The sequence below is a fragment of the Podarcis erhardii genome, assembly GCF_964252035.2.
Source record: "Podarcis erhardii genome assembly, chromosome: 7".
Taxonomy (NCBI): Eukaryota; Metazoa; Chordata; class Lepidosauria; order Squamata; family Lacertidae; genus Podarcis; species Podarcis erhardii.
In genome coordinates, this window is record NC_138511.1 from 89,641,048 (window position 1) to 89,692,680 (window position 51,633).

The following is a 51,633-nucleotide window of genomic DNA, read 5'->3' on the forward strand; positions in this document are numbered from 1 at the left end:
TCCCTTATCCCAGCGCCGTGTCCCGCTGCTGTCCCAGATTGATGATGTCCCTTAAATTTCCCGGGTTTAAAGGAAGCAGCTCCTCTCCCTCCCTCCCTCCCTGCCGGCCAGGGAGGAGGGAGGCTCCAACTGTATTGCTCACCCAATAAGGAGTCTAAGAACGACTGGGGGGTGGAGCTTGCATGCCTGGTGCCAATCAAATCGGCCACATTGACTGGGGACTCGCCTTTGCTCAGCGCTTCCTAGCGGAGAGGTGACGATGGTTTTCCTTGCTGCATCCCCTTTGCCGGGTTGCTGCGCTGTGGGAACCACCGCTTGAGGCTTCGTTTGGCTGCTGATTGACTAAAATCCCTTATTTTGGCTGCTGATCCCTTATTTTTGAGGCTGCTGGTCCCTTATTTTCAAATCTGTAAGTTGACAGCTATGCTGGGGTGTGCGCACAAAACCCACCCTCCTCCCTACCCCAATACCTCCACAATTCAGCAGAGGCACTTGTCCGATAAATGCAACGCATCGATGATCCAGTTAGTCCACATTTATTATTATTTTTTAAAACACACTTTTTAGATATAAGCAGTTACAAATACATCATCAACAGAAAAGTAATCCCCCTCGCCAAAGAGTGTGGCTCCAGTTTTATGCCTAATACAATATCCATTACACGCTACAGGTGCAAAAACAGGAAGCGAGAGTAATTCCAGGGGGTCCCTGTGCATTTCTGGAGGGCAGAATCAATGCATGATCGATTGTACACGGTGAATAACCATGTTGCATTAAAAGGAGTGCCTTTCCCCCATTTGAGGTTCTCATAGCAAAGTGGTAAATTTGTTCATAAGTTCCAAATTTATGTGATCCAGTTCCTAGATAAGAGAGTTTAGTATCTGGGATATTTCCAATGATTCCAATTCTCCCTTTTCCCCCTAGGCTTAGAGTAAACTCTTTTGCTTTGTGTGCATTTCTGTTTCGTTTCAAGCTCCCGTGGTAGTATTTCTTGTAGTAATTTGAGCGTTAATGTTACTTTTCTCCTTTTTAATGCCACATTTTTTACTAATACAGATTCCATGGACAAAAGCTTCAAACGTGTCTCAGATTATTGCTAGGGTTTGCCCTCCCATTTAATGAAAAAGGAATGGACTCTCCTTGAGGAGTTTTTCCCTTTGTGGTATTTCTTTCTTTCTGTTACCCAATTTCCCGTGAGTCATGTTGAAAAATTGTCTTGACAGGGGCAAGATCAGAGAACCCCATCAAACCCATCTCCAAAAGAGGCCCATCCCTTGGAAATATTTAATTGTGTAGTCTTGCATGACTTTTATTTCTAGCAGACATGCGTGGAGAACCCCTGAGATCAGGGTTAGCTATTCTCCAAGAATCGAAAGAATATATTCACAAAATATTAAACGGAGGTGTCCTGAAAGAAGGATTACAAGGAGTCAGTGTTGGAGCAGTCCAATTTTTAATAGTTAGCTCTATGTTTTCCCAGCCAGTGTCCTTGATAGAAGCACAAACCCAAAATTCTCCCCCTGCAATCCTTCCTGCAAATAGAGGAATCTTTTTACAGCAGTTGCATGGAGGAGCCTGTGTCTGGGCTGGGGGTGCAACCTTCCAAGGCTATAATATCCAGGGGATACAGAACACTGGCTTCATATCTGTTAACCCACCACCTCCAAGTACTCCATACTTTTCATTCGTTTTAAAATGCCACCCCTGGCTGCGATTTGAGCGATCTGCTCGGCTAGAGGTGGAGGGGCTTGTCTCTCTTATGGCGGCTGACCGGCCTTAGCAGAATAAGTAAAGGTAAAGGGACCCCTGACCCTTAGGTCCAGTTGTGACTGACTCTGGGGTTGCAGCGCCCATCTTGCTTTATTGGCCGAGGGAGCCGGCGTACAGCTTCCGGGTCATGTGGCCAGCATGACTTAAGCCACTTCTGGCAAACCAGAGCAGTGCACGGAAACGCCGTTTACCTTCCCGCCAGAGTGGTACCTATTTATCTACTTGCACTTTGACGTGCTTTCGAACTGCTAGGTTGGCAGGAGCTGGGACTGAGCAACGGGAGCTCACCCCGTCGAGGGGATTCGAACCGCCAACCTTCTGATCGGCAAGCCCAAGGCTCAGTGGTTTAGACCACTGCGCTACCCGCGTCCCTCCTAGGCAGAATAACAGCCCACAAAATAAGGTAGGGAGGGCGTGGGGCAGCTTGCCCAAGGAGGGTGAGTGTCAGGTGTGATGGGAAGACTTTAGGAGTGGGAAAAGGCAGAGCAAAACAGAGCTTCTGCAACTGAGCCGGGGTTTCCTTTGCAGTCGGAAGGGAGGCATCCCACCTCTGGAGCAGAGACCACGCTTGACATGAATTAAGTCTTGGGTTCAAACCGGGGCCTTTCCAGCTAGGAAGATCAGGGAGCTAGTAGCAGGAAAGGCGTCTCTCTGCCAGAGAGACAGCTGCCAGTCCGTGTAGGCCACATTGGGCTAGATGGAGCTGTGTAGAAGGCAACACCCTCTTGGTGAGGCAAACTCGCCAAGGCACAAGCTCCCTCGTGGCTCCCATTTGTGCAAAAGTCAAAAGAGCAGAAAGCAGTGGATTTTGCCCAGGCCACGGTCCCATCCTGCGGAGCCCTCCTCCTGGGCAGAGAGGGAGCTCTCCTCGAGGATCCCATTGAAACTGCGAGTCCCAGGGAAGCGAGGTCCTATTCTCTCATGTCTCCAGTTTCAACGCTGGGACAGGGAGCCGGAGATTCGTGGAGGGAGAGCAACGCAGCTGAGCAACGATCGTAGAAATGAGAGGGGGAAGCAGCTGCCGTTGCCCAAGTTCTCATGCCGAGGCCCAAAGGAAGCTGTTGGCGATGTGGCCAGAGCTGGGAGCAGAGAGGTCAGCTGGTGGTGGACGTGTCCAGAGAGGCAAGGAAGCCAAGGGGATGGAGAGAGGGTCAGGCACCTCTGAATATGCTCAGGGTAGGAGCTGGGAGGGAGGGATGGGGGCAATCTCTTTGAGAGGCAAGGCCTGCTCCAGCAGTGGTTGAATTTATGGGAAGGATTCCCCCAGAGGTGCGCTATGTACCCCTTGGGCAAATCAATTAGTCACCCCAGCATCTGAATTTTCGTTTGGATGAATGGGGCAAAAACCTTCCAGCCGAATCCTAAGCTAGAATCCTAAGTGGTGGGGGCTTTCCTTCCTTGGAGATTGGGATTCCCATCCACCAGGGGTTCCTCAGCTAGATGGTTGGGCTAGATGCCTCTCAGGGACTCCCTTAAAGGTAAAGGTAAAGGGACCCCTGACTGTTAGGTCCAGTCGTGGCTGACTCTGGGGTTGTGGCGCTCATCTCGCTTTACTGGCCGAGGGAGCCGGCGTACTGCTTCCGGGTCATGTGGCCAGCATGACTAAGCCGCTTCTGGCGAACCAGAACTGCTAGGTTGGCAGGAGCAGGGACCGAACAACGGGAGCTCACCCCGTCACGGGGATTTGAACCGCCGACTTTGATCAACAAGTCCTAGGCTCTGTGGTTTAACCCACAGTGCCACCTGCGTCCCAGGGACTCCCTTATAACACTACAATTCTATGCAAAACAATTAAAAATACCATAGTTGTCAACTTTCAGATTTGAAAATAAGGGATCAGCAGCCTCAAAAATAAGGGATCAGCAGCCTCACCTGTCCTGGGAACAGTCTACGGGATAGCTAACAATCCGGGATAGCAGCAGGAAGCAGCGGGAAATGGCACTGGGATAAGGGAATTCTCCGAAAAAAAAGGGAAGGTTGACCGCTATGAAATACTATCACCCTTCCTAGCGTCATGGCAGGTCCTTAACGGAAGCAGGAGGAGAGGAAGGCAGATAGTAAAAAAAATAAAAAATCAGGTCAGACCCTCTCCTTTTAGGCATGCTTTTCCAGACACACACACACACACACACACACACACACACACAGCGAGAGAGCCAAGGGATTCGCCATCTTCTCATGTCTCTCCCTTCCCTCCACCAATACAGCGCAGCGGAGGATGCCAGACAGCCGCCCTCCTGAGGCAGGCAAGGCGATTCATCCGCACTGTGAAGCTGTTCTTCGGGATCCTGTCCAGGCACATTCCTCAGGTTCCTCCTGGGATGGCAGCGACGGGGTTCCTCGCTCCGAAACGTCACGCCTTCCTCTGCTGCGGCCTCACCCTGGGGAAGAGCTGCGGAGGAGAGAAGCACAGGTGGGTTGCGTATTTTGGAACGGAGCAAGCCCAGGAAGGCAGAGAAACCCGCATGCCAGGCTGGATCCTGGTGGCCGCAGGAAGCTCATCGCTGGTTAACAACGTAAGCTGAGGCTCACCCAGGTGCTTTTACGCAGCAGCTAAACTGGTGACTGGGAGCAGCCGCCGAGACCACATAACACCAGTCCTGAGAGATCTGCATTGGCTCCCAGTACGTTTCCGAGCACAGTTCAAAGTGTTGGTGCTGACCTTGAAAGCCCTAAATGGCCTCAAAGGCCCACTATACCTGAAGGAGCGTCTCCACCCCCATCGTTCTGCCCGGACACTGAGGTCCAGTGCCGAGGGCCTTCTGGCGGTTCCCTCCCTGCGATAAGTGAGGTTACAGGGAATCAGGCACAGGGCCTTCTCGGTGGTGGCACCCACCCTATGGAACACCCTCCCACCAGAAGTTAAGGAAATAAACAACTATCTGACGTTTAGAAGACATCTGAAGGCAGCCCTGTTTAGGGAGGTTTTTAATGTTTGATGTTTTATCGTGTTTTTAATATTTGGTTGGGCGTCCCCCAGAGTGGCTGGGGGAACTCAGCCAGATGGGTGGGGTATATTATTATTATTATTATTATTATTAAGCATAAACAAGGGACCCTCACACATGTGTGTGTCTTTTAAAAATTATTTTTCTTTTTGACAAAGTAATAATCCTAAATAAATAAGAATAACTATTGTAACTTTCCAGCCTCCCAGATTTTCAACGCCTCTTGCGATGGTTTGACCCCTTTCTGTTTTAACAGTACAAATTCTACAAACACTTTCCATATCTCCTCAAAATCATTTTTCCTGCATATTCCCCATCTTACCTTAATGGCACATGTTAATTTATCATTAACAGCTAAATCCCACACCTCTTTATTCCATTCTTCCATTTTATATTCTGCTTGCCCCTTCCACTTGCTAGCTATAATAATTCGTGCAGCTGTCAACATATTTGTGAAGGAGTCTTCGTAGCCTGCAAACCTCCCATCACATCCTCGCGCGTGTCTTGAACACTCACCCCGAAGTAGTTCTTGGGCACATAGCCCTCCTGGCCGTAGAGAGATGCCCACCACCAGTCTGTTTCGTCGGGGTTGTCGTGGCGCAAGACGGTGACCGGCTCGCCCTCACGGAAAGACAGCTCGTCGCTGAACTCGGCGCTATAATCCCACAAGGCGTAGACCACCCCGTTGTTCATCAGGCCCATGTTCTGCTCAACATCTGCAAAGTGGAATGGGGAGCCCCCCAAAATGTGGATCAACATTCATTCAAAACTCATGACTTCACTGCCGCCCACCATCTGAATCCTAGAATTGTAGTGTTAGGTGCTCTGCTTCTAGATCAAACGCATCCATTCTGAAGGAAATCAGCCCTGAGTGCTCACTGGAAGGACAGATCCTGAAGCTGAGGCTCCAAGGCTTTGGCCACCTCATGAGAAGAGAAGACTCCCTGGAAAAGACCCTGATGTTGGGAAAGATGGAGGGCACAAGGAGAAGGGGACGACAGAGGACGAGATGGTGGGACAGTGTTCTGGAAGCTACGAACATGAGTTTGACCAAACTGCGGCAGTGGAAGACAGGAGTGCCTGGCGTGCTCTGGTCCAGGGGGTCACGAAGAGTCGGACACGACTAAACAACAACAACAACATGCTCTGCCAGGCACCCCCAAACTCAGCCCTTCAGCTGTTTTGAAACTACAATTCCCATCATCCCTGACCACTGGTGCTATTAGCTAGGGATGATGGGAGTTGTAGTCCCAAAACAGCTGGAGGGCCGAATTTGGGGGTGCCTGCTTCCAAACACCACTTGCTGGAAACCGGGGTGGGTAGAGAATTGCCCTTGTGCTCAGGGGTCCTGTTTGAGAGTTTCCACTTTGGGGGAACCTCATTGGCCACTGAGAGAAGAGGACATTGGAGCAGATGGGCCTGATCCAGCAGACATGCTCTTGGTATGTCCGCATGGAACCTCCAGGTCCAGGAGCAGTCTATCCAGATCCCCGGGTTCTTAGGGGTATTTGGCCACCGTGAGGGCAGGAGGCTGGACTAGGTGGGCCCCCTTTGGCCTTATCCAACAGCTTCTCCCCACAGCTCAGAGACCCATAGCCCGTTTGTTTGTTTTGCCCCGTCTGGGGAAAATTGCCAGACTAAATTTGCAGCTGCGATATGTATAATTTAGGACATGGAAATGTTTTGCAGCTGTGTGGCACAGGACTTTCCGGTGCATCCACACAGAAACATATCATTTTACTTCAGCTCGCTTGTGGAAACAGCTCAGAGGCAGTGAAAGAAGGAAAGCAACAGGAAGAAGATGAAGAAGAGTTTGGATTTGATATCCTGCTTTATCACTACCCGAAGGAGTCTCAAAGCAGCTAACATTCTCCTTTCCCTTCCTCCCCCACAACAAACACTCTGTGAGGTGAGTGGGGCTGAGAGACTTCAGAGAAGTGTGACTGGCCCAAGGTCACCCAGCAGCTGCATGTGGAGGAGCGGAGACGCGAACCCGGTTCCCCAGATTACGAGACTACCGCTCTTAACCACTACACCACACTGGAACTATTAGAAATGACTATCAAAAGCAGCAGAGATATGAGATGATCAAAGCCCACCCCTGAACTCAAAGCATGGGAAGCCCCAGCAAAAGATTTATAATTCGGCAGAATATTTGGATTACCTATATGAAATGTATATGTATAATTTTCCATTCTTAAGGAAATCAGCCCTGAGTGCTCACTGGAAGGACAGATCGTGAAGCTGAGGCTGCAATACTTTGGCCACCTCATGAGAAGAGAAGACTCCCTGGAAAAGACCCTGATGTTGGGAAAGATGGAGGGAACAAGGAGAAGGAGACGACAGAGGACAAGGTGGTGGGACAGTGTTCTCGAAGCTACCAGCATGAGTTTGACCAAACTGCGGGAGGCAGTGGAAGACAGGAGTGCCTGGTGTGCTCTGGTCCAGGGGGTCACGAAGAGTCGGACACGACTAAACGACTAAACAACAATATGTATAATTTGGAATATTTAATGTGATTTGAGTGGATTGTTAAAATGGAAAATTTAATACAAGTTACTATTATTTTATTTTTTTAAAAAGGACTTCCTGGTGCCTTTCCCATGTGCCCTCCTGCCGCCTCACCTGCCAGGTAGCTGAAGCAGTCGCTGTAGCCCTCACGGTACGGGTCGCACTTCTCAATGGCCATGCTGCCGTCGCTGAAAGTTGTGGCGAAAATGGCCGCTCCGTGCTTGACCAGGGCTACGCAGATGGCCGTATCGTTGCAGGAGGCAGCGCAGTGCAGGGGTGTCCTGGGAAAGAAAGGGGGGGTGGAAAAACACCCAAGCTCAGTTAAGGGGGGTGTGTGTGTGTGTGTGTGTGTGTGTGTGTGTGTGTGTGTTTGTGCCCTGTTCGTGGCGGACGGGTGTGGGGGATTCCCTGGTCCTGAATGGGGCAACTCTGCCCCTGAAGGAGCAGGTGTGCAGCCTGGGAGTCATTTTGGACTCACAGCTGTCCATGGAGGCGCAGGTTAATTCTGTGTCCAGGGTGGCTGTCTACCAGCTCCACCTGGTACGCAGGATGAGACCCTATCTGCCCGCGCACTGTCTTGCCAGAGTGGTGCATGCTCTGGTTATCTCTCGCTTTGACTACCGCACTGCGCTCTACGTGGGGCTACCTTTGAAGGTGAGCCGGAATCTACAATTAATCCAGAATGCGGCAGCTAGACTGGTGACTGGGAGCAGCCGCCGAGACCCCATAACACTGGTCCTGAAAGACCTACACTGGCTCCCAGTACGTTTCCGAGCACAATTCAAAGTGTTGGTGCTGACCTTTAAAGCCCTAAACAGCCTTGGTCCTGTATACCTGAAGGAGCGTCTCCACCCCCATCGTTCAGCCTGGACATTGAGGTCCAGCACTGAGGGCCTTCTGGCGGTTCCCTCATTACAAGAAGCGAGGTTACAGGCAACCAACCAGAGGGCCTTCTCAGTAGTGGCGCCCGCCCTGTGGAACACCCTCCCTTCAGATGTGAAGGAAATAAGCAGCTATCCTATCTTTAAAAGACATCTGAAGGCAGCCCTGTTTAGGGAAGTTTTTAATATTTAATGCTGTACTGTTTTTAACATTTGATTGGGAGCCGCCCAGAGTGGCTGGGGAAACTCAGCCAGATGGGTGGGGAATGAATAAATAAATAAATAAATAAAATAGTTTAACTGCAATTCCTGCATTGTTGGACTAAATGGTCACTAGGGTTCCCTTCTACAGTTCTGTGGTTCTGCATCTTCCTCCTGGGGGATGGCGGGAATGTAGGGAGAGAAGGAAGCTGTGGAGCATTGCAGCTGCACTTCCTACCTTCCCCCAGGGAATAGCTGCAGCCCGATTGCTGACAAAAGCCAAGGGCTTGCCAGGAGAGAACACCTGTGCTCAGATATCCGCACTCGCTGCCAGGTTGAAAGTGTTAATAACTAGTACACAAAGCCCTTAACAACTTGGGAAACCGGTTTGTCTACGAGATCACTTCACCCCACAAACACCCACTCAGGTCGGTGGATCTGGCCCTGTCCCAGGTGCCCCATATTCTCCGTTCTGCATCTGTAGATGGCTTACTGCGGCAGTGCCTACACTTCGGAACTCCCTGCCTCATGATAAGACAGGCGCCTTTGCTGTAAAGCCCTTTCGGCACTTGCTAAAAACGTCCTTGTTTAGACAAGCCCACCCGGCTGCTCAGAAAACTGGGCCATTTTTTCTTTTTAGGCGATTGTTATTGTAACTTTCTAAATATTGTATTATTATTATTTTAGGACGCAGGTGGCGCTGTGGGTTAAACCACAGAGCCTAGGAATTGCCAATCAGAAGGTCAGCAGTTCGAATCCCCACGACAGGGTGAGCTCCTGTTGCTCGGTCCCTGCTCCTGCCAACCTAGCAGTTCAAAAGCACGTCAAAGTGCAAGTAGATAAATAGGTATCGCTCCGGCGGGAAGGTAAACGGCGTTTCCGTGCGCTGCTCTGGTTCGCCAGAAGCAGCTTAGTCATGCTAGCCACATGACCCGGAAGCTGTACGCCGGCTCCCTCGGCCAATAAAGCGAGATGAGCGCCGCAACCCCAGAGTCGGTCACAACTGGACCTAATGGTCAGGCGTCCCTTTACCTTTACAGTGGTTCCTCAGGTTACATACGCTTCAGGTTACATATGCTTCAGGTTACAGACTCCGCTAACCCAGAAATTGTGCTTCAGGTTAAGAACTTTGCTTCAGGATAAGAACAGAAATCGGGCTCCAGCGGCATGGTGGCAGCAGGAGGCCCCATTAGCTAAAGTGGTGCTTCAGGTTAAGAACAGTTTCAGGTTAAAAACGGACCTCCAGAACGAATTAAGTACTTAACCTGAGGTACCACTGTACTATTATTATTTTATTTATTACATATGTACACCTTCCTATACCTGAAGGGTGGTTCACAACATAAAATTATGCTCTCTAAAAGACACAGAACGCATAATGAAAATGAAAAACAAGGAAAACCCAAGAATCCTAAGAGCAACAATTTAATTTGAGGATTTTTGGATAAATAAATAAAAAGCTCACCATCCATGGCTGTCCGGGGAGTTGACGTTGGCCCCAATGTTGATCAGGTAGTCCACGATGTTGTAGTTGGCACCGCAGATGGCATTGTGGAGAGCAGTGATGCCCTCGTCATTGGGCTGACTCGGGTCGTTCAGCTGGGGGGAGAAGCAGGAAAATGCACTTTTGGAGGGTCCGTGTGCTTGTGTGTGTTTCAGCTCCCATGGTTTTATTTTACTTATGATAATAATCCTATACAGTGGTGCCTCGCAAGATGAAATTAATCCGTTCCGCGAGTCTCTTCGTCTTGCGGTTTTTTCGTCTTGCGAAGCACGGCTATTAGCGGCTTAGTGGCTATTAACGGCTTAGCGGCTATTAACGGCTTAGCGGCTTTAAGAAAAAGGAAACAAACTTGCAAGAACTCGCAAGACGTTTCGTCTTGCGAAGCAAGCCCATAGGGAAATTCGTCTTGCGGAACGACTCAAAAAATGGAAAACTCTTTCATCTTGTGCGTTTTTCGTCTTGCGAGGCATTCGTCTTGCGAGGTACCACTGTACCGCTACAGTCGTACCTTGGTTCTCAAACGCCTTAGTTCTCAAACGCCTTGGTTCCCAAACGCCGTAAACCCAGAAGTGTTCCAGTTTTCAAATGTTTTTCTGAAACCAAACATCCAATGCGAAGGTCGGCAATTGTTTCCGGGGCGCCTGCACCAATCAGAAGCTGCGCCTTGGTTTTCGAACATTTCGGAAGTCAAATGAGCTTCCAGAATGGATTACGTTTGGCGCTTTCGTTTTTGCTATTTATTTGGTGTTTTTGTTTTTGAGGCTTTTTCATTTAATTTGTTTTTGCGACTATGTGGAACCCAGTTCAGCTACTGACTGATTGTGTGACTGTGTAAATGGATACAACCCCCCATCCAAACAATGACTATCATCAGTGTAAGTAAGAAAAAAAATATTATTTTTATTATCTACAATACTGTCTTATTTATTTTATAGTACAGTACATTGATTATTGATTTCATTTTATGGATCCATGGTCTCGTTAAATAGTAAAATTCGTGTTCAATTGCTGTTTTAGGGGTTATTTTAAAAAATCTGGAACGGCTTGAACCGTTTTGCATTACTTTCTATGGGAACGTGTGCCTTGGTTTTGGAATGCTTTGGTTTTGGAATGGACTTCTGGAACGGATTAAGTTTGAGAACCAAGGTACCACTGTATTCATTAAAAAGATATCAGAGCCACAAAAGTCCTATGGCAAAAACCACATGAATATGTTAAGGTCAGAGAAAAGGTGACCAAGGAGGGACGTGATGGAAGCTCATAAAACTACACATGGCACTGAAAAAGTGGAGAAATTAAAGGCGTGTCAGAAGCTACATGAGTTTATAAAACGATGCATGCCAAGGAGAAAGAAAGGAAAGGATTCCCTGCCTCTCTCCTGGACTTGTGGACATCCAAGGATGCTGAACGTTGGAAGATTCAGGACCGATAAAATAAAATCCTTCTTCACGCAGTGCAAACTGTGGAACTCCCTGCCACTTGAGAAGAGGCTGTTGGGCCCTTCTGGTCCAGCGACCTGTTCTCACAGGGTCCGACCAGATGCACAAAGAGAAGCCAGCAATCAGGATTCAAACACAATAGCAACTCTCCCCTCCTGCGGTTTCCAGCAATGCATTGTTGCCTTCTACTAAGGACACTGAGTACAGCCATTGTGGCTAGAAGCCATCAATAGCCCTCCATGAATTTGTGCAGTCCTCTTTTAAAGGCATCTAGATTGGTAGCCTGTTGTCTTTGTCCATGGCGTTTTCTTGGCAGGGATACTGGAGTGGCTTGCTGGTTCCTGCTCCAGGAAATGAGGGTGAAAGAGGAGAGCGCAAAATATGGTCTGAAGCTCAACATCAAAAAAGCGAAGATCATGGCCACTGGTCCCATCACCTCCTAGCAAATAGAAGGTTAAAGAAATGGATGCAGTGAGAGATTTTACTTTCTTGGGCTCCATGATCACTGCAGATGGGGACAGCAATCACGAAATTAAAAGACGCCTGCTTCTTGGGAGGAAAGCAATGACAAACCTAGACAGCGTCTTAAAAAGCAGAGACATCACCTTGCCAACAAAGGTCCCTATAGTCAAAGCTATGGTTTTCCCAGTAGTGATGTATGGAAGTGAGAGCTGGACCATAAAGAAGGCTGATCGCCGAAGAATTGATGCTTTTGAATTCTGGTCCTGGAGGAGACTCTTGAGAGTCCCATGGACTGGCAGAAGATCAAACCTCTCCATTCTGAAGGAAATCAGCCCTGAGTGCTCCCTGGAAGGACAGATCCTGAAGCTGAGGCTCCAAGACTTTTGGCCACCTAATGAGAAGATAAGACTCTCTGGAAAAGACCCTGATGTTGGGAAAGATGGAGGGCACAAGGAGAAGGGGACGACAGAGGACGAGATGGTTGGACAGTGTTCTCGAAGCTACCAGCATGAGTTTGACCAAACTGCGGGAGGCCGTGGAAGACAGGAGTGCCTGCCGTGCTCTGGTCCAGGGGGTCACAAAGAGGCGTCTTTTAATTTTGTGGCTGCTGTCCCCATCTGCAGTGATCATGGAGCCGAAGAAAGTAAAATCTCTCACTGCCTCTATTTCTTCCCCTTCTATTTGCCAGGAGGTGATGGGACCAGTGGCCATGATCTTCGTTTTTTTGATGTTGAGCTTCAGACCATATTTTGCGTCTCCACTTTCACCCTCACTAAAAGGTTCTTTAATTTCTCCTCACTTTCTACTGTCAATGTTGTGTCATCTGCATATCTGAGGTTGTTGATATTTTTGGTTGTCCCCAAAGATAAGCCCCCCCAAAAAAACTCACCTCCTTCATGGCTTCCTTCACGACTTCCAACTCGCCAGTCAGGGCCGCATCCAGCAGCAGCACCAGGGGGTTGAGTCGCGCCCTCTTTGACAGCCGCTTCCGTGGGGAGGCCGCCTTGCGCAGCACCGAACGCTTCTCCTGTTGAATGGCAGACGACAGGCAGCCATCAGCAGCGAGGCCGCCTTGGGAAGGGTCAACAACCCACACACAGCCAATCCCCACTCCCTCTGCCTTTCGAAGCCAAAGCTCAATCCAGCGTGTTGTTTTTTTAAAAGCCACAAGTGCCTCTGAGCAGGTGGAAACTGCAATTAATCCAGAATACGGAAGCTAGACTGGTGACTGGAAGCGGCCGCCGGGACCACATAACACCGGTCCTGAGAGATCTGCATTGGCTCCCAGTACGTTTCCGAGCACAATTCAAAGTGTTGGGGCTGACCTTGAAAGCCCTAAACGGCCTCAAAGGCCCAGGATACCTGAAGGAGCATCTCCACCCCCATCGTTCAGCCCAGACACTGAAATCCAGCTCTGAGGGCCTTCTGGCAGTTCCCTCATTGTGAGAAATGAGGTTACAGGGAACCAGGCAGAGGGCCTTCTCGGTGGTGGCGCCCGCCCTGTGGAACACCCTCCCTTCAGATATGAAGTAAATAAGCAGCTATCTTCTTTTTAAAAGACATCTGAAGGCAGCCCTGATCAGGGAAGTTTTTGATATTTAACGCTGTATTGTTTTTAACATTTGATTGAGAGCAGCCCAGAGTGGCTGGGGAAAGTCAGCCAGATGGGCGGGGTATAAATAACAAATTATTATTATTATTATTATTATTATTATTATTATTATTATTATGCGGCCCCACGCCTGCCATAGACCTACCGGACTGGGCAAAGGACTGAAGCTCACGGGGCTCTCTGGCAGCGGTGGAGGTGGGATGGGGGGTGCCGGCATTGGTGGCAGGGGGGCTGCTGGAATGGGGGCCACAACAGCCCCTGGCGACTTCTGTTCCATGGCCTCAGTGATGGGCGAGAGCTCCGTCTGCGGGGATGCTTCTCCGGCCAAGCCAGCGTCATCTTTGCGGGGGTGGTGGTGGAAGAGGCGGCTGATGATCTGGCGGTACTGGTTCTTGTGGGTGGGGGGCAAGACGGGGCCGGGACACTGCTCCATGGATCCACGGCGTTTCAGGGGCCGGGGCATCTCAGCCAGGACCCGTGCCACCTCCTCAAACTCGGGCACTTTCTGGGCCTCGGGGGGCAGCAGAGGCTGGAGGCGGGTGGGGCTCAGCGGCCGGGGGACCTCTTCCGCCTCGGCTGGCTCCCCTCCCGGAAGGAGGTTCTCCAACTCGGCCTCCGTGTCGCCCGTGGTCAAGACGATGGGGACGATGCGGACGGGCTCGGACGGGGGGCTGGCCGCTTTGGCGACGCCGTTCCCTGGAAGAGAAAGAAGAGAGGGGTCACCGCTGGGAATGCCGTTCCTAGGGAAGGGAGAGCTTCCTGGGAAATGAATGTTGGAGTTGTGGCGTCGGAAGGGACCCCTGGGGTCATCCAGTCCAACCCGCTGCAATGCAGGAATCTCATACAGGGGAACCTCGGTTTTCGAACGTCTCCGTTGGCGAACGTTTCGGAACCTGAACGCCGAAAACCGGAAGTAACAGCTTCGGTTTTCAAACGATTCTCAGAAGCTGCCGCACAGCTTCTGTTTTGAGTTTCCCTATTGTATTGTGGCTTCCTGAGTCATAAAGATAGAAGGTAGCTTTGATGTAGTTTAATCTTTAGATATATCTTAAGGGCCAGGAAGAGAGTTCACAAGTAGATGGTAAATACTGCCATTCCTTCCTCTCCAGTTTATTCCTGTTTATGACCTCCGTGGATTTGCTGACTCCATTCCTCCTTTTATTCCTATTTTATTTACTCTGAATTACATATGCATGCTCAAGTAGGAAATAGTTTCTTTGTCGTTAAAAGAATTTCTTCTGATCTGAATTTGTCCCACGTGGGTTTTTTCGAAATGCTCAGAGGAAATCTGATTGGTTCTTGCGAACACTGTGTAAAAAGTTCTTTTGTGAATAAAACGACCTGGGCCAAGGGGTGGACAGGATGATTATTATTGGCACTCCTCCCAGAGTCTTGCTGGTCAAGCCTCTTGTGTATTTTATTAATCAGGGTCCTATCCTTCCTTGCTTTTGAAACGCTACAAGAAGAGAGAGAGGCAGAAGAGAGTTGATGCAGCCGAGAATAGTATTGGCCTCTTTTGCTGCCGCGTGACGCTTACCTTCGCTCCCGAGCGAGGCCATGCGCAGGTGGTGCTGGCTCTGGGGCAGAGTGGGCTGCATCAGCTGCTTGTGGAGGGAGCGGAGGAAAAGCGAGGAGCCCGGGGGGCCCTGGGGAAGGGGGAACTTCTGCCCAGCTGCCCCGTACTCCCAGAAGGCGTTCTGCAACCGGAAGATCATGGAGAGCGGCAGGGGTTTGTGGCGCTTGGGGAGGCTGCCCTGCGGGTTCGGGGGCGGCATGGGGATGCGGGAGATGGGCTGCCAGTTGCGGGGCAGGGTTCCCGTCGGGTTGCTGGGGAGGGAGCGGCGGAAGGAGGTGTCCGGGCGGCGCTCGCTGGCGAGCGGGGAGACCTTGTAATTCCTGGGCAAGGTGGCGCTGTGCATCCCATAATTCTCCTCCTAGGGGAGAGGAAGCAAAGAGAGGTGAGACATCCCATCTAAGTCCCTGTTTTTGAAGTGGCCCTAACAAACTAGGAACCTAGATAGACTGCCCCTGCACCTGGAGGTTCCATAAAAACATACCGTATTTTTCGCCCTATAGGACGCACTTTTTCCCCTCCAAAAATAAAGGGGAAATGTGTGTCCTATGGGGCAAATGTAGGCTTTCGCTGAAGCCTGGAGAGTGAGAGGGGTCGGTGTGCACCGATCCCTCTCGCTCTCCAGGCTTCAGGCAGTTATCTGCAAGTCTTGGGAGCCCATGGGAGTTCCCACCGGGCTCCCAAGGCTTGCAGACAGCAGCCTGCAGCCTGAAACCCAGGGAGCGCAGCGGAGTGAGCCCCAGGCTTCAGGCAGCTCTCTGCAAGCCGTGGGAGCCCAGCGTGACTTCCCGCCGGGCTCCCTAGGCTTGCGGATAGCAGCCTGTTCTGGGGGCTGGGGTCGGGGGTCGGGGGAAGCTCGGGCTTCCCCTGCCCCAGCCCCGCGCCTGGGGGGGAAATAAAAATTCTTTTCTTTATTTCCCCCCCCCCCAAAAAAAACTAGGTGCACTCTATGGGGCGAAAAATACGGTAATCTATTTTTTTTTATGCTTTTTTATTGATTTTTATTTAACAAAAACCAAACAAAAAAATACAATGAAGTTCCACAATCTTATAGACACTTATTTTCACAATGCTCTACTGAGCGCGGACTTCCATAAAAACATAATCTAGTCCAGCCTCCTGTTCTCACAGTGACCAACCAAATGCCCATTATGGGAAACCTGCAAGAAGGATTTGAACAAATATCTACCTATTACATTTTTCGCAAATCCGTATCCCCTCCCCTTACTTTAATTTGTCACCATCGCCCGTGATTTCAACCTGACATTTGTCGCAGGGTTCCCCAATGAGCGCCCTCCCCTGGAAAGTCTTCCTTGAGAGGTAGTGTCATGTAGTGGTTAGAGCGCTGGACCAGGGGAGACTGGGGTTCGAATTCCCGCTCAGCCATGAAGCTCCCTGGGTGACCTTGGGCCAGCCTAACCTACCTCGCAGGGTGTCGTGGAGAATTAAATGAGGAGAACAAGAAAGGAAAAAAAGTGGGATATATGTGAAATGAGTAAACCCCACAGACCATAGCTGTCAACTGTCCCTTATTTGGCGGGAAACTCCCTTATCCCAGCGCTGTGTCCCGCTGCTGTCCCTTACTGACGATGTCCCTTAAATTTCCCGGGTTTCAAAGGAAGCAGCTCCCCTCCCTCCCTCCCTCCCTCCCTCCCTCCCTGCCAACCAGGGAGGAGGGAGGCTCCAACTGTGTTGCTTGGCTGCATTGCTCACCCAATAAGGAGTCTAAGAACGACTGGGGGGGGGGTGGAGCTTGCATGCCTTGTGCCCATCAAATCGGCCGCGTTGCCTGGGGACTCGCCTTTGCTCAGCGCTTGCCAGCGGAGAGGGGACGGTGGTTTTCCTTGCTGCATCCCCTTTGCCGGGTTGCTGCGCTGTGGGAACCACTGCTTGAGGCTTCGTGTGGCTGCTGGCTGGGCTTTCTGCCTTTGGCTCGGAGGGGCTCAGAAGTTGAACATACCTGTGCCCTTTGGAAAATCCCTTATTTTGGCTGCTGATCCCTTATTTTCGAGGCTGCTGGTCCCTTATTTTCAAATCTGCAAGTTGACAGCTGTGCCACAGACCCAAAGGGGAGCCGCGCAGGCCCAAACTTACCTTGCTTGGCCCAATGCCCCCGTCTAAACTCGATTCCCTCCAAGGAGACAGCGGGACGCCTGCCAGACTCTGGCGGAGCCCCAGGTGGGTGTCTCCTCCTGGACGGGGGGGGGGGAGAGAAAGAGAGACTGATTGGGGATGGGATGTTCAGTGCTGGATAAACCATTAAGCAAAATAAGCACTTACTTAGGGCATCGAGGAAAGAAGGGGGGGGGGCAACCACAGAAATTTCCCATTGCCGGATTTTTACCATTAACGGTCAGAAATGGCTCAGCTGAGCATTCCTTTTCTCAGCTGAAGTCTATTAGAAATCCCCGCAAAACAACTATGCGACAAGGCAAGTATAGGAGGAGATGTGTCACGTGAGATTGGTTTTGAGGTTCTGATCAAAAGACTTTGCAATGAGAAAAAGTTGGAGATTTTTTTTTTCCAAATGTAACGAAAGTGGAAGTTATAATAAATAATAATAATAATAATAATAATAATAATTTTTTATTTATACCCTGCCCTCCCCGGCCAGAGCCAGGCGCAGGGCAGCTAACACCAGTAAAATTACAATAAAAACATAATTGAGGGGGGACAATTTAAATACAGGTTAAAAATACAATTTAAAATACAGCCTCATTTTAATAATAGCCCATACATCAAGACCATAAGGGGAGGGAAACGTAAGGGTCAGACTGAGTCCAAACCAAAAGCCAGGCGGAACAGCTCTGGCGAACCAGGGCAGCGCACAGAAACGCCATTTACCTTCCCGCTGGAGTGGTACCTATTTATCTACTTGCACTTTGACGTGCTTTTGAACTGCTAGGTTGGCAGGAGCAGGGACCAAGCAACGGGAGCTCACCCTGTCGCGGGGATTCGAACCGCTGACCTTCTGATCGGCAAGTCCTAGGCTCTGTGGTTTAACGCGTTCCTACTGTAAGTTTCATTGAATTTCAAAAATTGAAATTTTATTTGACAGTTTATTATTGCCTATAGAGTGGTGCCTCGCAAGACGAAATTAATTCGTTCCGTGAGTCTCTTCGTCTTGTGGTTTTTTCGTCTTGCAAAGCACCCCTATTAGCGGCTTAGCAGATTAGCGTTTTTAGCGGCTTAGCGGCTATTAACGGCTAAGCGGCTATTAGTGGCTTAGAAAAAGGGGGGGGAGGGAAACAACTCGCAAGAACTCGCAAGCCCATAGGGAAATTCGTCTTGCGAAGCACCTCAAAAGACAGAAAACTCTTTCGTCTAGCGGGTTTTTCATCTTGCGAGGCATTCGTCTTGCGGGGCACCACTGTATTTTGAATTAGATATATATGGGGGGGGGCCTCTAAAGGTCTTAATCGGGTGCCCCAGCAGCCTGGCTGCCCCACCACAATGCCCTTTCCTTGCCCCCCACTTTGCCTCCTGCCTGCCTACCCAGTGACGCTTCGAAACGTCTCTTCATCTCCTCCCTCCAGAGACCCCAGCCAACACTCACGCTCATAACCAACTGGGTGGGCCGCCTTCTTCTCATACGCCACGTCCAGGTCGGATTCATTCCACCCTTTCTGCACCCTCCTCCGGATCACAAGGTCATCTGCAGAGAGGGAAATCTTCAGAGTTCCACCCGAGGACTTTTTTCGGGGATACACCGTCGCCATCCCTTGACCCAGAACCTATGGGTCACCACGTCTTTCCTGACCTTCCAGCCCAGCTGTTTCCAAAGCTTTTCAAGCCACTGAGCTCATCCCCAGTGCCCCTTATTATTATTATTATTATTATTATTATTATTATTATTATTCCTGAAGGAGCGTCTCCACCCCCATCATTCGGCCCGGACGCTGAGGTCCATCACCGAGGGCCTTCTGGTGGTTCCCTCACTGCAAGAAGTGAGGTTACAGGGAACCAGGCAGAGGGCCTTCTCGGTGGTGCCACCTGCCCTGTGGAACGCCTTCCCACCAGATGTCAAGGAGAAAAACAACTACCAGATTTTTAGAAGCCATCTGAAGGCAGTCCTGTTTAGGGAAGCTTTTAATGTTTAATAGGTTATTGTATTTTAATATTCCGTTGGAAGCCACCCAGAGTGGCTGGGGAAGCCAAGCCAGATGGACGGGGTATAAACAAACAAACAAACACACAAACAAACAAAAAATTATTTATTAGACACTATATACTGCCCTATACCCAGAGGTCTCAGGGCAGCTCACAGAACCTACCCTATTATATTATATTATATTATATTATATTATATTATATTATATTATATTATATTATATTATATTATTAATTATATTTATTAGAACCTACCCTTTATTATAAAGAAGCCACATTCAGAAAGCAATTTCATGACCCACCAAGGCCGATAACACAACAGACTTTGAATTGCACACTTATCCAAAATCCAATTACCGTATTTTTCGTCCCATAGGACGCTCCGTCCCATAGGACGCACCTACTTTTTTGGGGGGGAAATAAAGAAAAAAAATTTTTCCTTTATTTCCCCCCCAAAAAACCAGGTCGGGGAACAGTGGGATGGGGGTGCTGCACCTCCCCGCTGTCCCCCGAGCTTGTGGGGCTGGCCGATGTCTGCCTGGCGCGAGGGGTGCTCTGCTTCAGGGTGCCCCCGCGCGTCGGACGGCAGGCTACTGTCCGCAGCATGGGGAGCCCTCTGTTTCAGGGCGCCCCACGCGCCCCCCCCCATGCGCAAGGCTTGCCGACACCAGCGCGGAGCACGAGGCGGCCTCCAAAGGATTCAGGGAAAGCCTGAATCCTCTCCAGGATTCAGGGAAAGCCTGCATTCGCCCCATAGGACGCACACACATTTCCCCTTCATTTTTGGAGGGGAAAAAGTGCGTCTTACAGGGCGAAAAATACGGTAATTCTGTTTCGTTAACTTGATGAAACGGATGGGCTCATGACCCAAAGGCTAGCAGTCCCACCCCCACCTCAAAAGTGCCCCCCCCCCAGTCCTCGCCTGACCTTTACCTTGAGACCGGAAAGGTGCGAAGGTGCTGGGTGGCGACGGATACAGGCTATGGCTCTCGTACGGCGGCGGCAGAGGCGGCCGTGGCGACGGCACCCGGTCCGGGAAGAAGGACTGGGGCGCAGCTCCTTCCGTGGGCATCCGTGGGGAGCTGGCTCGGCCCAGCGTCCCGCCATAGGTCTTGTAGTCATACTGGCGCTCCAGGGAGAGGCTGGGCCGCAGGGAGCGGGGAGAAGCTGTGGGGCTGGGCGCTGTCTCGTAGGGTACAGGCAGCACCTTGGGCCGGGGGGACGGCAGCGCCCGGTCCACCTCCGGCTGGAGGAAGAGGGACGGCCGCGGCGAGGTGGGGCGGCCCAGCGGGGATCTGGGTGCGAGGAGCTGGCTGGGGGACGGCGAGCCGTAGGTGGAGCTATGTGCGAATCCCGGCACCGCTTCCCCAAAGGAGTAGTGGGCGCTCTCTGTGGTCTCCGACGACAGGCTCTTGCGGGGGAAGAGGGGCAGCGGGGAGGGGGCGATGGGACTCATCCTGCCCTGCAGCTCGTGCGATGGGCTGGTGCTGAATCTCTCCATAGCCTGCCAGGAACAGAGAAAGGAGATTGGGGCGTGACTCCACAACGACCCCACCCCCGCCAGGTCTGGTAAAATCAGAGCTGGCAGCCACAGGCCAGGGTTGCGGGACTTGGTTGGCAAGCAAGGTGGCCCCACAAGGCTGCTTGTGGGGACCCTCTTTGGTGTCCCCCCCACCTCCAATTCCCCAACAACTAGCTTCTCTTGAAGATACTTGCAAGAACATCCAGAAGAGGCTGCTGTATTTTGTTGTAATATTCATGAAATGAAGTACCGTATTTTTCGCCCTATAGGACGCACTTTTTCCCCTCCAAAAATGAAGGGGAAATGCGTGTGCGTCCTATGGGGCAAATGCAGGCTTTCCCTGAAGCCTGGAGGGCGAGAGGGGTCGGTGCGCACTGACCCCTCTCGCTCTCCAGGCTTCAGGAGAGCCGCAGCGCCAGTCCCACAAGGTCGGGGGACAGCGGGGAGGCGGAACGCTGCCATCCCGCTGTCTCCCGATGTGGTTTGGAGGCTGACGGCGGGGAGACACGTGCTTCTCCCAGCCGCCAGCTCCGCAAGCTCCGGGGACAGCGGGGAGGCGCAGCGCGTCTTCCCGCTGTCCCCGGACCTGGTCTGCAGGCGGCCGGCGGGGAGAAGAGCGCTTCTCTCCGCTGCCGGCCCCACAAGCGCCTGGGGGGGAAATAATTTTTTTTCTTTATTTCCCCCCAAAAAAACTTGGTGCGTCCTATGGGCCGGTGCGTCCTATCGGGCGAAAAATACGGTACTAGCAAAAATTCTTTTGATGCATTAATTCTATCATGCAATCACAAGCTATCACTCGGCTTTGCAAAGGACCTTAAGGTCCATGAATAATCGTAGTTTAGAGGTCCCGGGCCCTAAGGAAGTCAGATTATCCTCCACCAGGGCCAGGGCCTTCTCAGTGATGGCTCCGACCTGGTGGAATGCTCTGTCCCGTGAGACCAGGGCCCTGCAGGATTTAACCTCCTTCCGTGGGGCCTGTAAGGCAGAGCTATTCCACCTGGCTTTCAACTTGAACTTAGCTGGTTCTTTTATTCTCCTTCTCTTCCCTCCCCTTTTATGAAGATCACCCGCTCTGAGACCCCACAGCTAATTCTCCCCTGGTCTCCTCGCTGGCCCAAGTAGGACTAATTTAGCCAGCTAGCCCTGGGGATCATCTAATGTTTATTGGATGGGTGCCGGTTCCAGGACCGCCCCCACCCCGAGGCTCCTTTGCTGCCTCCGCACCTTGAGCTGCCCGAGAGGCTGGGCTGGGTTTTCTGTCCAGAGGGACTCCAGTTGCTTGGAGAGCTCGTCCACTTTGGCCACCGCCGTGTCCAGTTCCAACTGCTTCAGGTCCATGTGCTTCGAGGCCAGAGCTGTGGTGGGGAATGCAAGAGAGGAGGGTAAGAGAGGGAGAGGAGAGGCAGGTCTCTGCCTGGGAGGCGGGTTGGGCTAGATGACCTCTGGGGTGTTCCCCGACTCTAAAACTCTACCATTTTTGAAACGAAGGAACCACGACACTTGGTTCCCGAAGGATGCCTGGAACCAGAGATGTTCAGAGCAGGGCTAGTGGTGGTCCAAGATGCCAATCACCACCGAGGGCCAGACACAGCTCTCTGACTGGCCCTTGGACCTCACCTTAGCCGCCCTCTCCCCCCCCCCCCAGCCCTGCTGAGATGACGTGAGCGCATGTAGAGAGCCTAGCCTACTGGGCAAGGGAGAAAATCCACAGGTGTTGCTTTTGTCCATTTGGCCCCGCCTACCATTCACATGCGGCCCCCCAGAAGCGAATGTGGCCCCCAGGCCCTCCAAGCACTCTCTGCTCCTGCCCCAGGAAGGAGAGCACCAATTGATAGAGTGCGAGACTCTGGGTTGTGGGTTCGAGCCCTAGGTTGGGTTCGAGCCCTAGGTTAGGTTTTAAATCAGAACCAGTGAAAGCGGTGAAGGTCCTGTGTGAGTGTCTGGAGGCGGTTGGAGGATGGATGGCGGCTAACAGATTGAGGTTGAATCCTGACAAGACAGAAGTACTGTTTTGGGGGGACAGGAGGCGGACGGGTGTGGGGGACTCCCTGGTCCTGAATGGGACAACTGTGCCCCTGAAGGACCAGGTGCGCAGCCTGGGAGTCATTCTGCTCACAGCTGTCCATGGAGGCACAGGTCCATTCTGTGTCCAGGGCAGCTGTCTGCCAGCTCCACCTGGTATGCAGGATGAGACCCTCCCTGCCCGCAGACTGTCTCGCCAGAGTGGTGCATGCTCTAGTTATCTCTCGCTTGGACTACTGCAATGCGCTCTACGTGGGGCTACCTTTGAAGATGACCGGAAACTGCAACTAATCCAGAATGCGGCAGCTAGACTGGTGACTGGGAGCGGCCGCCACGACCACATAACACTGGTCCTGAGAGATCTGCATTGGCTCCCAGTACATTTCCGAGCACAATTCAAAGTGTTGGTGTTGGCCTTTAAAGCCCTAAACGGCCTTGGTCCTGTATACGTGAAGGAGCATCTCCACCCCCATTGTCCAGCCTGGACGCTGAGGTCCAGCGCCAAGGGCCTTCTGGCGGTTCCCTTATTGTGAAAAGTGAGGTTACAGGGAACCAGGCAGAGGGCCTTCTTGGTAGTGGCTCCCTGTGGAATGACCTCCCATCAGATGTGAAGGAAATAAGCAGCAATCTTATCTTTAAAAGACATCTGAAGGCAGCCCTGTTTAGGGAAGTTTTTAATATTTAATACTGTATTTTTTTTAACACTCAATTGGGAGGTGCCCAGAGTGGCTGGAGAAACTCAGCCAGATGGGCGAGGTATAAATAATAAATTATTATATAATTATATGATTCTACGATCTACCGTATTCCCCTTTTTCGCAAGAATTTTGGCCCTGACATGTGGGTGGAACAAACAGAAAACGCGATCACAAAATACTGGACAGCCTAGGTAAAGGTAAAGGGACCCCTGGCCATTAGGTCCAGTCGTGGCCGACTCTGGGGTTGCGGCGCTCATCTCGCTTTATTGGCTGAGGGAGCCGGCGTACAGCTTCCAGGTCATGTGGCCAGCATGACTAAGCCGCTTCTGGCGAACCAGAGCAGCGCACGGAAACGCCGTTTACCTTCCCGCCGGAGCAGTACCTATTTATCTACTTGCGCTTTGACATGCTTTCGAACTGCTAGATTGGCAGGAGCAGGGACTGAGCAACGGGAGCTCACCCCGTCGCGGGGATTTGAACCACCAACCTTCTGATCGGCAAGCCCTAGGCTCTGTGGTTTAACCCACAGCACCACCCGCGTCCCACTGGACAGCCTACCAGGATCCTATTTAGGATTTCTGTTTAAATGGATCTTGATTACCGGACTAGGGTATGGCAAAGGCCTGGGTTCGAATTCTCACTCGTTTGCATGAAGACACCATGGGTGTTCCCTTGGGCCAGCCGGTGCCTCCCTCAGCCTCTCCTCCCTTGCAGGGTTGTTGCGTGAGGACGAAACAGGAATGGAAGGAGCTGTGTGCACCACTTTTGAGCTGGAAAGTGGGATGACAATGTAATAAACCAATAAATAGTTCTGCTAAGGATCTGGGGGAACCAGATTTCTCTCCAATGGTTTTTTAGCTGCCAGAGGGGACTTGGCACTTTACGGCGCTGTAGCAGATAAGATCCAAGCAGATACACACAGAAACACTCCTCAGCCACCAGGCTGCAAAATTCCTAGCAAGTGCCACGCATTTTTCCCGGAAAGCCGTCTACGGCACCCCCCAGGGAAGGGAGGCCCATGCGGCAGGATCAAGCCTGGTGCCTGCTCACAGAGTCACACCGGCCTTGCAGTGCGGGCCCAGCCCTCCTGGTTTCCTCACCCGTTTGCCGCGGGGCCATTACGCCACCTGCCTCCTGGGCAGGCTCAGCGGGCTACAAAGGGTTCGGCCGAAAATGCCGCAGGAATGTCAAGACAAGCCCAGGACGTCCCGGCAAAGAGCCCCGCTTTGCTCGCAGCTATGAAATGCCGGGCCAGTTGCCAAGTGAAGAAAATAAAAATTAAAAAGGGCAGGCGTTTGCTCCCATAGAGCAACACACACCAGCAGGCTTTGCAATACTGAATGTGTGTGTCAAAACAAAAAAAAATTCCTTCCAGTAGCACCTTAAAGACCAACTAAGTCAGTTCTAGGTATGAGCTTTCGTGTGCATGCACACTTCTTCAGATACGAAAGCTCATACCTAGAACTGACTTAGTTGGTCTTTAAGGTGCTACTGGAAGGAATTTTTTTTGTTTTGACTATGGCAGACCAACACGGCTACCTATCTGTAACTGAATGTGTGTGTGTGTGTTTTAAAAACATTTCTGAGTCACTTTTCCCGGCAGAGCCTGAGCAAAGTGGCTTACACACACACTTTTGTATTTTTAAATTGTTCGCACTGTGGGTTAAACCACAGAGCCTACGACTTGCCGATCAGAAGGTCGGTGGTTCGAATCCCCGCGACGGGGTGAGCTCCCGTTGCTCGGTCCCTGCTCCTGCCAACCTAGCAGTTCAAAAGCATGTCAAAATGCAAGTAGATAAATAGGTACCGCTCCGGCGGGAAGGTAAAAGGCGTTTCTGTGCGCTGCTCTGGTTCGCCAAAAGCGGCTTAGTCCTGCTGGCCACACGACCCGGAAGCTGTACGCCGGCTCCCTCAGCCAGTAAAGCGAGATGAGCGCCGCAGCCCCAGAGTCGGCCATGACTGGACCTAATGGGCAGGGGTCCCTTTACCTTTTAAGTATGTTATTTTGTATTTTTGGGTTTTATAAGGCTAACATTCTACTGCCTTTTCAATGTGTTTCTGGGGGGGGGTGTTGTTTTCTTGCTTTATATATTTTTTATCCTGCGAACCCCCCTGAGATCTTGTGAAAAAGGGTTGTATATAAATTTAATAAATAATAATAATAACCTCACGCTCTTTTAACTTGTGCGGTTCCAACCATACGCGGTAGCAGGCAAGGGGGCTGAAATTGCGCAAGTTGCATCGGAGCAAGGCAGAGAGCTCAAAAGCTCTTTTTGCGCCAGGTCTGCTTCAGGTTTGCTGGCACAGAAAGAGCGTTGAAGCTCTCTGTCTGGCTTGGGGAGGAAAGGCGTGCTCAGTGCACCAGCTCTGAGACGCTCTTGTGAGATCCTGTGGGGCCGTACGAGTTTGTGTGAGATTGGCTGCAAGCACCCCTAGCGTGCTGAGACAATCTTGCCCAGAAAGCAAGGAAGAGGGCTCTTTTTGTGCCTGCTTGGGGTTCCCTGGCTTGTCGATATTCTTCTTAAATTGTCGTGCCCAGAACTGGACACAGTATTCCAGGTGTGGCCTGACCAAGGCAGAATAGAGTGGGACTATCCTTGGACTATGGACTTCTGTTGATGCAGCCTAGAATAGTGTTAGCTTTTCTTGCTGCTGCATCACACTGTTGACTAATAATAATAATAATAATAATAATTTATTATTTATACCCTGCCCATCTGGCTGGGCTTCCCCAGCCACTCTGGGCGGCTTCCAACAAAATATTAAAATGCATCAAACTTTAAAAGCTTCCCTAAACAGGGCTGCCTTCAGATGTCTTCTATTACTTTTATTTATTCATTTAATAAAGTTGTATTTTAAAAATTAGAACAAAAATAAAAATAAAAGCTTCCCTAAACAGGGTTGCCTTCAGATGTCTTCTATTATTTATATTTATTTATTTATTTAATAAAGCTGTATTTTTAAAATTAGAACAAAAATAAAAATAAAAGCTTCCCTAAACAGGGCTGCCTTCAGATGTCTTCTAAAAGTCTGGTAGTTGTTCTTCTCTTTGACATCTGGTGGGAGGGCGTCCCATAGGGCAGGTGCCACCACCGAGAAGGCCCTCTGTCTGGTTCCCTGTAACCTCACTTCTCGCAATGAGGGAACCGCCAGAAGGCCCTCGGCGCTGGACCTCAGTGTCCGGGCAGAAAGATGGGGGTGGAGACGCTCCTTCAGATGTTTAGCTTGTGGTCCACTAAGACCCCTAGATCCTTTTCACATGTATTGCTGTCGGGTCAGGTGTCCCCATCCTAAATTTGTACGCCTGGTTCTTCCTGCCTAAGCAGAACCTGACATTTGTCCCTGTTGACAAAAGAACTGCCCATACTGAGCTAATTGCAGCAGAACAGCAGTGTCTTCTGTTCCTCTCTCCCTCTCTGGCATTCCTGTTTGCTTGAGTGGAGATCTAGTGTCTGTGTCTTGATTTGGGCAACCGGGACAGATTTGCCTCCCGTGTCAAATCTTAGGTTGCAAAAGTCCCTTTGGGGGGGGGGCAGGACACTCTCCTCTGCTACTTTGCAAAGTAACATATGCATTGGAGAGTGTTTATTACGATTATTATTATTATTACTATCCGGTCGTTTTCTCCCTTTGAAGTTAGTTGGGCATTTCAAAGCGGAGATGAGCAAGGCAAAGTCTTTGGCCGGCAGCCTCTTTTGACATTCCTGGGGCGGGCTCAGCAAAGCCCGCCGTAGCCCCAAAGGCAGATTGCATAATCGCCCCGTGGAAAGGCCCAGTTTGCAACCGCTCACGTAACACGCTTGGGAGCCAGAGACGCTTTTCAAAGGCTCAGGACGATAACCCCCCCCCCCATCCTCGCACTTCGGTCAGAGAAAACAGCCAAACCCTGCTCTCTTCATGTTCCAAAGCATAGCAGCCAAACCAGGAACACCAAAAATGCAGGAACACCAAAAGGCAGACCCAGCTGCTTCCGACTTTATTTGCTTTTCCTCAGCGTAATTTACCAAACTTTTATCCTAATCGTTTTCGCCAACAGCGGGTTAGAAATGTACAGTGGTACCTCGGGTTACAGACGCTTCAGGTTACAGACTCTGCTAACCCAGAAATAGTACCTCGGGTTAAGAACTTTGCTTCAGGATGAGAACAGAAATCGTGCTCCAGCAGCGCTGCGGGAGCAGGGGGCCCCATTAGCTAAAGTGGTGCTTCAGGTTAAGAGCAGTTTCAGGTTAAGTACGGACCCCCAGAACGAATTAAGTACTTAACCCGAGGTACCACTGTACTGAGCCAAACCCTTGATCCCTTCTAGAACCACACTCATGCCATACATTTAAAGCACTCTGGTAGCACTTTAAGTGGTCATGGCTTCTCCCACCCCCACCCCTCGAATCCTGGGAGTTGTAGTTTGTTGAGGGGAGCCCATATTCCTGGCACGCTGCTGTTCCCAGAGTTCCTAGGGAAGTGGGATTGAGAGTTTATTGCTCTGGAAATTGTTGCTCTATGATACCACTTGGCTTCCTTCAAAGAATCCTGGGAGTTATAGTTTCTTAAGGGTGCTGAGGGTTGTTAGGAGACCCCCCCCCCAATTCCTCTGGCAGAGCTGCAATTCCCTGCTCACAGGACAACAGTTGAAGAATGTGTTCTAGGGTAATTTCTTCCCCAGGCAACCTGAAAATCTGCTGGTGAGCTCCCCTGACTCACACTTGAAGCTGAGATCCAAGAGGTCCTGGGCACAGGTGATGTCTTCGCTCGCCATAATGCCAGCTGGCAATCGAGGTCCCGATCCTCTCAGCCACTAGCACCCCAAGCGTCGCAGGGACCTAGGAAGATGGAGCAGCTCCATGGTTGGTGTTTGTGGACATGGGGAACTTGCTAGCAGAGCATCCCAACTTTCTACCCCCCCCCCCCCGCCCGCCCCGGCCCACCCCCTGTCCCACCGACACTCTCCACCCCTCTCTTCCCAGGGATGTTTTGCAGCAAACTGAGAGGCCAGCCTTGCAGGTCACCCACGTATACCGTATTTTTTGCTCCATAAGAAGCACCTGACCATAAGATGCACCTAGTTTTTAGAGGAGAAAAACAAGGGAAAAAATATTCTGAACGAAACAGTGGATGTATGATTTTTGTGGTTCATGCTGTGGCCACAGACATGTGATTTAACGGTGAGTTTGGAGATTGATGTGGATCCGTGCTCTGTAATCACGTTTTTGCACCATTGCGGCCCCACGCAACAGTGGGTGCATTTTTTTTTTTTTTTTTGGTGCAGGCTGTAGCCACAGACATGCTATGTGATCTGATGGTGAATTTGGGGGGACCCAATGCAAAATTCCTGAGGATCCTTGGGCTTTTACCTCTCTCCTCCCAGGCAGCCTCCTTTATCACTAGCATCCCTTATCTCCCTCCTGATAGCTTGCCAATCAGCTGCTTCCTTTCAACACCCCCTTCCCTCTTGTTTGCCTTAGTGTCTTTTCCTTAGCTGGAGCAGTTTTTTGCTCCTCCTTTTCTTCTGATTTCTCTCATCATTGCTTTAGTCTTCTTGTCTCCTCTCCTTGCAAGTTTGCTGTCTTTATCGCCCCCCCCCCCCCGGCAGCCTCCTTTATCTCTAGCGTCTCTTATCTCTCTCCCCGATTGGCAAATGATCAGCAGATTTGTTTCAACACCCCCTTCCCTCTTTCAAAAAAACCACAAAAACATAATCTGCTTTTCGCCCCTGGGCAATTCGGCTCCAGGGACCACGCATTCGCTCCATAAGACACACAGACATTTCCCTTTACTTTTTAGGAGGAAAAGTGCATCTTATGGAGCAAAAAAGGGATGGCGGGTGACGCTGTGGGTTAAACCACAGAGCCTAGGACTTGCCGATCAGAAGGTCGGTGGTTCCACAGCGCCACCCGCGTCCCTTCACTACGTCACTAGCATGTCACAAATGGGGAGGGGTACACAAGGGTTACACAAGTTCAGCATTAGGTCACTTGATCAGACACCATCACCGAAAGAACAATAAAACTCTTGACATCTCCTTGCCCTCAGGACAGGTCTGGAGATGGGCTTTCAGAACACCTGACTTGCTCAACAGCCTCTGCGGATGTCTAGTGTTGCCCCCTTGGTCACTCCCTGGGTGGGGGGCCGTGTATATGCTCTCACGCTTGGGGAATTATGGCAGGATGCCCTGTTCCTGCTGCCTGCTTCTTGGTCCATGGAGGGAGGTGGAGCCCAAATTCACCTTTCTTTATAATAATAAATAATAACATTTTATTTATACCCCGCCCTTCCCGGTTTAAAAACTGGGCTCAGGGCGGCTAACAGCAGATATAAAACACAGATTAAAATGCGACTCAAAAAGAGCATAAAACAGCATAAAAGACAAAATAAAATGCAGCATCAATATCAATAAAATTCAGAAATTAAGGGGTCATTTTGGGGAGGTCCTACTAGGGCCAGCAAGGAGACCAAGGAAGAATTTAAATGTGGGGTCCCAGAAAGGGTTTCTTCATAGAAGAGGAAAGGGAAAAGGGAATACAGCGGACACTCAGGTTGTGAACGTGATCTGTGTGGGATGCATGTTCACAACCTGCAGCGTACGCAACCCGCGTCTGCGCACACATGGGAGGGGATTAATGGAATTATTTTTTTTTTTAATGAATTAAAACAATATGCTCTTCTAAAAACAATTAAAAGCAAAAGGTTCCGTTTTTTAAAAATATTGTGTGATAGCCACCAAAGTCATACTCAGAGTCAGTAAAGGTAAAGGGACCCCTGACCATTAGGTCCAGTCGCGGACGACTCTGGGGTTGCGGCGCTCATCTCGCTTTATTGGCCGAGGGAGCCGGCGTACAGCTTCCGGGTCATGTGGCCAGCAGGACAAAGCCGCTTCTGGCGAACCAGAGGAGCGCACAGAAACGCTGTTCACCTTCCCGCCGGAGTGGTACCTATTTATCTACTTGCACTTTGATGTGCTTTCCAACTGCTAGGTTGGCAGGAGCAGGGACCGAGCAACGGGAGATCACCCCATCATCGCGGGGATTTGAACCGCCGACCTTCTGATCAGCAAGCCCTAGGCTCTGTGGTTTAACGCCACCCACTGTGGGTTAAACCATAGAGAAGACCCACTCAAATCCATGGACAAGTCACAAAACCCCACTGAACTTGTGAGTATGATTAATAATAATAATAATAATTTATTATTATTACCCCGCCCATGTGGCTGGGTTTCCCCAGCCACTCTGGGCGGCTTCCAACAGAATATTAAAATACAATAACTAATGCAGAATATTAACTCATCTGTTGTCTCATTTGGTCTTCAGAGAGGGCATGGAAGAATTTAAATTAGCCGAGGTATGCAGAAGGTACCATTATTAACATTTGAACATTTTATCCTTTTTAATTGTTATATTTAAGGTTACAATGTTGTATTTTTCAACACTGTTTAAGCTCCACAACTCTAAACACACCTGCAAGGCAGCAAGTCCCATTGAACACGGCAGGAGTTGCTCAGAGGCAGTTTTGCGAAATACTACATCACCTTGCCAACAAAGGTCCATATAGTAAAAACACTGGTTTTCCCAGTAGTGATGTATGGAAGTGAGAGCTGGGCCATAAAGAAGGCTGATCGCCAAAGAATGGATGCTTTTGAATTCTGGTGCTGGAGGAGACTCTGGAGAGTCCCATGGACTGCAAGAAGATCAAACCTCTCCATTCTGAAGGAAATCAGCCCTGAGTGCTCACTGGAAGGACAGATCCTGAAGCTGAGGCTCCAAGACTTTGGCCACCTCAGGAGAAGAGAAGACTCCCTGGAAAAGACCCTGATGTTGGGAAAGATGGAGGGCAGAAGGAGAAGGGGAGGACAGAGGACGAGATGGTGGGACAGTGTTCTTGGAGCTACCAATATGAGTTTGACCAAACTGCAGGAGGCAGTGGAAGACAAGAGTGCCTGGCGTGCTCTGGTCCAGGGGGTCACGAAGAGTCGGACACGACTAAACGACTAAACAACAACAACAACACGCAATCATGCAAACATGCAAACATTTATTCGGTGCGTGATCAGATGAGTCAAGTTTAAAGCTAACCACTGTGATAGGAATTTTATGGTTTTAGATATATGGCAATGTTCATAACCGCACATACATAGATCAACACAGGAAGACCAACCTGGAACCATTTTGATTCCTAAACTGACCAAATCCTTTCTCTGCAAGGTTAAACTGGAAAAGCCTCCCCACTGTCTCTTTCCTCACAAATCCTGTCTCAAGGGTATGTCTGTGTTTGAATAAGGTGTGAGCCTGTGACCTGGCCCAGGAAATAAGTATTTTACCACTACCAAAGAATGGCCAGGCTCCCCAGGAAATCCAATCAAGTAACTTGCCAGACAGGAGATAAACAACAACAGGAGAAAAATAATATTAAAATTTCTGTGATGTAGGTGGGATGTATCTGAGGGGTGGTCTTAGGTTACACCCCTTCTGTGATGCAGGCATAATGTTTCTGGGGGTGGTCTTGATCTACAGGATGGGAATTTCAAAAGTCTTTATAAGCCCTTGCACAGCATTTTTGTGGGTCCTCCTCCTTTCCTGCGTGAGAGGGGAGCACCCTGTTGCAACAGATCAATAAAGATCAAGCTTACTAGCTGCTTTGCTTCTCAATATTCTCTGGTTGGCCTCTGTTATTCTCTCCTACCAATAGGGAACCTATGTAAGGACTCTATGGGCTCTTGGATACCCCATAAGGGAAAAGGGCATATTTTTATTTACAACACCACCTAATTGCACCAGTCGTGGCACTGGGCTGGGACCAGGGAGGGAGCAGGGTTCGAATCCCCACGTACCTGCCACTTTGAGCTCTTTGGAGGGGAGGAAAAAGTGGGATGTTAAACAATAAATAAATAAATTAGGTGGCAGCTGTTGTTTACAAAAACACGTGGAGGAAATATATTTAGACCAATTTACATGCCTGATCTAATTTGCCCTCACGGAAGAAACTTTTAAATGTGTTTGTGGCGAGACAGGTTTACTGTTTTGTTCCTGTTCTTGTTTTCATTTCTTCCTGTTCTTGTTTTTATTGTGTACTTTGTGGTTTTTGTTCCGTATTTCGTGCTGCGAAGTGCCCTGAGGGCTTTGGATGAAGGACGTAAATTTAATAGATGTGATAGGAATATTATGGTCTTAGATATATGGTAATGTTCATAAGTGTACCAACCAAGCACATACATAGATCAGCGCAGGAGGGCCAACCTGGAACCATTTTGATTCCTAAACTGACCAAATCTTTTCTCTGCAAGGTCAAAATGGAAAAGCCTCCCCAAAATGGAAAAGCCACCTAATTTATTTATTCATTTATTGTTTAATATCCCACTTTTTCCTCCCCTCCAAAGAGCTCAAAGTGGCAGGTATGTGGGGATTCGAACCCTGCTTCCTCCCTGGTCCCAAAATGGAAAAGCCTCCCCGTTCACAAATCCTGTCTTAAGGGTATGTCTGTGTTTGAATAGGGTGTGAGCCTGTGACCTGGCCCAGGAATTAAGTATTTATCACTACAAAAGAATGGCCAGGCTACCCAGAAAATCCAATCAAGTAATTTGCCAGACAGGAGATAAATAACAACAGGAGAAAAAAGCAATATTAAAATTTCTGTTTTAGACCGCCTTTTCTGTGATGTAGGTGTGATGTATCTGAGGGGTGGTCTTAAGTTACACCCCTTCTGTGATGTATGCATGATGTTTCTGGGGGTGGTCTTGATCTACAGGGTGGCAATTTCAAAAGTCTTTATAAGGTCTTGCGCACCATTTTTCTGGGTCCCTCCTCTCTCCTGCAGGTGAGGGGAGCACCCTGTTGCAACAGATCAATAAAGGCGAAGCCTACAGGCTGCTGTTTTGCTCCAAGTTATCCTGGTTGGTGTCTTTGTTTTTTGTCCAAGGGAGCCCTCGGATTTTCCCGTTAACATAGATAAATAAGTATAGGACAAAATTGGGGACCTGGGAGACGGGGTGCAGCCAGATTTCTCCCAAGAGGCCATGCTTAATCAGGAGGGAATCTGGCAGCCCAATTCCGCCTGCAAAGCATTGTTCTCTACAAAAGAGAGCCCTTTGTCTAGGAGGAGAGATTCCCCTGGCAGAGTGCCAAATCCATTTTGTAATGCCCGGGAACCAGTTCAGGCAAGGACGGAGCCAGCCCTAAACTTCTCTCCCAGTTCCTCCACCCCCAGCACCACCAACAATAAAAGGGACACCCCATTTCCCAAGGCAGATCGCATCCTGCACACCTGCCAAACCAGTCTGGAAATGACAAACCGCCAATTTTAGAGGTCTCGCAGGGTCCCAAACATGAGGGCGTCGGTTGCACAATAAGAACATGACGTAAGAACATAATAAGTGTTGCTGGGTGCCGGTCAGGCCAATGGGGGCCCATTAGTCCGGGATCCTGACCGCATAAAAAACTAAGAATAGTCTGCTGGAAAGAGATGGGAAGAAGACAAACTCCCTACCCTATAAGAATAGCAGGTGGACTATGCTGAAATGACTACGTTTTTAATGTGTGACATTTTGATGTACCTTTTAATCTTTATTGGAAGCCGCCCAGAGTGGCTGGGGAAACCCAGTCAGATGGGTGGGGTACAAATAATAAATTGTTGTTGTTGTTGTTGTTATTAAAATGACCGGAAGAATCAGAAATCAGGAATACCAAAATTCCAATAAGGAATGGGGGAAATTTGTAACTTATCTTAAAGACCATTAAAGATAAAGGTAAAGGGACCCTTGACCATTAGGTCCAGTTGTGGCCGACTCTGGGGTTGCGGCGCTCATCTCGCTTTACTGGCCGAGGGAGCCGGCGTACAGCTTCCAGGTCATGTGGCCAGCAGGACTAAGCCGCTTCTGGCGAACCAGAGCAGCGCACGGAAATGCCGTTTACCTTACCTATTTATCTATTTGCACTGGTGTGCTTTTGAACTGCTAGGTTGGCAGGAGCTGGGACTGAGCAATGGGAGCTCACCCCGTTCCCCGTTGCGGGGATTCGAACCACCGACCCTCTGATCGGCAAGTCCTAGGCTCTGTGGTTTAACCCACAGCGCCACCCGCGCCCTAAAGACCATTGCAGATAGTTAAAATCGTTAGTAGGATTGGAATATCCCTTGTAGTTTTTAAGGGTGAATTCTGGATATAATAGAGATGTAAAAGATTTGGAGTGTCATAAAAGATGCCGAAGGAAATGATTAATTACAGGACCCACAAAGGAGAGGATGGAAGATTCCTTGGAATCTTGTTTTTATGATTTATGTTTGATATATCTCTGTAAATTTTTAATTTGAAAAACCAAATAAATAATATTGTTTTTTAAAGGAAAACTAGAGTTCTCCAGCTAGTCTACTGGATCAGACCAATGGCCCATCTAGGCAGCATCCTGCTCTCACAATAGCCAACCAGATACCCCGATGTCAGCAGGATTCGAACACAAGGCAAGTGTCTCCTCCTGCGGTTTTCAATGGGTATTCAGAAGCATGGCTGCCTCTGGCTAGGAGCCCTCAATAGCCCTCTCCTCTGTGAAACTATCCACTACTCTTTTAAACCCATCCGAATTGGCGGCCATCGCTGCCTCCTGTGGCAGGGAGTTCCGTAGTTTAACTCTGCGACGCATGAAAAGCTCTTTCTTTCTTTGATCCTGCCCTGAATATTCCACCCTTCAATGAGAAGGAGACGGTATTCTGCACATGCTCAGAGGGCGTTCCTCCCTGGTGACGCCTTTGCCTCCCTCACGGAAAAACAAACAGGTTGTTGATCTGACCCCTGAGCTCACCTTAACCCCTGAGGCCTGAGCTGGAGGCACAACCCTGACCTTCCCCTCTCCTAGGAGCTCATTTTCTCCTCTGCTTTGTAATCAGCAGCTAAAAGAGAGGGGGAAATGAATTATTCCTTTAATTATACTTTTTGTAAGGGATTGCAAGGCAAAACAGCATGCAATCTAGGCCTTCTCTTCCCCAATTTTTGTTGCAGCTTAAAAGAAGGAAATTGGGGTTCCTTTCCTCCACCCGGGATGCAGAGAAGCCAAGCCAGTAAAGATAAAGGAAAAGGGACCCCAGACCATTAGGTCCAGTCGTGGCCGACTCTGGGGTTGCAACGCTCATCTCGCTTTACTGGCCGAGGGAGCCGGCGTACAGCTTCCAGGTCATGTGGCCAGCATGACTAAGCCGCTTCTGGAGAACCAGAGCAGCGCATGGAAACGCCGTTTACCTTCCCGCCGGAGCGGTACCTATTTATCTACTTGCACTTTGATGTGCTTTCAAACTGCTAGGTGGGCAGGAGCAGGGACTGAGCAATGGGAGCTCACCCTGTTAGGAGATTTGAACGGCTGACCTTCTGATCGGCAAGCCCTAGGTTTAACCCACAGCACCACCCACGTCCCTCAAGCCAAGCCATTAGCCACTCCCAAAGGCCTTCATGTCCTGTTTACAGACATCTTTGTAAAATTGGTCTGCCAACAGGCCTGGTGCCTGAAGCCAGCTGTTCGTACAGCATATCCATTGGGATCCTGCCTGCTTGGGCTGTACCATAACCAGGAAATTCTCCATTGACGCTGAGCTGGATATGCATATTGGCAAGGCAGCCCCGGCAATGGCTCGCCTCTCCGAAAGGATGTGGGAGAACGTGATGCTAACATCTGCCAGACTTGTGCGTTGAGCATGCTGCTTTATGGAAGTGAGTCGCGGGCGAGCTGCAACTGTCAGGAACGATGCGTCAAGGCCTTGCATCAGGATTTTGAGCATCGCACGGCAGGACAGAGCTCCAAGCAAAAATGTGCTCTCCCAAGCCGACATTCTGAGCCTGTTTGCACTCCTGTCTCAGCCATGTCTACGTTGGCTCGGTCATGCCCACAGAACGGAAAATGGCAGGGCACCCAAAGCAGCCTCAGCAAATTTAGAGGGAGGCGTTACTCGTTCCACATCTTAGAGTGCGTAAAGGGGATGAAGAGCATTATAATAATATAGTAATAATAATTTATTATTTATATCCCGCCCATTTGGCTGGGCTTCCCCAGCCACTCTGGGTGGCTTCCAACAAAATATTAAAATACAGTAATGCATCAAACATTAAAGCTTCCCTGAAAAGGACTGCCTTCAGATGTCTTCTAAAAGTCTGGTAGTTGTTCTTCTCTTTGACATTTGGTGGGAGGGCGTTCCACAGGGTGGGTGCCACTACCAAGAAGGCCCTCTGCCTGGTTCCCTGTAGCTTTGCTTCTCGCAGGGAGGGAACCGCCAGAAAGCCCCCAGCACTGGACCTCAGTGTCCAGGCAGAACGATGGAGGTGGAGACCCTTCGTGACCCCCTGGACCAGAGCACGCCAGGGCCTCCTGTCTTCCACTGCCTGCCGCAGTTTGGTCAAACGCATACTGGTAGCTTCGAGAACACTGTCCCGCCATCTCGTCCTCCGTCGTCCCCTTCTCCTTGTGCCCTCCATCTTTTCCAACATCAGGGTCTTTTCCAGGGAGTCTTCTCTTCTCATGAGGTGGCCAAAGTATTGGAGCCTCAGCTTCAGGATCTGTCCTTCCAGTGAGCACTCAGGGCTGATTTTCTTCAGAATGGAGAGGTTGGATCTTCTTGCAGTCCATGGGACTCTCAAGAGCCTCCTCCAGCAGCAGAATTCAAAAGCATCCATTCTTCAGCGATCAGCCTTCTTTATGGTCCAGCTCTCACTTCCAACTTTCATGCTTTGCACCAGGCTAATGAGGACACACTGGACGATACGCAAACCCACAAAAGCCAGGGAAATTTCGCAGAGGACCGCAGCGCCTTTAGTTTGCTCCGATTTGACCCGCAAGACCCCGCAATAAATTTTGTTTGATGGGGAATGCAAGGCCCATCATCCCGGTTCATGGCTACTGTTGAAAACTCCAGCTTCTTCTCCTTTGTCGGCACTTTGTTCCTGGGATCTCTGCCTGCCTTCTCTTTGGCCCAGGGCGACAACTTCCCCCCGGGGACCTCACCCAGCTCTGCTCACCTGTTTGGTTCCTGCCTCCTTTCCCATCTCCTCTTCCTTAGCCTCTGACTGTTGCAAGCTTCCCTCTTATTCACTCCTGACCGGGGCAAATTCACCACGCCTTACTCTCGGAAAGGCTTCTGCTTCTAGGTTGTGAACACTGAACCTGGGTCGTGTACCAAATGTGCCACCTGTCAGCGGCTACACTGGTCTCCACATTGCGATAGCGCAGGTAGTGGAGCACCTTAATTTCGCCTGACCTCGCTGTGGCAATGGGAGCTCCAGAGGTAGCAGGTGATGTTCAGGGGCCTATCTTGCGTGGCACAATTCTTTCCCGCAAATCAGAGGATGTGTGTCTCAAAACACCACAGAAATAAACAACTACCTGACGTTTAGAAGACATCTGAAGGCAGCCCTGTTTAGGGAAGTTTTTAACAACTGATGTTTTAATGTACCGCATTTTCCGGCGTATAAGACAACTGGGTGTATAAGACGACCCCCCAACTTTTCCGGTTAAAATACAGTGGTACCTCAGGTTAAGTACTTAATTCGTTCCGGAGGTCCGTACTTAACCTGAAACTGTTCTTAACCTGAAGCACCACTTTAGCTAATGGGGCCTCCTGCTGCTGCTGCGCTGCCGGAGCACGATTTCTGTTCTCAGCCTGAAGCAAAGTTCTTAAACTGAAGCACTATTTCTGGGTTAGCAGAGTCTGTCACCTGAAGCGTATGTAACCTGAAGCGTATATAACCCAAGATACCACTGTATAGAGTCTGGGATATACTCGCCGTATAAGACTACCCCTCTTCCAACGCACACCAAAAAAACCCCAAAAAACAAAACAAAAAAACCCAGTCTCCAGTCTGGCTCGGAAATCCGCTCCACTTCCCAGTGGCCAGGGGCTTCTGGGGCCAATTTTCAAGCGTATCTTCATCTAGAGAGCTTGGTGTCCTTTGGTGGGGAGTTGCTGCAGGAGCTGCTGCTGTAACCGGCGTATTAGACAACCCCCGACTTTTGAGAAGATATTCCTGGGTTAAAAAGTAGTCTTATACGCCAGAAAATACAGTATTTTTAATCCTTTGTTGGAAGCTGCCCTGAGTGGCTGGGGAAACGCAGCCAGATGGGCGGGGTACAAATAAATTATTATTATTATTATTATTATTACTATTATTTAAAACATTGTTTTGGGGAAGACACAAGATCTATCCACCTTGGAAGAATGGCAGATGAAGGTGATCGACTATATGGGACTGGCAGAAATGACTAGCAGAATCTGAGACCAGGGAAGAGAGACGGCGGAAGAAGATTGGAAGAAATTTAAGGACTATCTTGGGAAATATTGCAAAATTAATGAATGTTAGAATGATGCTGGTTTGGAAAATTAAGGGGTTTTTCAGCTGTAATGATTAAGTAAAGAAAAGAAGGGTTGAAAATTAAATGAAAATCAAGGGAGAGGATTTGCTGAATTAACAATTAGAAATTGGAATACAAAAAGGGGAGGTATGAGGAGGTCGGGGAAGTAAGTTATAAGAAAATAAGGGAATGAAATTTTACTTGTTTTTAAATAGTTTTTAGTTTTCTACTTTGTTTATTTTTTATATTTGTCATTTTTTTGTGTTTGTGTTTTGCTTTTATTATTGTTTTTTTATGTATAATTTTTGAAATTTCAATAAATATCTTTTTTTTAAAAAAAAACCACATTGTTTTGGGGAAGGCAAACCAGCTCGCTGTTTGGTTGCCCACAGCTACTAGATGTCAGCAGCCAGGCTCTGATGCGACTCTGCCAACTGGTGCTATTCTGCACCCCCCCGGCAAGTAGCAGCCCAGACTGGAACAGGAGTCGTGTCCCCATGAAGCCCAACCTGCTGGGCCCAATTCACAGTGCTGGTTTCGACTATAAAGCCTTAAACGGCTCAGGACCGCAATACCGCAAGGACCGCCTCTTTCCATATGAACTTCCCCGGACCGTGAGATCATCTTCTGAGGCCCTCCTTTGTGTGCCGCCTCCTCGAGACGTCCAGAGGGTGGCAACGTGAGAACAGGGCCTTCTCTGCAGTGGCTCCCCATCTGTGGAATGCTCTCCCCAGGGAAATTTGACTGGCGCCTTCATTATACAGCTTTAGGCGCCAGGCAAAAACGTTCCTTTTTAACCAGGCCTTTGGTTGATCTGATTGACAACCTATGCCCTTTAAAATGTTTGGGGGGGGGCTATTGGGTTGTTGTTTTTATTTTTATTGGGTATTTTATGGTTTTATATCTTGATTTTATTCTGTGAACCACCCTGAGACTCCCAGGTATAGGGCAGTATATAAATTTGATAATGTTGTTGTTTAGTCGTTTAGTCGTGTCCGCCTCTTTGTGACACCCTGGACAAGAGCATGCCAGGCCCTCCTGCCTTCCACTGCCTCACGCTGTTTGGTCAAATTCAACAACAACAACAACAACAAAACAACAACAACAACAACAACAACACAACAACAACAACAACAACAACAACAAAACAACAACAACAACAACAACAACAACAACAACAACAACAACAACAACCCTCTTCTGGAACCGGCAACCACAGTTGGCTGGACCCACTGAAGAAGTTAGTAGTACATAATGATTCAAAATAGCAATAATTAATTGCACATTTTTTCAACATCCCATTAAAACTACGGTATGTAGTTTAATGAATTCAACTGAACTGGAGAACTTGACACAACTGATAGTCATTTACACCTCTGCCGCCTCTTTGCACCAGGAAATGCCACTACCATCACACCCCTGGCAAACCAGAGCAGCGCAGGGAAACGCCGTTTACCTTCCCGCCGGAGCGGTACCTATTTATCTACTTGCACTTTGAACTGCTGGGTTGGCAGGAGCAGGGACCGAACAACAGGAGCTCACCCCGTTGCAGGGATTCGAACCGCCTTCTGATCGGCAAGTCCTAGGCTCTGTGCTTTAACCCACAGTGCCACCCGCGTCCCTTGGAAACAAATAAAAAAACCAATAAAAATGAATATTGGTGTAATGAGATTGGGCCCGAAATAGGCATCTAAATGGCCACGTTCTGCATGTACCGAGGTTACTGAACCGTCTTCAAAAGCAGCCCCAGGCACAGTGCATTGTAGCAGTCTAACCTGGATGCAGCCGCAGCCTGCAGAAATAGGGCAAGCAGAGCTCAGAGCTGCACACTGGTCTTCTTTGTTACCTGTCATTAAAGTGGCAGCTTTGAGGCTTGTCTCCTCCCATGGCAGGCGCAGGGCTGCAGGGCGTGTGCTAATTGCCCGGGATAAATGAGCTTCTAGGGATGTGCAGAGTGCCTTTCCCTTCGTTGCTGTGAAGTTTCCAAATATTCAGAATTTGGGAGAAGGTCTGCCTAATCGCTGAGTGATGCTTCCAGGCAGGGTCTGAACCCTGGGTCTCTTTTTCCCCAAAATAAAATCCACAGGGAGGACCAATTAAGAGGTTTTGTTTACAAATTAAGCAGGATGCAAATTCTGCTAAATAAAACAGGGGTTGGATGAGATGGCCCTTTGCATCCCTTCCCCCTCTACAATTCTACGATTTCATGGGAAATAAATAAATGCTGCAGCATTGCTGAAGTTAAGTAAGCCGGGATCTGATTGGAAGCAAAGGAGGGGGAACCACTGGGAACCCCCAAATCAGAGCAGGATAGACGTTTCATCAATAGATTTAACACCCCCCCCCCCAAACATGTTCTCAAGACACAAAGTGCTTTTCTGGAGCCCAGCAAAAGGATGGCACGGAACAGCTCTGTAGCCGCTCCTCTGCAAGAGGCACGAGTGCGAAATTAGCCACTGCGTAGGGGCAAAAGGGTTTGCCCCGGGTTCCCTGGCACATGGCATGGGCCGAAACTCCTTTCGGAAGGCGTCTGACTGAAACAAACCGCCGCTACGCAAGACTCTTCCGCCCCACAGCTGCTCTTCCCGGCCCCATCTGGAGGGAAAAACCTGTTTTTATTTTTCTCAGCCCACACCCAGTTCCAGAGAGCCAGGCAAGTTAGCATATTAATCTGTGTTGCCAAACCCACACAGATTTGCCAAGGAGAGAGGGCAAGGCTTTGGCGTTTCACTTGGCAAAAAACAACAACCCTCAACCAATTTGATGAAATGGAAGAAATAAATTGATCCCATGCCTGCGTCTGATCTATATTGGCCTAGGACCCTCGTACCTACGGGACCGCCTCTCCCGGTATGCCCTCCAGAGGACCTTAAGGTCCATAAATAGCAACACCCTAGAGGTCCCGGGCCCTAAGGAAATCAGATTAGCCTCAAACAGAGCCAGGGCCTTCTCAGTGATGGCTCCGGCCTGGTGGAACGCTCTGTCTCATGAGACCAGGGCCCTGCAGGATCTGGGCGGCTTTCAACAAAATATTAAAATACAATAATGCATCAAACATTAAAAGCTTCCCTAAAGAAGGCTGCCTTCAGGTGTCTTCTAAAAGTCTGGTAGTTGTTGTTCTCTTTGACATCTGGTGGGAGGGAGTTCCACAGGGTGGGCGCCACCACCGAGAAGGCCCTCTGCCTGGTTCCCTGTAACTTGGCTTCTCGCAATGAGGGAACCGCCAGAAGGCCCTTGGCGCTGGACCTCAGTGTCCGGGCAGAACGATGGGGGTGGAGACGCTCCTTCTACTGGGATCTTGAGTCTGCTTTGACAGCAGATTTATCTCCTGGGGTGTCCAGAGCACAGCTGAGTCCTGTTGTGCTGGATGAGTTTCAGTTGGGAAGGCTCGATAATGTGCACAAAGTCCTTGTTTCAGTCAAGGCGACTGCTTGTGCCCTGGACGCTCGTGGCTGATAAAAACTAGGAGGGAACGGACAGCTGGCTGGGCCAGGGAGGTGATGAATGTTTTCCTGGTGGTCCCTGCCTGCTTGAAGGAGGCAGAGAGGGGTACTAATAATAATAATAATACTTTTATTTATACCCCGCCCTCCCCAGCCAAGGCCGGGCTCAGGGTGGCTAGCAAGCAATAATAAAAACAAGTTGAATGAATAAGACCACTTCTCAAGAACTGCCCTTCCAGATCTGGAAAATCTAAGTTACTACTGGCCAATAGCTCATCTCCCCTTCTTGGGCAAGGTTCTTAAGCGAGTGCTTGTGGACCAGCTCCAGACACTCTCGGAGGAAACTGATTTTCTAGGTCCATTTCAGTCATGGTTTAGGCTCAGTTTTGGCACAGAAACTGCCTTGGTTGCCCTCCATCAGGAGAGAGGCAGGGAAAATGTGTCCCTGTTAATCCTCCTCAACTTCTCTCTCTTTTTTTAAAGATAATTTTTATTGATTTTAACATATAAATTATAAAATGTACCACAAAACCTATCATACAATCTTTTTAGCCTTCCATCAGCACCTCTGATGAGCCACCATTTTAACCACTTCTTATGCATTTCTTAGACAGCATCTTAAAAAGCAGAGACATCACTTTCTGACAAAGGTCCGTATAGTTCAAGCTATGGTTTTCCCGGTAGTGATGTATGGAAGTGAGAGCTGGACCATAAAGAAGGCTGATCGCCGAAGAATGGATGCTTTTGAATTCTGGTGCTGGAGGAGACTCTTGAGAGTCCCATGGACTGCAAGAAGATCAAACCTCTCCATTCTGAAGGAAATCAGCCCCGAGTGCTCACTGGAAGGACAGATCCTGAAGCTGAGGCTCCAAGACTTTGGCCACCTCATGTGAAGACTCCCTGGAAAAGACCCTGATGTTGGGAAAGATGGAGGGCACAAGGAGAAAGGGACGACAGAGGACGAGATGGTGGGACAGTGTTCTCGAAGCTCCCAGCATGAGTTTGACCAAACTGCGGGAGGCAGTGGAAGACAGGAGAGCCTGGCCTGCTCTGGTCCAGGGGGTCACGAAGAGGTAGACACGACTAAACGACTAAACAACAACAACATGCATTTCTTAACTTGATATTGCCTTTACATCTCTTAACAAATCCTCCTAATCCTCCTCAACTTCTCAGCAGCTTTTGATACCATCAACCATGGTGTCCTTCTGGAGTGGCTGTCCAAGTCTGGGGTGGCTGGCACTACTCTGAGGTGGTCGCAGTCCTACTGGGATGGCCATTCCCAGAGAGTGATGCACAAGCCCCATGGAGTCTTCAATGTGGGGTTCCTCAGGGTTCAATTCTATCCCCCAGGCTGTTTAAATGAAGCTGCTGGGTGTGGGGTTACCTGCAGGTTTGGGGAATGTTGTCAGCAATATGCTGATAACACTCCACTCCATTTCTCCTTCACATCTGCAGGTGAGGCAGTGGAAGTGCTGGACCAGTGTCTTGCCTCGGTAATGGACTGGATGAGAGCCAACAAACTGAAGCTCAATTCAGATAAGGCGGAGGCACTGTTAGCGGGGGGTTCCCTAGACCGGATGGGTGGGAGACTGTCTTCTCTTGATGGGGTTACACTTCCTCTGAAGGAGCACGTTCGCAGCTTGGGGGTCCTCCTTGGGGGTCCACCAGCTTCAGCTGGTGGCCCTATCTAGACAGGGATAGCCTAACTACTGTTGTCTATGCTCTGGTAACCTCAAGGTAAAGGGACCCCTGACCATTAGGTCCAGTCATGGCTGACTCTGGGGTTGCAGCGCTCATCTCGCTTTATTGACCGAGGGAGCCTGCATACAGCTTCCGGGTCATGTGGCCAGCAGGACTAAGCCGCTTCTGGCGAACCAGAGCAGCGCACGGAAACGCCGTTTACCTTCCTGCTGGAGTGGTACCTATTTATCTACTTGCACTTCATGCTTTCGAACTGCTAGGTTGGCAGGAGCAGGGACGGAGCAACGGGAGCTCACCCCGTCGCGGGGATTCAAACCGCCGACTTTCTGATCGGCAAGTCCTAGGCTCTGTGGTTTAACCCACAACGCCACCCACGTCCCTTAACCTCAAGGTTAGATTACTGCAATGTGTTATAAGTAGGGCTGCCGCTGAAGACGGTTTGGAAACTTCAGCTGGTACAGAATTCAGTGGCCAAGTTGCTCAAGACCATTGTTAGGCAAACAAAGGCCCAGGGGCCAGATCTAGCCTAATCGCCTTCTAAATCTGGCCCGTGGATGGTCCAGGAATCAGCATGTTTTTACATGAGTAGAATGTGTCCTTTTATTTAAAATGCATCTCTGGGTTATTTGTGGGGCCTGCCTGTTATTTTTACATGAGTAGAATGTGTGCTTTTATTTAAAATGCATCTCTGGGTTATTTGTGGGGCATAGGAATTCCTTCATTTATTTATTTTTTCAAAATATAGTCCAGTCCCCCCACCAGGTCTGAGGAACAGCGGACCAGCCCCCTTCTGAAAAAGTTAGCTGACCCCTGCTCAAGACGGTTTGAGCATATTACACCAATCCTGGTCTGACTGTACTGGCTACCAATTAGTTTCCGGGCCCCATTCAAAGGGCTGGTTTTGACGTATAAAGCCTTAAACCGCTCAGGACCGCAATACCTCAAGGACCACCTCTTTCCTTATGAACGTACCCGGACCCTGAGATCAGCTTCTGAGGCCCTTCTTTGCGTGTCTCCTCCTCGAGAGGTCCAGAGGGTGGCACATAAGAACGGGGCCTTCTCTGCAGTGGCTCCCCATCTGTGGAATGCTCTCCTCGGGAAGGGTGGCCTGGCACTTTCATTACATAACATTAGGTGCCAGGCAAAAACATTCCTCTTCAACCAGTCTTCCAGCTGATTAACATTCTATGGCTTTTAAAATGAGTTTGCGGGGTGTATGTAATTATTGGTTTGTTTTCATATGTATTTTGTGTTCTCATTTTGTTTATAATGATCTTCATTGGTTTTTCAGTTACACACTCCACATACAAATATTGTTTTACATTTTACATTTACATTTACTCCTAAGAGTTGACTTCCCTCCTCCCTCCTTCTGGCTTTTTTACATCATATCTAATTTTTTTCGCATTGTCGTGTGTTCTCATTTTGTATTATTCTGCCTCAGACCGCCCTGTGATCTCCAGACAAAGGGCGGCATACAGATTTAAATAAATAACAAAATAATAATTGTTATTCATTTCATGCCTAAGGATGCATGGACAGCAATCTTACGTGAACTTCCTTGTGGATCTGTAGGAGTTTTTCCTACTTCTTCATTCTCTTTGCTTCTCACCTGCCTTCTCATCATGTAAGGGCCGGGCACATCGACTACGAAATCTAAAACAGGGATTGGGAACCTGAGGGCCAAATTCCCTCCTGGGCAATGTTCTGGGGGCCGAATGCCAACGCTAGGCAGGGCCAGAGGCAAAAAGAGGGCGAGGCGCTGAATTTCACTTTGGCATCGTAGGCCAGTTTCGACAAGACACTGACACACAAGCGCTCTCTGTCTTCCAGCCAAGTGAGCAGGAGAGATGGCTTCAGAGCTGAAGGACACTTCCCAGCCAGGGAAGAATACTCAAGGAGGGTAAAAATTAGGATCAGTGGCCTAGGAAGAAACCTGTGGACCACATTTGCCCATAACACAGGCCTGATCTATCTATCTATCTATCTATCTATCTATCTATCTATCTATCATCTATCATCATTATTGGAGGATGGATGGCGGCTAACGGATTGAGGTTGAATCCTGACATGACAGAAGGACTGTTTTTGGGGGACAGGAGGCGGGCAGGTGTGGGGACTCCCTGGTCCTGAATGGGGCAACTGTGTCCCTGAAGGACCAGGTGCACAGCCTGGGAGTCATTTTGGACTCACAGCTGTCCATGGAGGTGCAGGTCAGTTCTGTGTCCAAGGCGGCTGTCTACCAGCTCCATCTGGTATGCAGGATGAGACCCTCCCTGCCTGTGGACTGTCTCGCCAGAGTGGTGCATGCTCTGGTTATCTCCCGCTTGGACTACTGCAATGCGCTCTACGTGGGGCTACCTTTGAAGGTGACCAGAAACTACAACTAATCCAGAATGTGGCAGCTAGGCTGGTGACTGGGGGGGGCCGCCGAGACCATCTAACACCGGTCTTGAAAGACCTACATTGGCTCCCAGTACGTTTCTGAGCACAATTCAAAGTGTTGGTGCTGACCTTTAAAGCCCTAAATGGACTCGGTCCAGTGTACCTGAAGGAGCGTCTCCACCTCCATCGTTCAGCCCGGACACTGAGGTCCAGCTCCGAGGGCCTTCTGGCGGTTCCCTCACTGCGAGAAGCCAAATTACAGGGAACCAGGCAGAGGGGCTTCTCGGTAGTGGCGCCTGCCCTGTGGAACTCCCTCCCACCAGATGTCAAAGAGAACAACAACTACCAGACTCTTAGAAGACATCTGAAGGCGGCCCTGTTTAGGGAGGCTTTTAATGTTTGATGTAGTACAGTATTTTAAATTTTTTTTTTTTTTGGAAGCCGCCCAGAGTGGGTGGGGAAGCCCAGCCAGATGGGCGGGGTATAAATAATAAATTATTTCTATTATTAAATTATTATTATTATTATTAATAGTGCTATTTTTCTAGATTTTTTTCTAGAATTTTTTTTCTTAGAATGGCAATGGCGCTCACCTGAGAGTTGCCAAGTTCCAGTGAGTTCTGGTTGAAAAAAGCTCTGATGATGATGATGATGATGATGATGATTATTATTATTATTATTAAAATTTGCATGCTGCCCTTCTTCCGCAGATCTCAGACCTGAAGCATTAAAACTGTCAAAACAATATTAACCGCTCCTTCTCACCCCAACCTCAGGCTTCTGCATCGTTAAAAGCCTGGAGGAAGAGGCAAGTTTTCACCGGGGTCAAAAACTCAACAGAGTCTTTGCTCCGTGGCTTTTCCAGCAACCACGGAGCCACCACCAAGAAGGTCCTTTTCATGAGCGATGGATATTCATGCCTTATACTTGGTGGTGGAATAATAAGCAAGGCTTTCGAAGCAGATCTTAAAATCAAGGTAAGGAAGACGCCTTCTCTGCGACTGAGTCCTTCAGGAAAGCTGGCATTAAAACCAGGAGCCCTGCAGGCTGACCCTCACCCATAGACCCACCACCAAGGGGGCTGGCACTTAACCCTGTGCCTCATCTACTCAGTTTCTGCATATCAACCTGCAGACTTAGCTTTCTTTTCTACTACCACAAAACTGAATTTCTGTGCGGCACTGCGAGAAATGGACTCAGGACTGGGTGGACCCTGGTCCATTAGGAGTCCCCTGACGTCCTTAGCTAGCCATGCATCATAGAAACCCCGGAATCAAACAGTAGGAAGGGACCACAAGGGTCATCTAGCCCAACCCCCTGCAATGCAGGAATCTTTTTTGCCCCACGTCTGGCTCGAACCCACAACCATGAAATTAAGAGTCTCGTGCTCTACCGACTGAGCTATCCCGCAGATCCTGGCCTTACGGTCTGAGTGTGAGGCCACGTGATCAGGAGAAGGGAAGGGTGACATTGAGGTTATCGGCAGAGGAGGAACCAGTTTCAACAGCGACGGGAGGGAAAGAGATTCCTTTTTTTGGAACTCGCAGGGCCAGGAATGCATTAGCTTATCTGTCTAAAAGCCTCAGCTCTTTTGAGCTCAGCCTGGGCCAGCCAAGGCTATCATAACAACAACAGAACAGCCTGCAGGATCAGGCCCATCGAGTCCAGCATCCTGTTCCCCCAGATGCCGCAAAGGAAACCCTTAAGCAGGGCCTGAGCACAGGAGCCCTCTCCTCCTCCACAAATCTGCCTAGCCACCCAGGCCATCACTGCCTCTTGTGGCAGAGAGTTCCACAGTTTAACCGCGTGACAAAGTCATTATCTCTCCTCTGTCCAACGTTCCGCTTCGTTGGATGAACATGGGTTCTAGTGTTATATGGGGGGACATCCTCTTTGCCCACTTCCCCCAGGCCACGCGTTACTTTATAATAAACTTCTGTTGTATAATAATAATAATACAACAACAACAACAACAACTTTTATTTATAGCCCACCCTCCACAGCTGAAGCTGGGCTCAGAGCGGCTAACAGCAAATAAAAGTAACACAGCAATTTAAAATCAGTATTCTAAAATCAATTCAAAATCAAATTGCAACCAGAGTTCTACGAGGATCACCAAAGGAGGGGGTCAGACTGTGCCTTGGCCAAAGGCCTGGTGGAACAGCTTGCAGGCCCTGCGGAAAGATGTCAAGTCCCGCAGGGCCCTAGTCTCCTGTGACAGAGCGTTCCACCAGATCGGGGCCACGACCGAAAAAGCCCTGGCTCTGGTTGAGGCCAGCCAACCTCCCTGTGCCCTGGGACCTCCAAAATGTTTTTATTTGAAGACTGTAAGGTCCTCCGTGGGACATACCAGGAGAGGCGGTCCCGTAGGTACGAGGGTCCTAGGCCGTATAGGGCTTTAAAGGTTAAAAGGTATCGCTTGCCTTTTCTCTAAACTAAAGAGTCCAAAATGCCTTTTTCTCCTAGTCTCTCGGTCTCCCTGACTGTTTTGGTTGCTCCATCCTCCCATTACGCTGAATCACACATATCAGAAATAAATGCATATTTCCTCCACTCTGTTCCCCCCTGCCCCCCTCCTTTACCTCTGAGGAACCCCTTGTGCTGCTTACAGGTGGTCAACCCCCAATTTTTTTAGGGTGCGTGAGAGAGGGAGGGGCAGGGACCCTGCATGTTGGGTAAAGCACCATTAACTTGGATCAGGATAACCCAAGGCAGATTCGGGCATGCCCATCTTTTACACGTACGGATTATCCCAATTACCGCACAATGCCTTCGCCACTGGAAGCTTTCCTCACGTGGCACGGGGCCTCCGGAGGCAGCTGGGCACAGGCCCAGGAGAACACGCCGCCCACCACACCCTCTGCCTGGGCAGCTGCCCACACCAAGCCTCCGGTGAAACCGCAGCCGCACCTTCTCACGCAGCAAAGAAAACGTGAAATATTTTTAGCTGCCGGTGTGTGTCATTTGCCGTTGGGACTCCTGCATCGCAGCGGGTTGACCCTCGGCGTCCCTTCCTACCCTGCTTATTCCATGTATCATTCGCCAAAGCTTCTTTGACGACAACACCATATTCAAGGGAGCTTGGGGGCCTGTTTTGTGCCCCTATGAGACACACATACGCACAGTTGTGCCGCTCGCAGGGTACTCGAGGGCAGCCACCCTTGCCAAGGCCCCGTAAGGAGAGCAGTGGCGGCTGGTGCCCAGTGCAAGAGGCTGGCAGACCCTTTTGGGGTGATGTCCGAGCCCCATGGCAGGCAGAGACAACGCTGGGCCGGTTGTATGTAAGAAATCAGGCCAGGAGATGGGGAGACAGCCGACTGAGGTTTTGGGGGCAGCGCCTGAACATAGAGAGTTGCAGCTCACGGAAACGCCGTTTACCTTCCCGCTGGAGCGGTACCTATTTATCTACTTGCACTTTGACGTGCTTTTGAACTGCTAGGTTGGCAGGAGCAGGGACCGAGCAACGGGAGCTCACCCCGTCGCGGGGATTCGAACCGCCAACCTTCTGATCGGCAAGTCCTAGGCTCTTTGGTTTAACCCACAGCGCCACCCGCGCCCCTGAACCCGGGACACCCTTCTGCATGCCAAGCAGCTCTCCACCGCAGACCTCCTTTCCCACCCACCCCCCACCCTAACGTACCAGCCGCCAAAAATAGGAGAGGATGAAATTTGCAAACTCAGAAAAGAAACCCGGGAGGTTAGGCTCTCTTTTGGCAAACATCTTTTTTGCAAAACAAAATAAATAAATCTCTTTTTTTTGCGCGCGCGGGGTGGGGTGGGGTGCGTTCTCTCTTCCAAGTCAAATTCCAGGGCGCCCCTCCCTCCCCGCTCCCCTCCAGTCTTTGGTGGAAGGGGGGGGGGTTGAGGCCGCCTGTCTGCCTCCCTGCCTGGCTCTGCAGCGGTGAATAGTCGCACCCAAAATGTCTGCAGCGCAGGGCGAGAGCAAGCCCGGGCGTGAATCGGATCCGCCTGCCGGCCGACCCCCCCACCTCCAGCCGCCGCGGTGCCCTGGAGACAGGCGGATCCGATTCCCAGAGAGAGAGAGAATCAGGGAGGAGAGGAAAAGGGGAGACGGAAAAGCAGGCAGACCCTCCCCTCGAAAATGGGGGCATCTTGGCAAGAACCCCCCCCCAAAAAAAGCGGCAAGAAAAACGCAGAGCAGCAGTTTCCCACGCAGAGGTAGGAGGCGCGTTGGACGGATTTGGGGAGGGGGGGGACCCTCATTCCTCCGCCCAGTCCCCGCCTGGCAAAGTTTGGGGAAGGTTTTTTTTTGGGGGGGTGAAGGACCCGCACCCCCCAAACCCTTGGCCGCCCCCACCTAAAGGAGGCTTTTCGACCCCGGCTGGGCGCTTAGAGGGAAAAGTTTGCCAAAGTTTGGCCAAGTTTGCCAAAGTTTAGCCAAGTTTCCCCAAGTTTAGCCAAGTTTCCCCAAGTTTGGCCAAGTTTGCCAAACTTTGCCCCCGTCCCCTCGCCCTCCGCGGACCGACCTGGGGCTGAACGGGCGCTGCTGGTGCTTCTCCCGGGGGGGCTCCGGCCGCCGCCGCCGCCGTCGGGGCTTTTCCTAGGACTGATCCGCCGCCGCCGCCGCCGCCGCCGCCGCCGCCGTGCGCCCCACGCCTCTTCCCGGGAACAGGTCGGGCTCCCTGCCCGCTGCCTCCGCCCACCGCGGCTTCCCTTGGCCGTCCAACAGGTAGGACAGCTCCGGAGCGGCTCCTGCTGCATTCTGGGACTGGTAGTCCTGCCCTGAACCGGATCATCAGGGCCGTTCACACGCACAAAGATTTGCATTTTGTGTGTTTGGTATTTTGTGGCATGGCAATGCATGTTTGCGTGCAAGCGTTGTTTACGCAAAGTATCTTTCCATTTTCCAATTTTTCTTGTTTCCAATTTTTCTTGTTTTCTAAATATTGTTTAATGTGTGAATGATCGTGTTTAGATGCATATGTTTGAAATTTGTCTCTTTCTTTGACATTCTTGCATCATTTAATCAAATTAATAAAAATTTAAAACACACACACACACACACACACACACACGGTCCCGCGACGGGGCCGGGCGGGATCCGATTGGAGGCCGACGCTGCAGGGAGACCTCTGAGCATGGGCAGAGTGCCCAGGCTGTCCCCGCAAGCCCTTCCCCTCTCTTTTTCTTCTTGGGGATGGATCTGAAGTCGCTCCGGCTGCTGGACCGTCGCAGGGTGGAGGGCGCTTATTTTAAGGTGTGGATACGGGGGTACAACGCACCCCACCCCATGCGTTTTAATGTTGTATTCTAATCTTGTTTTTAAAGTTGTATTTTAATCAACTTGTTTTTATTATTGACTGTTAGCCGCCCTGAGCCCGGTCTTGACTGGGGAGTGTGGGGTATAAATAAAATAAAATAATTATTATTATTATATTATTATTATTGGACAAAACAAAATAAAAAAATTCCTTCCAGTAGCACCTTAAAGACCAACTGAGTTAGTTCTAGGTATGAGCTTTCGTGTGCATGCACACTTCTTCAGATACACACATTATTATTGGAAACACTGAGCCTTCCTG

At 49.9% G+C, this 51,633-nt stretch overlaps 1 protein-coding gene and 1 long non-coding RNA gene across 4 annotated transcripts; one reads left to right on the forward strand and one right to left on the reverse strand.

The window, feature by feature from the left end:
• Nucleotides 1–520: 520 nt before the first annotated feature.
• Nucleotides 521–50,702, reverse strand: PPP1R13L (protein phosphatase 1 regulatory subunit 13 like). Of its 3 annotated transcripts, none has more exons than XR_014158327.1 (14): nt 50,578–50,702; nt 27,952–28,070; nt 21,758–21,888; nt 19,945–20,515; nt 18,458–18,556; nt 16,996–17,093; nt 14,866–15,262; nt 13,474–14,024; nt 12,606–12,743; nt 9,777–9,910; nt 7,344–7,510; nt 5,235–5,434; nt 2,510–4,162; nt 521–2,473 (listed from the first exon to the last, which is right to left on the reverse strand). XR_014158327.1 is itself a non-coding variant. In XM_081868821.1 (13 exons), exons 2-13 carry the CDS (start codon nt 28,004–28,006, stop codon nt 4,124–4,126), a joined length of 2,580 nt encoding a protein of 859 aa, XP_081724947.1. In that variant the 5' UTR covers nt 28,007–28,070; nt 35,031–35,103; the 3' UTR covers nt 521–4,123. The 3 variants fall into 3 exon arrangements, 1 of the variants encoding a protein (XP_081724947.1); XR_014158328.1 differs by lacking the exon at nt 50,578–50,702 and adding an exon at nt 35,031–35,103; XM_081868821.1 differs by lacking the exon at nt 50,578–50,702 and adding an exon at nt 35,031–35,103 and having other exon boundaries at nt 521–4,162.
• LOC309346260 lies at nt 27,255–27,998 on the forward strand. The gene is made up of 3 exons (XR_014158537.1): nt 27,255–27,309; nt 27,538–27,803; nt 27,871–27,998. It is a non-coding gene; the product is annotated as an uncharacterized lncRNA (long non-coding RNA).
• Nucleotides 50,703–51,633: the final 931 nt, after the last annotated feature.

Coding starts and splice junctions, on each gene's coding strand:
- PPP1R13L (XM_081868821.1), bottom strand. CDS start 28,006: ATGGCGAGCGAAGACATCACCTGTGCCCAGGACCTCTTGGATCTCAGC. Junction 12,744..13,473: donor TCAGTCCTTTGCCCAGTCCG/GTAGGTCTATGG, acceptor GCCATTCAACAG/GAGAAGCGTTCGGTGCTGCG. Junction 9,911..12,605: donor TGAAGGAAGCCATGAAGGAG/GTGAGTTTTTTT, acceptor TTCTCCCCCCAG/CTGAACGACCCGAGTCAGCC.